The sequence below is a fragment of the Lactuca serriola genome, chromosome 2 (assembly GCF_051521515.1).
Source record: "Lactuca serriola cultivar US96UC23 chromosome 2, Lser_US96UC23_V15, whole genome shotgun sequence".
Taxonomy (NCBI): domain Eukaryota; kingdom Viridiplantae; phylum Streptophyta; class Magnoliopsida; order Asterales; family Asteraceae; genus Lactuca; species Lactuca serriola.
In genome coordinates this window covers 183,716,883-183,788,971 of record NC_136409.1, presented here as the reverse complement: position 1 = coordinate 183,788,971, position 72,089 = coordinate 183,716,883, and the positions used below count along the sequence as shown (strand labels likewise).

The 72,089-nt window shown below is 34.6% G+C and overlaps 2 protein-coding genes, 1 long non-coding RNA gene and 1 other non-coding gene across 4 annotated transcripts; all 4 read left to right on the top strand.

Annotated features, from left to right (window-relative positions):
- The first annotated feature begins 42,608 nt into the window (after positions 1 to 42,608).
- LOC145087678 (2-dehydro-3-deoxyphosphooctonate aldolase 1) lies at positions 42,609 to 45,370 on the top strand. The gene is made up of 13 exons (XM_079025703.1): positions 42,609 to 42,747; positions 42,869 to 42,927; positions 43,422 to 43,519; positions 43,613 to 43,709; positions 43,824 to 43,889; positions 43,994 to 44,053; positions 44,135 to 44,209; positions 44,286 to 44,370; positions 44,452 to 44,510; positions 44,600 to 44,743; positions 44,825 to 44,872; positions 44,947 to 44,994; positions 45,072 to 45,370. The coding sequence occupies exons 2-13, from the start codon at positions 42,892 to 42,894 to the stop codon at positions 45,126 to 45,128; spliced, it is 873 nt and encodes a 290-aa protein (XP_078881829.1). The 5' UTR covers positions 42,609 to 42,747; positions 42,869 to 42,891; the 3' UTR covers positions 45,129 to 45,370.
- A 969-nt stretch (positions 45,371 to 46,339) lies between these two features.
- SS2 (starch synthase 2) lies at positions 46,340 to 49,756 on the top strand. Its single transcript, XM_079025702.1, has 8 exons — positions 46,340 to 47,050; positions 47,197 to 47,665; positions 47,744 to 47,808; positions 47,888 to 47,965; positions 48,046 to 48,156; positions 48,240 to 48,284; positions 48,349 to 48,522; positions 48,671 to 49,756. The coding sequence occupies exons 1-8, from the start codon at positions 46,742 to 46,744 to the stop codon at positions 49,625 to 49,627; spliced, it is 2,208 nt and encodes a 735-aa protein (XP_078881828.1). The 5' UTR covers positions 46,340 to 46,741; the 3' UTR covers positions 49,628 to 49,756.
- A 620-nt stretch (positions 49,757 to 50,376) lies between these two features.
- TRNAN-GUU (transfer RNA asparagine (anticodon GUU)) lies at positions 50,377 to 50,450 on the top strand. The gene has a single exon. It is a non-coding gene; the product is annotated as a tRNA-Asn (tRNA).
- Positions 50,451 to 51,178: 728 nt separating this feature from the next.
- On the top strand, positions 51,179 to 52,749 carry LOC145090637 (uncharacterized). Its single transcript, XR_013701686.1, has 2 exons — positions 51,179 to 51,776; positions 52,411 to 52,749. It is a non-coding gene; the product is annotated as an uncharacterized LOC145090637 (long non-coding RNA).
- Positions 52,750 to 72,089: the final 19,340 nt, after the last annotated feature.

The window sequence follows — 72,089 nt, the reverse complement described above, 5'->3', positions numbered from 1 at the left end:
ATAAATTTCAGTTCCACTAAAAAACCCAAATAATATTTTGTAAATAGTTAAAAGTGATAAATGCAAAAACTAAATTGTAAAATTAGTTTAACTAAAATATTTCTTAAATATAATTATATAATTATTAAAAAATTTCAAATAAGTAGCTTAAAATAACTTATAATAACAATAGTTAAAATAACTCTAAATAAATGATTATATTGTTACCTTTAAAATCAAAAAATAATGTTTGATGTTTTAAATAATTATAATAATAGAAATTAAAACATTAAACAAATAAATTTTAAAAAATTAGTTAAAAATAACAACTATAAATAATATTAAACCATATATAATATTTAATTTTATTGATGTGTAACTCGAGAGTAGAAGTCATTCAAACGATTTAGATTATGACGTTATAATAGATTTATATATTATCATATAATTCAAAATAATTAATATATTATATCAAATTAATATACGAATTATTATATCAAATTTAACAACAACGTTAGTGTTATATTTTAAAAAATATATATTTATAAAGACTTCAACTATATAGGTGTTTCTGTGCATTAAAATGTCAACTCAAATAATAAATTTCAGTTCCATTTAAAAAAACTAAAGAATATTTTATAAATAGTTAAATGTGATAAATTGTAGTGATAAAAGCAAAAACTAAATTGTAATTTCAATTTAACTAAAATATTTCTTAAATATATTTTTATAACCGTTAAAAGTTTTCAAATAAGTAGCTTAAAACAACTTACAATAACAATAGTTAAAAACAACTCTATATAAATGATTATATTGTTAGCTTTAAAATAAAAAAAAAATAATGTTTGATGTTTTAAATAATTATAATGATTGAAATTAGAACATTAAGCAAATAAGTTTTAAAAAATTAATTAACAATAAAAACAACTATAAATAACATAAAATCATATATATTATATTTAATTTTATTCATGTGTAACTCGCGGATAGAATTCATTCAAACGATTGAGATTATGAAGTTATAATAAATGTATATATTATCATATAATTCAAAATAATCAATATATTATATCAATTTAGTATATACAAATTATTATATCAAATTTAACAACGTTATTGTTATATTTAAAAAATCATATATTTGTAAAGACTTCAACTATATAGGTGTTTCTGCGCAACGCGCGGACATTCGCCTAGTATATATATAGGGTTAGGTTATTTTGTTTTCACTATCTATTGTGTGCATGTATGACTGATTCTCGACCAATCATTTTAGTTATTTTAAGAAAGTAATTAATGCATATTACATGTTGAAGACATAATAGGTATTAATTACATCTTCAGCATTTAATAGGCATTAATTACTTTCTTAAAATAACTAGAATGATTGGTCCAGAATCAATCATACAGCCACACAATAGATAATGAAAACATTTGAACCTAACTCTCTCTCTCTCTCTCTCTCTCTCTCTATATATATATATATATATATATATATATATATATATATATATATATATATATATATATATATATATATATATATATATATATATATATATATATGTTAAGGTTCATTTGAGACCATTCTAATTTTGTGAGACCGTGAGACCAAATCTAAAAATAATTTTAAAATGCAAAATAAATGGAAAAATCCAAAAATTCTTTTTTTAAATATTCTAATAGAATATTATACTGACATATTCTAAAAAATAATTTTAAAATGCAGAATAAATGGAAAAATCTAAAAATTCTTTTTTTAAATATTATTTTCGGAACTTGAATTAACTAAAAAAAATAAAAATAAATACAAAAAAAATTCCATTTTTTTTGAAAAATACGTGAAATATTCTAATAGAATATTACACTGTACATATTCTAAAAATAATTTTAAAATGCAAAATAAATGGAGAAAACCAAAAATTCTTTTTTTAAATATTATTTTTGGATCTTGAATTAACTAAAAAAAATAAAAAAATGCGTCTCACGGTCTCACAAAATTAGGTCGTCTCACATGAACCTAACCCTATATATATATATATATATATATATATATATATATATATATATATATATATATATATATATATATATGGTTGGGTTCATTTGAGACCATCTATATTTTGTGAGACATGAGGACCAAATCTTAGCGGTGGCAGTTTGTGTAAATAACACAAACTTTGTAATTAACTAGAAAACACGGAGGGGTAGAAATGTAACCTGGCACATTCACAAACGCATTCATATGGTTTTCATTTCCCAAAACCCTTTCATCAATCGCAAACCCTTCCATCACAAATTTGTTTTAGATTAACCCTAAATCGATTGCAAAGTCGAGCTCTTTATTCTGATTCTAGCTCAAATTTATCCTCTGATTCATACTCGAAACAAATCCTAACTGATTCACGTAGCCAAAAACGATCAAAAAACCCTCGGTCAATCTCGATTATCAACAAATTCTTATTACTTCAAATTCATAACTTCAGCCTTCTTATTCAATCTCGATTATCAACCATTCCTTCACAAAATATGTATTACTTTAAGTTATTCAAATTTCGGATTGTGTAATTGAACCGATGAATAATTTGGGTTGTACAGATTCTAAGTCGAATAACCCTAGTATATCAAATCAAAACATAGATCATATCCTCGCTGTTAACCATTCTCCCAATTGAAGCAAAGTGAATCAAAGAGAGTTAATTTCGGTTTCTTGTTTACAAAAACTGAAGATCAAACCTAGAAGATCGCTTACGAATCAAAATCATATATACATGTTCTTTCTTTCCTTAATCTATCATCCTTTAAATTCACATAAACCCTATCCTTCTAAATAGAAGGAATCGACGACCATTCAAAATCATAAACCTTAATTATGTTATTTAGATTGTTTCATTCTAGTTTTAAGAATCGACTTTAGAACTCATACCCATCAAAGGCTTTGATTTCACCTTTCAACAATGTCTTGTTCGAGAGAATCAGATTCCAATTCCCCTTCTCAGTATAAAAGATGAATCACCAATGTCATTATATGAAGTAGATAGAGTGATTAAAATAACATGTACTGAAGTCTAGTCTAAAGAACCAAAGAAAAGTAGTTAATTCAAAAATAAAGGACATAAAGCTATTTTCCAACAAAAACTCAATCTTTAGCTTTCAAAACAATATTCTACTAGTTCTGATTTTGTATAGTACAATATCTAATCATTCTGTTTTGTTTTGTATATGAGCTTCTAGTATACTTTTATAGTAATTCTGAGTTTTGTATGCTAGAGTTAGCATTCTATCCATTCTAATTTTAATGACGTATTGCTAAATATCGAAATTGTTGATGAGTTTTTCATTGATTCTTGTTGATATTTATTTTATAATAGAAAAATTGATGAATAATTGTTGAATATCGATCATGTACGATAATCTTTTGATAATATAGAATTGATGATGAATTGTTGAAAATAAATGTTGAAATCTAGAAATTCCTTATCAGTGTATGTAAGAGAGAAAATGATCATGAATTGTTAAACATTTATGTTTAGTATAATATTCTAGTCATTTTGATTTTGTATAACATATTATTCTAATCATTTTGATTTGTGTAGTAAAAATTTCTAGTTTTTTGGTTTTGTGTATTAGCTTTTAGTATAATATTCTAGTCCTTCTGGTTTTGTATATTAGAGTTAGTATGGTAGTCATTCTCATTTTTATGTTGAATTAATGAAATCGATTGATTATGAGTTGTTGATAATCCTTATGTAATAGCAAAATTTATGATAAATAGCTGAAAATCGATAATTGTTTTTAATCCTTTAGTAATAACAAAATTTTTTGATGATGAATTACTGAAAATCGATGTTCTGATATGAGATTACAAAAAATCGATGTCTAAAATCAATTATTTATGATAATCCTTCAGTAATAGAGAAATTGATGATGAATTGTTGAAAACCGATGTAATCTCGAAATTACTTATAGATGTCTATAATAGAGAAAGTGGAGATGAATTGTTAAATATTGATGTTTAGTACAATATTCTAGTCATTCTGATTTTGTATAGTATATTATTCTTTTAATTTTGATTTGTGTAGTAAAATATGTAATTTTATTTTGTATATTAACTTCTAGTATAATATTCTAGCCATTCTATTTTGTATATTAACTTCTAGTATAATATTTTAGCCATTCTGTTTAGTATCATGTTCATTCCCATTTTTATCATAAATTGTTGTAAATCGATTGCCGATGAGTTGATAATCTTATGTAATAGCAAAGTTTATGATAGATTAGTAAATTGTTGAAAATCGAAACTTGCTTATAATCCTTCAGTAATAGCAAAATTCTTTGATGATGAATTGCTAAAAATCGATTTTCTGATATGAAATTATATAAAATCGATAAGTAATCAATCCTTTATGATAATCCTTCGGTAGTAGATAAATTGAAGATGAATTGCTGAAAATTAATGTTGAAATATCGAAATTCCTTATCGATGTCTATAATAGAGAAACTGATGATGAATTTTAAAACATTGATGTTTAGTACAATATTCTAGTCATTCTGATTTTATATATCATATTATTCAAGTCATTTTGATTTGTGTAGTAAAATATTCTAGGAATTACGTTTTATATATTAGCTTCTAGTATAATATTCTAGCCTTTCTGAAACTATGTTGCTATAATGAGTAAGAAGTAAAGTATATTGTTTATAGTAGTAGAAAGATTAAAGTATGTTGCTATTTTTCGTAATTCTAGATATTCTGGTATGGCATGCTTTTGGTTCATAATTGATATTCTACCATTCTGATATGAAAGATCGTATGGTACTTCATAACTTATTATTCAACTGAATATTATGATTTCATTTAATAAGTTATACTTATAATTTTAGTGTCTTATTGTTTTTCAGGAACATGAAGAAATGTTTGAAAAGGCCTACTAGAAAGTTTTTGTAGAAAAAGAGAATATGGAAGAAATTGTTTTTAATTGTATATCGATGTTTCCAAATGAAACTAGAACATGGAATTGGCAAAACAGTTCAATGAATTATTTTCGAGTACAATTTTTTGAAGTACCAATAAGCCAGAAAGTGGATAAGTGCATGTTGGAATGGTAGAAACCCAAAATCAAAGGACAGAGGAAAGGATTGAAACCGAAGATAGTGAAATGGAGGATAATGATCAAAATGCTTAAAATCAACATATATGGATACATTTGTGAAATTAAATAGGAAACTCACTTTGGAGTATATTTTTTTGTCAAATTCTAATTTAGATGTCGAAAGGATAAATACATCATGTAATTAGATGTACACAACATTGTTCAATTTATTCTAGTATGAAAAGATGATAATATATATATATATATATATATATATATATATATATATATATATATATATATATATATATATATAGAGAGAGAGAGAGAGAGAGAGAGAGAACATTGTGCAAACTATTCCTTGAAAATATTGTTCATTGTTAAAGATTTTCTTGTGCAGACTATTCTAATTAAATAATGTTTATGTTTTTAATAGAATAATTTGATTAATTACTTGAAAATAATGTGTATATTCTACTAGAATAATATTATATGTTATCTATTTTCAAAAGTTATATGCATAATCTTCTAATATAATTATGGTGTAGGATATTCTAACTTATATGTTGAATATTCTAATAAAATAATGCTTAATTAAATCTAGGCTTGTTTAAAACTCTTTGATATGTTATTATTCTAGTTATTCTAAATATTCAATATTTAATATTATGTTGTTAAGATGTAATATTCTGACATTGTGTGCAATATTCTGAAGTAATGTGAAATATTCTGAAATTAGGTGTCATGTTATAATTTTAGACATTATGATTTTGTCGGAAACAACTTGCTTCAAACTTTTTGTTAAATAATATGTAATATATGATTTTATACATTTTGCTTTTCGTTAGAAACAATTTGTTTTGAACCTCTTTGTAAAGTATTGTGATAGCACTTGATTAATAATGACGTAATGTAAAATATTCTAAAATTATGTGTCATATTTTAAAATTGTGTGTCATATTCTGATTTTAGAATATGTAATATGATAGAATTAAGAGTTAATGTTACAAGAATGGTGTTAGTTTAATTATTAATGTGTTGTTTATAAAGGCATATTTTTCATAATATTTTTGAATCTTGAGTATTTATATTAATTTTGTTTATGTTGAATTGATTAAATGGAAAAATCAAAAGCAAAAGTTGATGAAACTAAAACAAAGAATCTCAATAATTTGAAAACCATTCATATTTTGAAAACAAAATTTCAACATAGTATCATAAATCTTCATCATATGGTTACCTTGTTAGACAAAGGGATGAATATGAATCTCAAAAACTCTTATCAAGTTATAGTTAAATAACAATGCACTAACAACCATAAAAAGTCTATTACATGTTTGTGACATATAAAATCTATTACATATCCATGAATCTCGATACTTATAGTTGAAAAAGTCTAGATTCAAATATTCAAGTTCCTTTCACCCTCTAGAATCCAAAAGAAATAACCATCAGGTCAAATGAATTGTTTGCAAGAGCCATATTGTGCTGCAACATTGTCACTTAGAACTACAAAAAATAATATACCACCACATTAACATTAATAAAAATAATGTGCATTCATATGAATTTAATCATAAATGTATGCTCAATATTCAATAAGAATAATATGCGGTAACTTGAACTAATCAGCAACATGATGTTAATAATTGGAATTAATAAATCTATGATCAATATTCTATAAGAATAACTGATATTGGTAAAAAATCTACCTGGGTTTCCGATTGATTTTCCTCATTATGGAGAATATTTGAATCACCAATACTTAACATAAAACACTAAACATAGTATTGTTCTAATTATGAAAATATGTAGTGCTATATATATATATATATATATATATATATATATATATATATATATATATATATATATATATATATATAACAAATTTATGCTAAAAAACCATCTCTAATCTTTTGTGTTTGAAATAAAATATTAAAAAAAATAATCATGTCATTGTATTAAAGAGTTGGTTTCAGTAGAAAACCAGATAAAAGACAAACGTATAACATTAAACATAGTAACGATGTCAATTATTATTGAAACAAAGTCATAAATTCTACTTTGTGGTGTAATGTTCTAGTTTGTAGCATAATATTCTAGTTATGGTTAGTATTGTAAGATATATTTAACATATGATATCATGTCAACATTATAGGTTCAATCAAGTTTTAATGAATAGAGTAAAAAATTACATGACAATGAGGACTATGACTAACCTGAACCTTTTCTACTTCATACAAAACTAGTCAATGCATCTTTTACTTAACATGCAACTGACAAGGAGGGCTATGACTAACCTGGACCTTTCACTAAGATATTACATGTTCTTTAATCTCAACATATGTCATAAGAACTTCTAATTTGAAACATTCAAGTTCCTTTCGAGTTGGCCTTCATTAACTAAATTTCTCTGCAACAAAAATGAATGAATTTTTAGAATCGATATGGATTAAAATAAATACTATGTTTTAACAAGTGATTCAAACTTCACATGGATGAAGATTTACAAAAATATATTCATAACATTTCAATGTTAGAATTAAGCTAGTTTAATCAGAATAATATACACTATTAGAGAATCACATCATGTAATAACATATCACTGATGGTATGTATCCAATAGATATAATCACAACAATATACATTCTTATGAAATTAGCCATAAAATAACCCATTGTTCACATATAGTCCCTTTATAAGAACCATAATTTATTTAATAGCATCTAATATTTTTGTAGTACAACCTGTTTGTTTCTTACAGGTTAACAAGAGCATATTTAAACAAAAGTGTGGTAAAATGCATCTCTAACAATTTGTGTTTAAAGAAAATTACATATTTTAACAAAACTAAGGTAAATTTAATAAGATTAGTCAATATTGAATTATTTTACTCCAATTCTAACTCATATTTTGGAAGTATACTCATTCTTAAATAGGAGTTTATTTATGGGAAAGAAGGGGTGATACATCAGAATCTTTATTCATTCAGGACTTTCATCAAACAGGTAGAATGCATGTATAGTTTAAGAGATTTTTCTCAAAAACAATAATTGATTCCAGTCAATCAGTATGATGTTTGATTGTTGAAATCACAGATCATACATATATGAATTGGAGAAATCACTAGTAGCTTGATGATTCAATCAGTTCATGTTACAAGGTTAACAATTGAACATGTTACATGCAAGTAATAATGAAAGCAATGAAAATACAAGGAAGAAAACTCAAACCTTGATCAATTGATGAAATCGTGATGTAGAATACAAATCACAGTTTGAAAGATCGTTTGCAATTGTTGAAGATGAAGATAAGCATAAATCAAGTGAACACTTGAACCTCTACCTTGGATAAAATCGGTCATCACAGAGCTAAAATCATTAACAATCTTGTAATTAATTGTTGGTGTCGATAGATGAACATAAACCTCAATCACTCAGATTATCAATTGCAGATGCAGAAGAATGAAGAACATGAACTCGTGAAACACAAAAATCGCGACTTTAAAAGCTATTATTTAGCATTGTTCGATCAATGTCCAACACAAACTAATTATCGGTTGAAAGAATAGAAGATTTAAGGAGATAGAAGATCGATCAGATTGACTTGAAGAACAAGGAATGTTGATCCATCGAATATCTTGGTAGAAGAATCAAAACAGATGATTTCTTGATGACGTGAAGATAACACTAACATTATATCAGATCTGATCATATTAAATTTTACATAGGGACTAATTTATCCTTCATTAACTAATCAATTAGATTAATTAGGGTTAATCACGTTTTTTATTAGTCACAAGATCAGTTTTGATCAAAGGCCAAAATTTGGTCCCCATGTCTCACAAAATATAGGTAGTCTCAAATGAACCTCTGGTTCAGGTTCATTTGAGACCATTCTAATTTTGTGAGACCGTGAGACCAAATCTAAAAATAATTTTAAAATGCAAAATAAATGGAAAAATCCAAAAATTCTTTTTTTAAATATTATTTTCGGAACTTGAATTAACTAAAAATAATAATAATAATAATAATAATAATAATAATAATAATAATAATTAAAAAAATCTCTTTTTTTTTGAAATACGTGAAATATTCTAATAGAATATTACACTGTACATATTCTAAAAAATAATTTTAAAATGCAAAATAAATGGAAAAATCTAAAAATTCTTTTTTAAATGTTATTTCCAGAACTTGAGTTAACTAAAAAAAATATAAAAAAATAAAAAAAAAAAATCTTGTTTTTTTTGAAAAATACGTGAAATATTCTAATAGAATATTACACTGTACATATTCTAAAAAATAATTTTAAAATGCAAAATAAATGGAAAAATCCAAAAAAAAAAATTAAATATCATTTTCGGAACTTGAATTAACTAAAAAAAATTTTAAAAAGTAAAAATAAAAAAAAATGTGTCTCACGGTCTTACAAAATTAGACCATCTTACATGAACCTAACCCTATATATATATATATATATATATATATATATATATATATATGTGTGTGTGTGTGTGTGTGTGTGTGTGTGTGTATAGGGAAAAGGGAATATACATTACAACCTCACCTAAGCTTAGGTACTAAACCTCTTGAAAATACATTGTTTTACTATATAAAGATTATAGTTAATGGATTCACGATTAATACTTCAAGATTTAAATTCAAGATCGACACAATAGGGTTTAGGGTTTAGGGTTTATATTTAGGGTTTAGGTTTAGGTTTAGGGTTTAGGGTTTAGGGTTTAGGGTTTCGGGTTTAGATTTAGGGTTTAGTGTTTAGGTTTAGGGTTTAGGGTTTAGGGTTTAGGTTTAGGGTTTAGGTTTAGGGTTTAGGGTTTAAATTTAGGGTTTAGGGTTTAGTAATGTTCACTTGGGTGAAGTAATAAACGATAATTGAGGAAAGAAAACAGGGATGGTAAAACGATAATGAAAGAAAGAAATCTTGTGGAGGATGATATATTTACCAAGTGAAACCAAACCGGGTATATCTAGCATGTTAAAACGACATATTTTAGAAGGTTAGTACCTAAGCTTAGGTGGGACTGTAATATATATATATATATATATATATATATATATATATATATATATATATATATATAGTAAAAGATCAAAAGAGAACCTTTAAAGGTTAAGAACCATGTAAGAACCAATTTATTATAGCGTATTTTTGTTATTTAACGGTAACACTAAAAAAACACACATACAAACATTTATTTTATAAAATCAGATCTATCTTTTAAATTTGCTGATATTCTCATACTTTCTCACCATCTTTGAAGAACACATAGTCCTTATAACCATCAACACCTACCGCCGCCCGCATCAACTTCGTCGGCACCACCGCCACCGGCAACAGCATCGCTTCCGAAAGAACACCTTCACCTATTTCCACCGTTGTTCTACCACAACCTCCGCTATTCTTGACGTCTAGATCTGTGATTTCCGACAGCCTCCAAATCTTTGATTTCTCGGTAGCCTTCAAATCTGCAAATTTTCTACCATTGTTGCAGTAGATCTTCCAGATCTGTGATTTTCCGACCATCACGACCTCCTCCGGCACCTTTCGCTTCTTCTTTACGATGACTACGACCACCAGCAGCTCCCCATACCAGATATTGTCACCGCCGTCATCGTTGGTCCACCACGGTTTCGATCTGATCTCTTCCTCTTCCTATCTTCTTCTGACGAGATTTGCTACCATCGTCTTGTTTGTTAGCTATTATAGATTATTCCATCACCATTTCCATTAAATATCTTCCCCTTTTTTTCCTATGGTGAGTTCTTATGTCGTCGTCTCCTTCGTCAGCAGTAACAGATCGAGATTTCTAAACGTAATCTGATAATGTTCCCGTTTTAACTATCAGCAATCACAACGGAGTACAAATCATAACGGATTATGCGATGCTTTTCCGTTAACGTCTTCCGACAAGGTGTTCCGGAGACGGTTTAGGCTTCCCTGCGACTTCAACACGACTAGGTGTACTGTTTGGTCATGAGTTCCAACATATCTATTCTGACGAGTATTTTATGTGATTTTCAAGGATTACAAATGAAAATATAATTTTAGATTTGCAAGAAATGAGAGGCCGAAGTCATTGTTCTCCGGCGATGTTATGGAGACTCAAACAGTTTAAGGTACAATCTAACTCTATTTGTATGTGTAAAGTTATATTTTTTTATCATGTGCTCGGATTAAGAGTACTATTATTGGTTGACAATGGAGCTCTGCAATCTAAGCAAATGGTAGTCTTTTTCCATATTTTCATTATTAATATGACATGTTTCATATCTAGTAGCAACTATGAATAGTTATTACTATAATTAATATACATTTTCCTCTATTTACTTTACTTTAACGAGCCATGTAGTGGTTATTAATTTATTTATACAAAATTTAATTTAACATTTAAATTAACGATGAGTGTAATAAATATATTGTAAGTGAAGTTTAATGTGGGTCTAATTATATGGAAGTCAAAGATGAAAAATTATTAAGTCCTAAAATTTGGCACATAGTGTTTGATTAGATATCTCAACAAAATTTATAAGTTCTTAAGTCGTATTAAACTATGAATTGTGAATTTTGTTAACGATATTTTTGGAATATAAGTTTTACATTGAGGATATGACTGTGAATATATAATTTTTTTATATTAAACTGTAAGTTTATTGTATTAAACTGTGAATTTTTTTTATTAAACTGTGAATTAACTGTATTAAGTTGCGAATTGATTGCATTAAGCTGTGATTTTTTTTTTTTTGAATTTTTTGTTTCCTTTTGAAATATAAGATGAAAAAACACTATACAAAAATATGTTTTTCTATAATTTTTAATAAAATATGTAAAATTTAAACAAGTATAATTTTTGTATATTAAATAGTTAATTTGTAACATTAAATTGTGAATTTTGTATGTTAAACCGTGAATTAACTGTATTAAGTTGTAAATCAAATGCATTAAGTTGTGAATTAGTGTCTGAAGTGTGTATTATACTACGAATTTTGATTTTTTGAGGCATTAAGTTGTGAATTTTAGTGTTTGAAATATTGGATTAAGCTTTGAATTAGTATCGAAATGTTTTATTAAACAATGAATTCTAAGTTTTTTTATCCATATATGAAATGTTTTACACATACATAAATTTATAATAGAATAATGAACATTCTAATGAGTATATAAATAATCAAATGTTAATATTTATATAATAATTACTTCAAAAATACGTATATACAACATTCATTATAGAATAATAACATAAACATAGTATTTTTACAATCTTACAGTATTTATTGTTTTTATTTGAACTTACTTCACTATATATATACTAGGTGAATACCGCGTGTTGCGCGAGATAGAAAAAAATAGTTTATATTAAAAATAACTAAATCATTGTTAGTAACAATTAAATAATAGTTTTATAACAAATTCATAAATGATTTTTAATATTATCATTATGTTCAAATATATCATAAGAGATAAGTTTGGAACTTGAATTGTGCATTTACAAAGTTATAAGGTTAAAATAAAAAAAAAATTATAATTTTTTTAAAATAAATAAATCATTATTGTTATCTACTAAATAATAATTTCATATTAAATTAAAAAGTTTACATTAAATTTTATCGTTAGGTAGAACATATGATAATAGAGACATCTTTTTATCTATCTTAAATATTATCATTATGTATAACATATGATAACAGATACATCTTTTATCTTAAATAGTAAATTAATTTTTTTGTATCATAAATATTACTATAATTATGTAGAACATATGATAATAGTGACGTCTTTTATAAGGTTGGAACTTAAAATTGTATTACATACATGGTTGTAAAAATTGGCTAACACAACCAAATGATCGACATGTTACTTAAACTTGGTCTCTAATGGAAGCGAGTTTGCCTAACTCAGCCTAAAGACACTCAGAAATTAATCAAACTCGATCCAATTCTAAAAAATCTTGTCCAAAATCATTTTCGAAATTTTGAAACTTAATTGATCACTTGTTAACAAAGACAGTCTCACCAAAGAATACCCTCAACATCCTACAAAGGTAGACGCAATGAAGATCTCATGGCTTTGTCCCTTTGAAATATTTCACAACATTTCATATTTAAAGAGGTGGAGACATTCTCTTGTTTACTCTCAACATCGATGTGAGATAAAGACTTTTTAATTAAAGTCTTTTCTTTATTTGCCAATAAATAAAACATTAAATAATAAAAATAAAACGTTATCCACAAAATTTATTGTTCAAGAATTCCATTTTCAGTAATCTCGTAAGTTGCTATCCAAAAAAGTAAGTTTTTATTGAATAACTTTTTGTTAAATCCTAAAATCATAAATTCAGTTAGGTACTTAATATAGAAAAAAAAATTATACGTATTTTCATGATTCAAAAGGTCATTATAAAATGACTTCATTTATAAAATAATAATGAGAGTTTCAAATGTATGTGGTGAAAGAAAAATGATTCATTTATCGGTCCAAATTGATCAAACTCAGACCGATTCAACTCAATATAGGAAATTACATAACGTTTTTTCTACTGAAACCCAGTTTGTATATATATTTCGTGTTTTTGAATCAATTTTATTTTTCTAACAATTATAATTTTATGTTTAGGTAACTTATTTATAATATTATTAGAAACAATTTGAAAAATCATGAGTTTCAAATGTATGTGTTGAAAGGAAAATGCTTCCTTTATCGGTTCAAATTGATCAATCTCAGACCGATTGAACTCAATATACCAAACTACATAACAGTTTTTCAACAGAAACTCGATTTAAACCTGAAAGAATCTGGTTTAAAACCATTTCCGATTTCTGAAACTTAACCAGACAGTTGCCAATAAAGACAATCTCACCAAAGAATACTCTCAACATCTTAAAAATGTAGGCATGGGGAAGTTCTCACGGTTTGGTCTCTTGAAACATTTCACAACTTTTCCTGTTTATAAAAGAGGAAATGTTCTCTTGTTTACTCCCACCATCGACGTGGGACGAAATCATTGTAATAAAACCCACTTTCATGTTTATAAAATATTATTTAACTTATTTAATAAAACACCATTTCTCTTGTTTACTCTTTCTTGATTGTTCAATAGTTCCATTTTTCTATAATCTCGTAAGTTGCTATCCAAAAAAGTAAGTATTTATTGAAAAACTTTTTGTTAAATTCTAAAATCATAAATTCAGTTAGGTACTTAATATTGAAAGTTTGTTTATATGTATTTTCATGATTCAAAAGTTCATTATAAAATGAATTTATTTATAAAATATAATCGAGTATATATTTTGTGGTTTTGAATCAAAACGGTTTTTCAAACAATTATAATTTTATGTTTAGGTAGATGTTTTTTATATTTATATAACATTATCTAACTTATCTATAATATCATTGGAAACAATTTGAAAAATCATGGGAGTATCAAATGTATATGGTCAAAGGAAAATGCTTCATTTATCGGTCCAAATTGATCAAACTCGGACCGATTCAACTCAATATACAAAACTACATAGCATTTTTTCTAATGAAACCCGGTTTGTATATATTTCTTGCTTTTGAATCAAAGTGTTTTTTCGAACATTTATAATTTTAGGTTTAGGTAGATTTTTTTTATATTTATATAACATTATGTAAATTATTTATAATATTATTAGAAATAATTTGAAAAATCATGGGAGTTTCAAATGTATGTGGTGAAAGGAAAATGATTCCTTTATCGGTCCAAATTGATCCAACTTCGATTCAACTCAATATACCCAACTACATAACTTTTCTTTCTACTTAAACACAGTTTGAACCTTAAAAATCCTATTCAAAACTATTTTTGGATTTCTAAAACTTATCTGGACACTTGCCAATATAGACAATCTTATCAAATAATATCCTCAAAATACTACAAAGGTAGGCATAAAGAAGTTCTCATGATTTGGTCCCTTTGAAACATTTCACAACATATCATATTTATAGAAAAGGAAAAGTTCTCTTGTTTACACTCACCATCGATGTTGAATGAAGACATTGTAATAAATAACATTATTTAACTTATTTATAATATTATTGTAAACAAATTGAAAAGTCATGGGAGTTTCAAATGAATGAGGTGAAAGAAAAAATGTTCCTTTTATAAGTATACTAGGCGAATGTCCGCGCGTTGCGCAGAAACACCTATATAATTGAAATCTGTACAAATATATGTTTTTTTAAATATAGCAATAAAGGTGTTGTTAAATTTGATATAATAATTCATATACTAAATTTATATAATATATCGCTTATTTTGAACTATATGATAATATATACATCTATTATAACCGCATAATCTCAATCGTTTGAATGACTTGTATCCGCGAGTTACACATGAATAAAATTAAATATAATATATGGTTTAATGTTATTTATAGTTGTTGTTATTGTTAATTAATTTTTAAAAATTTATTTGCTTAATGTTTTAATTTCTATCATTATAATTATTTAAAACATCAAACATTGTTTTTTGATTTTAAAGGTAACAATATAATCATTTATATAAAATTATTTTTAACTATTGTTATTTTAAGCTACTTATTTGAAAACTTTTAATGATTATAAAAATATATTTAGGAAATATTTTAGTTAAATTGAGATTGCAATTTAGTTTTTGCATTTATCACTACAATTTATCACTTCTAACTATTTACAAAATATTCTTTGGTTTTTAAGTGGAACTGAAATTTATACTTAAGTTGACATTGTAATGTATATTTAAATTAACAATTTAAGTATTTTGTCCAAAAAACTGTTCAAAAGATGTAGCTTTAAACTAATAATGGTTTACATACAGCAACATATTAAATCTAAAAAATTAAGTATAATATGTTAAAAGTTAAAGACATAACTTTATAAGTAGAAATAAAGATATTATTTTAAAATCAAAATGTAGATATTTATGATTACACTTTAGGTTTGATATTTATTTTACCTTATTAACCAATTTATAATCATTATTAGAAAGACACTACAATTAATCACTTTTAACTATTTACAAAATTTTCTTTGAGTTGTTTAAGTTAAACTAACATTTATATTTAAGTTGATCATGTAATGTTATATTCAAATTAATAATTTAAATATTTTATACAAATTGTTTTAAAATTGTATCTTTAAAATGTTAATGGTTTACATCCAATAATATATTAAAACTAATAAATTAAGTATAATATGTTAAAAGTTAAAAAAACATAACTTTATAAGTAGAAGTAAAGATATTATTCTAATAATGAAATCATACATACTTATAAAGCTAGCATTTTTTCTTGAATCTCATGCATTTGAAACCCCCATTTTTTAACTTCCTCAAACCACATTCATTTGAAACCTCATTTTTTAACTAATGCAACTCAAAAGTTTTTTTAATTATGATTTAACACTCAAAAGTTTTATAACTTATATTATGTTTAATTAGCATTTAGTGAAAAGTTTACTATAAAAATGTCAATCTTTTGTGTCTTTTGTGTTATATAAAATCTTACATGTAAGAAAGATGTCATAACATCAATGTTTTGCTTGGAATATCTTTCAACCGAAACAAATGAAACTTTTCTATTCTTTCTTTATATTCAGTTTCCCATTTAATCGTTATATGTGATTTGTATGTATTAATCCATCGTGAATGTGACTCTCCAAACATCAATGTTTTGCTTGGAATATCTTTCTGATTCTTCTTTTTCAAGAAAAATATTTTGATTGCAGGTTTGTGAAGAATTGTCATCAAGTTTCTATGGTTGAATGGTGTTAAATGAAGAAAGAAGATTCAAAAAACGGATATAGTTTTTTTTTTGTTTGAGCAAAGTTGATGAATATTAGTTTTTTCTTTTGATTTAAATGTATGTTTATGTAACATTTTTATTTATATATTCAACCACCCAATGCTCTTATTTATTTGATTGTAGTTTTTCTATTCTGATTATGTTTATTTTCTATTATTTTTTTGTTGGGTTATCCTACACAATACATTTAAAAGACAATATTTATAAGATAACATAATTTTTAACATTTGATATGTAATTATGATAAAGTTATCATGATATGTTCTTCATATGAACGTAATTTATCCATATTACTATGACAAGAATTACATATGACATTTACGAAAATATATATATTATATGTGATTTATTTAACATGTATATGCACCTATGTATGTTATAAATTTATAATTAAATATCTTTGTGTTTAATAATTGAAGGGATTAAAATGATGCATCAAAACCAATTATTTATAATAATAATAATAATAATAATAATAATAATAATAATAATAAATACACATTTCCAAGTACCACATTCATTTGAAACTCACACTACAACTCAAGAGTTTTCTAATATATGTATACTTATTAGTTACAACTCAAGATTTTAACTTATGATTATTAATTAGTAATCGCTAGTAACTTTTTATTTTCCTTTTTTTATAAGGTTGTAAAGTTTTGTTCATTAAAAACATTAATGTATTTGAAGAGATTTGTAGTTTAAATATGAAGAGTTAATATAAATGTTATCATAGATGTTTTAGTGTTTTTATGTTATTAAAAGTTATAATGTTTATTTTTCATATTTTTTATTATTCGTTGTATATATATCTTTTTAAATACAAATGTTATAATAGATGTTTTTCTATTTTTATGTTTTTAAAAGTTTCAGCTCATATTTTTGTTCATACGTTTTGTTACCCATTATATTATCATTTATTTGATATATAATTTACATAATTTTAAACGGTTTATAAAATTATCAAATAGTTGTATATATCATAATGACTTAAAAATTAAACTATAATGTTTAATAAAACTATTATGGTAACTATATGTTTGCTTTACTACTAACATTTTATTTCAAAGTAGAAATATTTAAATAATAATTTAGTAAAAATTATTATTTTGACTATATAATTATATTAGAAAGAAACTGAAAAGTCATGGGAGTTTCAAATGAATGTGGTGAAAGGAAAAATACATAAGAGTTTGAAATGAATGTGGTGAAAGGAAAAATGTTTCCTTTATAATATAGTATGATATGATGATATGATATGATATAGATATAGATATAGATATAGATATAGATATAGATATAAGGCATAGGTGATTGCTCCTTTTAGATTTTTTTGGTAGAAAACATGATCATTTTAATCATCAACAAGTCACTAGACATATGAGTGGTTGTGTGAACTCGTTTTCCGTAATTAATATTTTGACCATGTATGACTGTGTTACATGAAATCTAATAATGATATAATCTACTAAATACACTTTTAATCCAGACATAAAAAACAACATTACTAGATAGAATTAGACATGACAAAACCTAACATTACTAGATAAAATTAGATACGAAAATGTGGTGTGACGTGTCAGGTTCGTTTTGATTCGAAATATTAAACGGATTGAGAGAGCTTGAAACTAACACGACTCATTTAATTAACGGTTTGTGTCGTGTCAACCAATTTATTTTCGTGTCGAGTTTGTGTCAGGTTAGCATGTCAGAGTTTAGACCTTGTAATTGTTTTGTGTCTCTAACATCCCAAAAATTCAACAAATTTAAAACTTTTCAAAACAACCCTTTTACTACTAGAAGTGTTCCAAAACCGTTGTTCTATAAACATTAATTAAAATCATAGTCTCCCAAGATCAAATCAGTTGAAAACCAATGATGTGTACGGTCACACATTCGTCTTGCCACGATCCACTGAAGTACCTGAAACCATAAACCAAAACTGTAAGCATGAAACTTAGTGAGTTCCCCCTAAATACCACCGCACAAACATATAACATATACACTAGCATGCTCAAATACTCATGCCTGGCCCAAATAGCCTCGGGCTGGAATACCAGGCATGTCTACGATGGGAAGTAGAGATACGGGATCATGTAGAGGGGGGGAGTAGTCGAGTGGGACTGTGAAGTATTAGAGGGAAAGGAAAACTGAAAATGAAGTCTTGATCTAAGTGTCTAAGTTTTTACCATGTTACATAGCAATGCAATCAAAGATTGGGATTCGATACATGATTGTTTTCCGTTTTGCAAAATCATTATCTTAAATATACGATAAAATGAAGAATAGTTCCCTTAATGATTGAAGAACCAATTCACATTACTTACAAATAAGAAACCTCATTCTAAAGCTATACATAAAATGACTAACCTAACTCTCAATATGTCACACCCCAAAACCGAGAACGGCGGAAACGTTCTGGGGCGGAGGACGTCATGTATTGTATCACAACAATGCAAAGTAGTAAACAAGCAACAACATCATACATTGCATTAATAGTATAATTTTAATTACATTTGAGTTCTTTCATAGTATAATTCTACAAAATGAATATTCAAGAATAAAAGACGAGTCTTGATCGCTCCGTCTTCACAGAACCTGGTAGTCGTACCTGTCTATCCGTATCCTGGGAATACAAGTTATTTTGAAAGCGAGTATCAGAAGTAATGCTGGTGAATTCATAAGTATTTATGTGACTTTGATTTTGTAAAGTTGTAAAGAAAGACCTGTAAATGTTTTTGAAGGAAAGTTTGTATCAACGAACATGTTTGTAAGTAATTGTAAACGTTTGAAAACCCTAGAAAATCCCATATTTTCTACTAGTATAAATTGTAGCCTTCTACCAAGACTCGACTGTTTTGAATGTTTGCTTCAGAAATCCAATATTTGTTTATAAGTGGGTGGTAGTTTAAAAGTCCCAAAAATGTACTACCATGATGTTTTTCATGTCTAAAACAATAGATTTGTGTACAGTTATAATTGCTAAGGTATATGATAACTCCGTAAATCAACGTGTTTTTAATACTCCATGTGAGTTTTATAACTATGCTATTGACACTGACGGCCTGTAACAACGTTCTTCAGGCGTTGGAATGTTATGACATTTGTCACCCCAGACCTACCGGTCTAACTGTAGCTAACAGTTTAGGTGCGAGATTGTCAATCCCGTATAGATCTATACACAAGTATCACGCTCCCCCTACAAGGGATTATGGTATATAATACAGGACTTAATAATGCATACTCGAAAGTACGTGAAGCGTCTCACAACCTAGTATAAAACAGATTTACGTATGAAAATGTCCATTTGTTTTTATATGAAAATACCTTCTTGATATGGTACTTGTAGTATATAAAATTTTATGAATATCTAGTATACTATCTCATGTAATTGTATTCCTTGAAATGGTATGTCTTGAAGTTGTATGCTTTTGTAATTGTATGTCTTAAGGTTGTATGCCTTTGAATTGTATATAATTGTATCTCTTCGCATAGTATGTAATGTATTTGTATAGACTCATGAATAGACTGAATCTTGTATGATTCCTGGTACTTGGAATGGTAAATAGTATATCTTAACTATACCCATTATAGTTACTAGTAATGTGTGTGTAAAATCGAAATACGCCTTTGCTACCCAAAGGTACTGAACCAACTGAATAGAAAACTTTTATGTCTATATCTGTATACATGATATATATATATATATATATATATATATATATATATATATATATATATATATATATATAACCATACGTGTTTAGGCGTGCATTTGACAAATAAAATATAAAAGAAGTTTTGTATAACCTTTGAGAAGTTTAATAAATAATAAGAAGTGATGACTTGATGTCAGTTTATAAAACGGTTTGAAAGTAGTTTGATTGATAAGAACAATTTTAAGTATAAGAAGACCTTTGTTTGAAAAACGATTCTAACGGTGTTTGAAAGGAAACATAAAGTATGTAAGACAGTTTGATAAAGAGTTTTTAACATGTAAAAATGTTTGTCGTAAACTATTATAGTTTTTTCAAAAGTTCGTTTCGTTTGTATAGTAAATCCTAGTGTGATGCTCACTTGTTATGTAATGTGTAACTTTTTGTGGTGACATAAATGAACACATGTATTCAAGGTATAAATAAAATGTTTGATTCGTATACGTATAACAACAAATTTAATTTCAACAGATAAGATGATATCGTGTTATGTTTTCCGTACGAAGGATTCCATATAATGGATATGAATCACATATGATTTACTTGATAAAAATGAGTATTTAGTGAAACTTTGAGTTACACACGATAATAATCGTGTGTTTACTTGTATTCCCCCCCTTAAAAGTGTATATAAAAAGTATTGATAACACATTTAAAAATGTAGATTATAGGGGTATGAACTCACCGAAGAAAGTGCGTGATTTGAAGAAAACGAGATTTTCCCGTGCGGTCCCTCGACCGGAAAGTGACGAGATTCTCGGGAATCTCGGGGCTTTCTGGCTTTCGTCGGGGCTTGAATATGAAACCGGGAAGTCGGGATGTTGTCGGCACGAAAAACGAGGCGAAAATGTGAGAGAAATGAGGGATTTTAGTATCAACAGCCGGCACCCTCGCAATCTATTTATAGGGGCTGGAGGTCCTCGGTATGCAGGGCGTACTTCGGACTTACGCGGGGCGTTCCTCGTACGCGAGGCGTACTCCGAAGGTACGCGGGGCGTTCGCTTGCATCACTGCTTACCGCATCCTCGGGCGAAGTGTCTCGTCGACGTGGACGATCCGGAGCCTAGTATCCGAGTACGCTGGGCGTACGAGGGTACGCAGGGCGTACTCCTTCGGATAAGACTTTGAAGTGCGTGCCAAGAACTTCTAAAATGCTTAACTTTCGCATACGAGCTCCATTTTTGACGTTCTTTATATCCACGCGAAGGTGAGAAAATACTCTACAACTTTCATTTAGACTCCGTCGGCAAATTTTGACTTTATTTTTAATTATATTTTAATTAATAGGTCGGGACACGATATTCTCGTTTAAAAATCCATAATTTCTTCATCCGACGTCCGTTTTCGTCAGACTTTTTATTGTTATACTCCTATTGTCGGGCTCTCCAACTTTTGTTTAGGTTGTGTCGGCTAAAGATCGCTCGATCTCTATTTCGAGTTTTTTTAGCTGTCTACTGCTAGGTTAGAAACTTCGAAAAATCATAACTTCCTCATACGAAGTCAGATTTGGACGTTCTTTTTATGCATGATCACGGTTTAACGTAATCTACGACTTTTGTTTAGATACCTAAGGCTAAAAATTATTGTATTGAAACTTTGCGTTTTTCGCTAAATCGGTGTTGCCGGGTTTCGTCGCGAATCTTAGATTGGTCATAACTGCTTCGTTATAACCTGGATTTTTGTGTTCTTTATATGTACGAAAAGCTTGATACAATTCCTACCACTTTATCTAGCCCAAATAATATTTTAGGAAAGTTATATTTTGGCCTAAATTTGACTGGTGTTACATTATATTGTCTCAAAATGTCGGGTTGTCACACAATATCTCACAAATGAAGAATGATTTTTGTACTACTTGACACATACAAGAAATCAGAACAAAAGTATGTAAGATAACATATTACGACTACAAACAAGATGTAAAAAAAATATAAAGAACTAGGGTTTTTGTCGAAGAGAAGACAAAGTTTCCCCTACAATCGCTACCTACCACTAAGTATATATAGTTGGATATATTACACAATTAGTCCTTGACATATGAATAGTTAGTCTTGTAGTCTTCAGCTTTCACATATGGCACCAACACTCTCTAGGTTTGTTGACTATGTCATAACCAGCTACAAGCTTCTTCAGAACATAACTTCTTTTAAGTATCTCCACTTTAGTCCTTATAAAATCTAACATGACTCTTTAGCCCTTCAACAACATTTAACTAAACAGCAACCCTTCAATAGCTTTCATCTGCATTGTTTTAATTTGTCTTTACGCCTGCACCAAATATACTAAAATAGAAAATCAAATTTATTTGTTCCAAATTTATGATTGAAGAATGTGAAGAAATAATCATATTTCCCAACACATTATGGTAAAATTGATTCAGGATCATAAGATCCTACCAAAAGTAGTTTATTACATATATATATATATATATATATATATATATATATATATATATCAATCAGTTAAATATTCAGTTTATTTATTTATTTATTTATTTTGAACGACAGAAATTTATTAAAAGGGAAAAACACCCTCTAGCAAGAAGCTAGACTAACCAAGGTACACAAAAAGACATTACACGAATGAAAAAAATGGGATTGTTGAACCACAAAACCCAATCAAACAACCCCTTAGACCTATTAGAACACAAAAATAAAATACAAGACAATATTGTAAAAAAGAAACGACTTTTTAGGTTGTTATTTCCCAAACAAGGTCTTATTCCTAAAAATCCATAGAATCCACCACATGACAAAGAAAACTTCTTTCATAATATCCTTGTACGATTTTCTTAAGCGTAACCCATCAAACCATTGGCTCCAGTTTAAACAAAAAACACCCTAACAAGGGCATATCAATCTCTTACCATCTAGGCACCCAAGCCAATAACTCCATGACAATTGAACAAGAAAAAAAGATATGATTCACAGACTTTACCCCTCCATTGCACAGTTAACTATTCGGTTAATAAATCAAAAAAATTAAAACATGAGGAATAAATTGATGGGTTTTGGTCATAAGACATCCTATGTGCTCATACAAACCCTAATGCTTGGATCTAGGTTTCTCTATTGTACATACTTTGAATCCAAGACTTGAACCCTAATTCTAGCATATGGAAATCAGAATTCACATGTAAATAGGTTTAAGAACATACCTTGATTGTTATATAGCAATAACAATCCAATTCCTCCTTGAATTGACCTTGGAAAGCAAAGAGTCACAAGTGTCACTCCTCTAATGGCTTACAAACACCATAAGCAAGTGGAGAAGGTATATAGAGAGAGGAGGAAGGTTAGAATTCGTATTTGGGACCTCTTGGGAAGGGATACCCGAATTCATAACCCTAGGGGTGTTTATATAGGTGTAGAGATAGGGTTTCAGTCATTATCCTTATCTAGTTGATTATCCATTAAGCAACCAATAAGATAATCCTTGAATCCTTATCATACTCGAATTCTAAGGCTTTCCAACCTTAAATTCGTTCACCATACTTATAAGATAATTCTTACCTTATTTTGTAACTATCACATAATTACAATTCAGCCCCTCAAGTTTAATTAATTACACTTGATCACAAAACTAATTCTTAATTAATTATCGACCAATATTAATTAAACAAATGTGATTTCTCCTTTAATATATTATCCTTATAACATATTAATAAATCATATTATCCTCTCTTTCTATTTATTTCTCCAATCAAGTTGCTTTGGTGAAGGCAACCCAAAAGGACCATGCACCATCGGGTCAAGTACATACCAAAACAGTTATGGACTTAGACACTAATCCAACATAAATATCAAATAATTATTTGAACAATAAATAATTCAAAGGGATCCCTTAGAGATTTAGTAAGCATATTTGGCAGAGAAGCATTGAACATTCCTAATATTGACATGGCCAGTGTCGTATACTCTTCCAAGATGGGCCTAAGGACATATTTTCCTTTATATGAAGATCTTTGTGATGACCCCATGTAGAAGAATAGATGAATTCAGAAATAGGGCATTAAGATTCATCATACTGGAAGAAGACAAGGAAATTCAAAAGATGACCAACACTCCAAATTCATACGACAATCCTAATAGGAAGTTCGATTCCTCGACCCACATACCCTGTAGGCCAAAACCATACTCCAAACCTGATCATCATCGGGGTCCATGCCCTTGATAACGAAGGGAAGGAAGATGAATTACCCAAGATCATTGATTATTGTTTCTCTGTGGATGTTTTAGATCTAATATTTGTTATGCAAGATATTGGTGAGAAAGAAAATTGGCCAAGGAAAGGGGAAAAATCAAGAGTCTAGAAAGACAAATCTAAGTGGTTTGCATACCTTGAATATTTTGGCCACATCACTAAGGACTGTATAACCCTCGGGAAGGAAATTAGCTATCTCCTTAGAAAAGGATATCTCAAATAAATCCTAGGGATAAGGAAAGAGAGATCCAAAGAAAAGGAGCAAGATCCTAAGAGGATCCTTGAAAAACCAGGATCCCCTCCTTTAGACGCCAAGGTAATTAACGTTATTTCTGGGGGTTCTGATATGTGGAACTTCTTACTCTGTAGCGAAAAGACACGTTAAGGTATCCAAGGCGGAGAAAGAGGAAAGACCCCATAAAAACACATTAATAACAGGCTAGAAAGAAGCCACCTTTGAAGAACAAGATAGTGAGAACATCCAAGATCCCCACCATGACGGATTAGTGATAACTCTCTACATCATCAATCACTTTATTAGAAGGATCCTGCTAGATGGATGATCCCCAGTAAACGTCATACTCTTCGACACTTTAACCATGATGAATATCCTAGAATATGAGATAATAAAAAAATCCTTAGTATTGAAAGGATTTAACGGTGAAATGAAGTATATAGTTGGAGAGATCAAACTACCTATCTACATTAAAGGGATAAACTCTATGCAACGCTTTTGTGTTATTGATGTTTTGTCTTACTACAATGTTATATTAGGTAGGCCTTGGATCTATGACATGAAAGTAGTACCATCGACATACCACTAATGCGTCAAGATGCCTACCCCTTGGGGACAGTGAAGATCATCGGTGATCAACAAGACTCCAAAGAATGCTATAAAACCTCAATGAAGCCTTCCATAATACCAAGAAAATGATAGCAATTAAAGTAAAGGGCACAAGACATATTAGAAGAAGAAGAACAAGATACAAAAGAAGTTCCCTTAAATCTTGAGGATCCTGATGCTAAAGTACTTATAGGATCATTAATACCAAAAGAAATTAAGTAAGACCTAGTGAAGTTCCTAAAGGACATAAAAAAAGGCCTTCGTATGGAAAGACGAAGATATGACAAGTATAAACAAAGCAATTATAACTCACAAGCTAATATAGTGTCACACTGTAGCACCCGGTTCCTGGTACGTAAATGTTATTTGAGTATTTCCTTCCTTTTAGCCTTGGACTCGGCGAGTCATAGGTCCGACTTGCCGAGTGGATGCGGGACCCGGGACATGTTTAAGTTGGCGACTCGGCGAGTCCATATCCGGGACTCGGCGAGTCACAGTTGTTGGATGAAACCCTAAGTCTTAGGGGTTTGCACCCTATTTAAAGGACTTATCCGCCCCAGGCCAGCCCCCATTCTCTCCCCAGAGCTCCCCAACCCTAGTTTATGCTTGTTCTTTGAGAGTTTGAGGCTATTGTGTGTGTTCTTGAAGGTTTTGAGGAAGGAGGGGAAGTAGATCAAGAGGAAGGAAAGGAATCCGGGCATCTTTGCACTCTTTCAGCAGTTCCTTTGAGGTATAATCCGTTTTTCCCCTGTTTCTATGCTTATTACTTCATGTAAGTCATTCTTGAGCCAAACCCCAAGTTTGTATGTGCAAATTACTTCGTAATAGGCTGATTGGCCCTTAGATCTAGGCAAGATTGAGCTCCAGGAGCTCAGATCTGTTAGTTTTATGGCCCCATGTTGCTTGTTCACCTTAGATCTACCCTTTTGAGGCATTTTGAGCCCTAAAACCCATATTGGTGAATATCCACACGTAAAGTTGGAAACTTTACGTGTAATTCGTGTCCTAGAAGTCCAAATATGTGAATGACATGGACTGGAATCGAGCAAATCTGTGTATTTAGTGGATGCATGGCAACGACTCGGCGAGTCGTTCATATGACTCGACGAGTCTGTTCGCGAGTCTCCGAGTTTGTCCCCTTTTCGTAGTGTCGAGTGAGCACTGAGTCACGGGGTGTGACTCAGTGAGTCGGAAGCTTAACTCATCTATGGAGGTACTCGGGAAGTCAATGCCCTGACTCGGCGAGTTCAAGGCAATCTCCTTAGATCAAGAACAGACTCGGCGAGTTGTTCATACAACTCGGCGAGTCGCAGCATAAGTGTTCTTCGGATGAAGATGAACTCGACGAGTTGTTCATACAACTCGGCGAGTAGGATGAAGGACTTGGATATTGGTTAAGAAGGCGAACCCGTCGAGTCGTCGCCTAACTCGACGGGTAGGATCGGGATTCAGGGCAGTCGTTTGGGTAGGGACTCGGCGAGTTGGAAAGCCAACTCGGCGAGTCGGGTCAACTGAAAGTTGACTCTGACTTTGACTTAGGGCAAGGTCAGGGGTAAAATGGTCATTTTACCCAAAGGTCAGTGAGCATTGTTTGATTGAGTATATTGTGGGAATTGCAGCCGGAGGGTTTCCGGAGCAGCAGCAACAGTAGTAGGTGATCAATTCCCACATAGACCAGCAGCTATTTTGAGGTGAGTTTCCTTTCCAGTAGGAACGGGTCTAAGGCACCAAGGCCGACCCGTGTAGATGAGATGCTAGTACTAGAGTGTGGGCCGAGCCCGTATCTCTGGGTTTAGTCAAGTATGATATATGTGTTAATATGATAGAGTTGATTATACTTGTTGTCTGCGTGATACTTGTATGTTATGGATTAGCGGTTGAGTGTGGGCAGGGCCCGTATCTCTCCGAGGTTGGAGTGTGGGCTAGGCCCGTATCTCCCAGATAGCGAAGTGTGGGTGAGGCCCGTATCTCCCGGCTAGCGAAGTGTGGGCAGGGCCCGTATCTTCCCGAGTGTGGGCAAGGCCCGTAACTCCTAGTTGAACATTGGTTGTTATATGTTTGTATGGTATGGGGTATTATGGGGGAACTCACTAAGCTTCGTGCTTACAGTTTTCAGTTTTGGTTTCAGGTACCTCCTCAGCTAGGGGAAAGGAGTCGGCGCGGTAGCAGCATGTCACACACACACTCTCTGGTTTCCGCATTTACGAGATTCTCTGGGATTGATACTCTGATATTTTGATTAGTTGTATGTTTTGGTTTTCAGACATGATTCACTTTATGTTATGGTTGATCAAACAATGTTTTTAGTTATTAATATTTTCTAAAGTAATGTTTTTAAAACAAAAATTTTTGGTCGTGAAAATTGGGTCGTTACACACACCCCCAAACCAAGGATAACGGAAACGTCCGGGGTGGAGGACTTCATGTATAGTATCACAACAATGAGTATAATAGTGCTCAAAGTAAATACAACCATCATAAATATAATTGAAAAAGTTACATTATAGTAAGTTTACATGTTTCAAAATCAATTACATTATGATGAGAAAATGAACTGTTTGACGATTTAACATCCCATCCTCAAAATGTTGTTGTTTTCCTGTTTCACTGATTTCCTGAGAATACAAGTAGTTTTGAAAAGTGTCAACAATTAATTTGGTGAGTTCATAAGAGTTTTGATTGAGGAAGAAACCGTTTTCCTTATAAAACTGTTTTCTTTATTAAGTGTAAAATGAATGCTCCTATGTTATGCGATAATGTACCCTAGAAAGACTCGTAGATTCCTTTTATAATTACCCAGTGTATATAAGTTATATAAAATTTAAATTAAATAAACCGTCGACTATAATAGGTCTGCCCTAGGTCCACAACCAAACAAGGAACAGGAAGTAAGGCGGGCCCACCAATTCTAAGTCGATTATGACTACATTCTTATATAACTCTAGCATATACACTTAGCAATTATAGTTGAAGCCTAACAATTCTAGATGAAGGTAGTTTTAATAGAAATATGTTTCCAAAGAAAATCTAATATTTTCCTTATAAAAGTCATGTAGTCTTAAGTATCAAGACCGAAATGTACAAGTATTTTTCCATACATAAAGTAATTTATGCAAGTTTAAATCGACATAAACTCGTTTAATTTAAAAGTAAAAACCCGTAAATCTCATGTTTTGTTAATACCACATGTGAGTTATTATAACCATACTATGACTCATACGGCCTCGTAATACGACGTTCTTCAGGCGTCGCAAGTTAAATGACACTTGTCACCTCAGACCTGCCGGTCTAGCTGTTGCATGCAGCTCAGGTTTGGGTTTGTCAGACCTAATATAGATCTAAACACAACTATCACGTTCTCCCTACAAGAGACTCTAGTTACAATTTACAAGACTTTTGATTTCATTACTTGGATGTAACGCGAAGCGAATGTCTCACACATTTATTCATTAACAGATTTACGTGAACTGAGCTGAAAACCTTTGGTAAATGAGTTTGAAATGTAAATGATACATAAACTATACCTATTATAGTTTATCCAAAACGTTTGTAATGTAAAAGAACCCCTTTTATGAAAATACATTAGTGCTATGAGTCCATAAACTATTACTATTATTTAGTATATGAAAAACCCATTTGCTTTGAGAGTAAAACCTCTCTCATGTAGTAAAAATCCATAATTGTGCCTATTATAGTTTATCCAAAACGTTTGTAATGTAAAAGAACCCCTTTTATGAAAATACATTAGTGCTATGAGTCCATAAACTATTACTATTATTTAGTATATGAAAAACCCATTTGTTTTCAGAGTAAAACCTCTCTAATGTAGTAAAAATCCATAAATTATGCTTATTATAGTTTATTACATGTGTTCGTAATGAAGGAAGAATCCTTATCATAAATGACTAAATTTCAGTTTATGACGATAAAATAACAACAAAATACATTCAATATTTAGAATTTATTGTTATACACTTTGCTCAACATACTACAAAGTGTTATCAAAGTTATAAGCTGTTAACGAGTTTTTAACCGTTCTGCACTGTTTTAGATAAATCATACAAAAATCATACGAAGTGGAAAACTAAATTTGTAAATTCTGAGAGTTCATAAAATGTGTCTAGTTTATTCATAATTTTTATTATGATTTTTGGAAGTCTTTAACTTGTGTTAAAATATTAATATTCACAGACTGGTCTGAAATTGTTTCCGAAATGATAGGCAGTTTTGTAAAAATCACCATAAATTGTAGAAAAATCGTATGGAGAGGTTCAAGTAGTCATTTTAAAGGTATGGACCTGAACTATTTTCACCTAATACAGTTTTGAAAACTAAAATGTTTAAGTTGACCAAAACAGTCCGTGAATGGAGTTAAACTTTTCTCATGAAAGTTGTTGGGTGAGTTTAGTTGTGTTCTTGGTGTTTTAACTTGTATTCCCCCCTTAAAACTTAAGAAAAACAAGAAAAGATAGGGTTATGAACTCACCTTATGTGTTCTTAGTGGATGGATGTTGAAGAAGAGAAGTGTTCTACTCAAGAACACTAAGAAGATGCCTTGAAGATTTGAAGATCTAACATGAATGTGATGATGTTTGTGTAAGATATCCATGATTTGAGTAGAAAGAAGTGGAATAATCATGTAGAGGGTGATAGTACTTACCAAAACTAGAAGAAAAGCTTGGAAGAAGGCCCTTGAATCTCAAATTTTAGTGAGAGAATTGAGAGAGAAAATGTGTTTGATCTTTGGTGGAAGAATGAGAAAATGAGAGAGTGTTAGGAGAGAGGATAGATTTCAGCCTTAGACAAAGAACGGGGTTGGGAAATGATGGGAAAAGGACGATCAATGACCAGGTATGGTGGGGTGTGTGTGTGGGTGGTTGCTTATGTCATAAACTAAAGTGAAGTCAACACTCCACCTCAAGTACTTCACCCACTCTTCTTGGATAAGATTTACACCAAAAAACGGGGGAAATAATGAAATACGAGGCTTTAAATGTTAAAATATAATTTTGGGTGAAAATCCCGTGTTAAAATAATTAAGAACGAACTTAAAATGCAAAACTAGTCGAAAACCGGGTAAATTTGGCCTACCTGTGAGACCTCTCGGTTCTGAGTCGAGGTTCGGTCCCTAATGCTGCTGGGCCCAAAGGCAAAATGGAGCGAAGGTGGAAGGAGCGAAGGCGAAGGGTTCGGTCTGAAGGGGAGGGTTCGGGTTCGGCTCGCAGACAGCTTCGGGTTCGGCTCTTAGTACTTCGGTTCTTAGCAGGTTCGGTCCCTATAGGGGACCTTCGGCTCTAAGAGGGTTCGCCCCTTAAAGAGGGATTTCAGGTCCTTAAGGCTATTTTATCCGTTTTTACCCCGTTTCAAGCGGTTTTTGACCCGGTTAAGGTTCGGGATGACCCAAAAGACTATAAAAAGTTAAAGAAACTTTTGAGAGAGATTTGGAAGAGATTTGGGAGAGATTTCACATACTTGGAGAGATTTCACATACTTGGAGAGATTTCTCATACTTAGAGAGATTTAGGAGAGATTTCACATACTTGGAGAGATTTCTCATACTTATAGAGATTTGGGAGAGATTTCACATACTTGGAGAGATTTCTCATACTTAGAGAGATTTGGGAGAGATTTCACATACTTGGAGAGATTTGTGTAAAACCCCGTTTATTTATTAAATAAATAAATTAATTAATGAATTATTAGTAGTCCTCAAATCCATAATTTTAGTGGAGACTTGGTTTTTGGAGACCAAATGATACAATTTTATTAGTCACGGGTTAAAAGTGTAAGTTACAGATTAGTTTTGTAAGTAATATTGAAGACATGGGCTGCATGGTAACAATTAGGACTCAATATGGAATGAATTATGGAAGCAAGGGGAAAAATGTAAATTCTGGATTTATAATGTAAAGATTTGTGGAATCAGGGGTTAAAAAGGTAAATTTTGTATTAATTTTGAAAGAAAAAAGAGAAAGGAGGGACCAAAGATGTTATTATGGAGAAAAGTTTATGGGACGGGGGTATATAGACATCAACACCCGTCTAACCCTAAACCTAACCCATAGTTACAGCCGCCATCGTCGGAAGCTCTCCAGCCGCCACCCTTCTTCGTCGTTCCGATCAACGAGTCCGGCGAGCAGGTTGTTTCCTAATCGACGCTATCAACCCGTCTGCGTTGTTGGGCCTGAAAGCTACCGCCTCCGTCGCTGTACCGCCCTGTGAAGAAGACGAAGACGTCGCCGTCCGCTTAAACCCCCCCCCCCCCCACTGTTACATTGCTATTGCTGCCGTCGGAGGGCTCGTTTCTTCTACTCCGGACATCGGTTGCCATTCCAAAGGGCTACCGTGTTGTGTGTCGCTGTTTCAGTTGCTATAAGCCATTGTAGCGTTGTTGTTCCGCCTCCTTCAATTCGCTGCTGCCGCCGTCGACACGGACTGGGAGTGCAGCTATTGCCGCCGTTCATAACCGTCGTCCACCGCATCTTGTCCGCATTTGTGCTATCATGTGTTGGGCTGATGATCGAAAGAAACCGCCGCCACCACCGTGAGGTGGTGGCTGTCATCGCAAAGCACCGCCTGCCGGTATCCAACCTCCATCTGCCGCCACCGGCCACCACAAGGTGGCTGTGTGTGTGTGTGTTTAATTGTTTAGTGTGTGTTTATTTTGATATTTAGCATTGTAAATGTAAATCACAGCTTGGAATAATAAAAGAACTTGAAAACCACCACCTTAGGGTGGTGGCTGCCGCCACCGGCCGCCGTGTCAGGTGGCGGTGTGCCTTGTCTCGATTGTGTTGATTCGTTTGGAGGGTTTGAAACCCTAATGGGCCCAAGGAAGCCCTAATGGGCCTAATAAGACTTAATGGGCTTAATAAACCTTAATGGACCCTAATAAAACCCTAAGGGGCTTAATGACATTCTAGTGGGCCTAGTAGGCCCAATAAAGCCCTAATTGATCTAGAAGCCCAACAAGTTAATAAATGGGTTAGTCTTTGGGTTAGAAAACACTAATGGCAATTAAACTCTAATTTTTGAGAATTAATCGGGAAGCACACGAGAAATATTTAATAACTTGAGATATTAAATAATAAACTTTGGCAAAGATTAATCTAAGTTAGAATGGACTTAATGGATTAAGTCCTTAATGGGTTAAGTATGAAACTTAACCCTAATCATCATTTTATGGGAAACCCTAATTTCACTTGGGTTTATTGTTGGGCCTTCCTTTGGGCCTTGATGATCGGGTTATTAATGGGCCATCCAAAGTCAAGCAATTAGACTAGAATAATTTAATGGGCCTAGGGTAAGGCCCATGTAAGGGGCTTGGGCCCAATTTGGAAAATTGGGCCATAGATGGGCCATAGTTTGGGCCTTAATGATTATATGATATTGGGCCTCAGAATGAGACCATGTATAGGCCTAGGCCCAATTTGGAAAATTGGGCCATGTGTTGGGCTTTGATTTCCTAGTTGACTTTGGGCCTACGGGTTGGGCCTTGGGCTTGAATAAGCCAAGCTTGGGGTAATGTAATTATCCAAAGTAAGTGTTTATGGTTATGTAGTGGGACCCAATTATTAATTGGGTGATGTTTTGATATTGACAGATCGGGAATCTGTCATCCAGCAGCTGGGGTTGAGTCTGCGGGACTTCAGCAGTGTGGGATTGTGTCTACGGGACTTCAGCAGTGTGAGGTGAGTTACCTTCCAGTAGCGGTGGGTCTACGGCCACAATGCCGGCCCACCAGCAAGAGTTGTATGTTAGATGATTGTCTTTGTGATATCATCTAGGTTTGCTACTACCTGATATGTTATATGCTGGCATGATATGTTATATGTGATAGTAGTAGAGTTCTGTTGTTAGGACCGAAGGGTAGGTCAGACACCCCAGATATGTCTGACAGCATGTGATGATATGTTTATATGTTGGCATGATATGTTATATGTGATAGTGGTAGTAGGAGGGGAATAGTCCCCAAGTTCGGTTGTTAGGACCGAAGGGTAGTTCAGACACCCCATGTATGTCTGATAGTATGTTTGTGTTATGATATTTGTGATAGTAGCTGAGTGTGGGCAAGGCCCGTATCTCAGAGATAGTGGAGTGTAGGCGAGGCCCATATCCCCCAGGTAGCGGAGTGTGGGCGCGGCCCGTACCTCCATGAGTGTGGGCGAGACCCGTATCTCCTAGCTGTTCATTATATGATTGTATGGTATGTGGTATGATGGGGGAACTCACTAAGCTTCGTGCTTACGGTTTTCAGTTTTGGTTTCAGGTACTTCGTGTTTAAAGGAACGGAGCCGGCTTGATCGCAGCGCATCACACTATGTTTTCCGCTCATGAGATCTTTGGGATTACACTCTGATATGGTTTTATGATAATATGTTTTGAATATTAACACTTTAGTTTGACACAAGATACTATTATGAATGTTTTTATACTGATGGTTTTATGTAACAACTTAATTAAAACGAAATTTTTGGCCTTGAATTTTGGGATGTTACAAGTTGGTATCAGAGCCTTGGTTTGAGGGATTCAGACATATTCTCGGGTGTGTCTGAACTCAAACTAAGGGCTTGGTATGAAAGTTTTCAAAAGTAAAACCATTTTATAAAAGGAGTTTGAAAAAAATCTGAAAAGAGAAAAGAACTTTGAGAAGAACAAAGTGTGTGATGCGTGCAATCAGCCGAGCTCAAGTAAGTTTTCCCCGAGATACCCATACATGTTATGATATGATTATGAGAACTGCATGATAGATCAGGGCTAAGGATCTAAGAGGATGCCTTATATGCCTATTGTATGTGCTTGTAGACTTGCATGCTAGTACAGATCAGTCAGTGATTGGATAGCATGTTCAGGTTATGCCTGATTGTATGAGCCTTTGAATTGCATGTGCAGATTCCTGATTAGAGGATAGAATGATTTGATTGGAATATGATGGTTAAAGTTTCCACTGTCTGAATGCTGCTTGCTTTGTGCTTTGTGGGACTTTTAGTAATGTGAGCTAACTATTAAGTGAATATGTTAAGTCACATGTGGCACAAGCTGGATAATTTAAGAGGATAGATTTGACCCTATTGCACAACTCTTGTCTGAGTCCAACCGTTATAGGGATGAGTCTGTTACTTGAAGGATTATCTGATCTTTGTTGCATGTGGCTATATTCATGAGGTAGCTAGTTGACATTACTGGGAATCTTTCGGCAGCTGAGGACTGGGTGAGTTCGGGAACCTAGGAAGCCTAGGATATATTTCAGTGAGTTAGTAGTGAGGCTCAGTTAGACTTGGGTGTACTAGTTGAGGAAGTGACTTGGAGGATCCGGGAGGATTGCTGAGGAAAGTATGGATAGGTGTGGAAGGTAGTATTGGGCCCGTACTACTGAAAGCACAGGATCCATACTCGAATCAGTGAGAGTCTTGGAGAATCTAAGAAGCTTCAGGGAATAGTTTGTGACCCAGTTTGGGGACAGAGGATGTTCCAGTTGTTGCAGCTTAGCCGTTGGCAAAGCGAGCCAGTGAGCGTGACAGGGTGTCAGACCCTGAATGATATGATTTCCAAGAATTGCAGATGCGGGATCGATTTGGAGCACTTTGGGAAGAGAGGTTCGTACCAGGTGCGCATAGTAGAGGGTCCCGAGAAGAGACCTATGACTTCTGATCATCGGGTGAAAGGCCAGGAGGGCCTGAGTCAGTGCAGCGCATACGAGAAAGTACATGAGGGAGTTTGTCACTCCAAGGGTTCAGGCTGCTACAGGGTAGCAGGATTGGTCATGTTAGTAGAAGGGGATCAGTATTCCTCCAGATGTTGCGGGTATGTCATCTTATTAGATGGATATTGGGAATACGTATCGCTTTGGGATTGCAAGTGAGTTTGGATAAGTCGGATCTCGAGTCAGTTTTCTGCTAGTGTTCGGTTATCAAGGACCGTATATGCCATCTTGCATGCCGGAAGGTCCTTGATGAACCTACAGAGGGACGTATCTTGCGGAGTGGGTTCACGCGCACCGTTATCATTTCGGATCTTTGTCAGGATCTATGCGGGAGTATTACTTTAAGGATACTCGATCGGGGTTGGAGTGATTGTTCTCCAATGAAGTCAGTGTTCAGAGGTTCTATCCATGTTCAGGTATGGTCGACAATTGTCTATGGATGAACTTTGGAGTTCAAGGCACTACCGTTGCTAGGACAGAGCTGGTGACATGAAAAGGATAATGTTAGTTGCAGGTGTTAGATGCAAAAGAGGTTGGTCATAGCATGTTCAAGAGAATTGTATTTTCGCATGGGCTGTGTTCGGTTAGAGTTTAGTCGTACTGCAAGATTGGGAGTGGGATTGAGGATTCGTCAGCTAGAGTGAAGATTAAGGTCTTCAACGGACAGCACGTTAGAGGGATTGAGGTGTCAGACTAGATCAGATTTCAAGAGTACTCATCGAGATTTCCAAGGATGGGCGATCTTAAGGATTAACCGGTGATTAATCGCTAGTATTGGTAAGCACATGTTGTCATCAGTAGGATACTAGAAGGCGAGAAGGATTGGGAATCCTTCAATTCTCGCGTACAGTGAAGACTTAGTCGAATCTAAGTGGGGGAGAGACTTCTTATAAAGTTCTCCAATTGTGAGTTCTGGTTGCGCAAGGTGCAATCTCTTGGCCACCTTGTCAACCAGAAGGGTGTTCTAGTTGTTTCGGCCAAGATAGAGGTCGTGATGCGGTGGGAGATTTCGAGGTCTCCATCTGAGATTCGGAATTCCCTGGGTCTAGCAGGTTACTACCGGAAATTTACAAGGGACTTCTCCGAGATTGTGGTTCCTTTGACCCGAATGACCAAGAAGTCGATGGCCTTTCGTTGGGGGGCCTGAGCAGCAGGCAGCCTTCGAGACTCTCAGACATCGGTGGTGCGAGGCACTGATTCTCACCTTGCCAGAGGGTGTAGATGATTTCATGGTTTGCCATGAAGCTTTGATCACGGGCATGGGTACGGTACTGATATAATGGGGTCATGTGATAACAGGTTCGGGAACTAGATTTGAGTTCCGGTTAGGACTCAAGTTTAGTTGTGTGTTAGATCGAGTGCGTGTTCGACCCAGTATGGAAGGTGTTGTAAGAATACGGGGGTAGCCGTATCATTCACTAGCAGTAAGATAGTTTGAAAAGTGTTGTAAGACTACGGGGGTAGCCGTAGCATTCACTAGTGGTCAGTTAGTATGGAAAGTGTTGTAAGACTACGGGGGTAGCCGTAGCATTCACTAGCAGTCGGTTATCATGGGAAGTGTTGTAAGACTATAGGGGTAGCCGTAGCATTCACTAGCGATCAGATAGTGTTAAAGTGTTGTAAGTCTGCGGGTGTAGCCGTAGCATTCACTAGGGTGGTAGATGGCATGAGCGTGTTGTTAGAACGCGAAAGGAACAATAGCACCCACCAGTTCAAGTGCGACAGTGAGGATATGGAAATCCACGAATTGGATTTCGGACTTACCCAAATGGATTAGATATGGTTAATCCAGTAATGAGATGGTAGGGACGTCACTACAGATATGAGATCAGGGAAGCAATGGACTGCTTAAGGTCGTTTGTGATGAAAGACTACCATTGGTTAGGTAGCAATCACTTTTAGTTTTGGATTGGGTGACGTCAGGATTCGACGCATGGACCCGATCGGTTGGATCAGGAGGCTGTTAGAGCCACAGTGGCATGATAACTAGTGACAACTAGTTCCAGAGAAGGATTTCGTTCTGAAATCGACTAAGTAAGGAGTCCTTTAGCTCCACAGCTGGGCCGGAACCCAATATTTCAGATGATTGGCGAGCGAATTGATACCCAGGAGGTCTCGGTAGCTTGTGGGAAGCAGCCATATGGCAGCATACTGCTTTAGACGGTTCAGTGTTCGGGTAGTTTCAGCGTCTGGGCAGTGTTAGTATTGGTGTTTGGGGTTGCAAGTACTCACGAAATAGCTGGTTTATTGGGGAGTGACAAGTCACTCACAACAGGAGTATCTGGGCCTTGGCCAGGTACAAGTGATATGCTGAGATAATTAGGTCTATGATCCTGTTTTATAATGGGAACCTCGAGTTACCGGAAATTGAGTAGCCGGTTGAGAGATAAAGTGGACCGGGTCCAACGATATTGATTCAGTATGAGTGGTCTGCCAGGGATTCAGAGCATCTCGAGACAGCAGATTCAGATCGAGTAAATGTTACCTTGTTGCGAGAAATTCGTTCATCTACGGATTGTAGGGCTTTACAAGGATTGGTCATGGCTACCCTGGGAAGGCTAGGGTGTACCCAGGATGGTGACCATGTTACTAGAGTGGCTTGGTATGTAAGGATTGGTAAGGAATGATTTCGAGGACGAAATCTAATTTAAGTGGGGGAGAGTTGTAAATCCCCGTTTATTTATTAAATAAATAAATAAATAAATAAATGATTAGTAGCCCTCAAATCCATAATTTTAGTGGAGAGTTGGTTTTTGGAGACGAAATGATACAATTTTATTAGTCACGAGTTAAAAGTGTAAGTTACAGATTAGTTTTGTAAGTAATATTGAAGACATGGGCTGCATGGTAATAATTAGGACTCAATATGGAATGAATTATGGAAGCAAGGGGGAAAATGTAAATTCTGGATTTATAATGTAAAGATTTGTGGAATCAGGGGTTAAATTAATTTTGAAAGAAAAAGAGAAAGGACGGACCAAAGATGTTATTATGGAGAAAAGTTTATGGGACGGGGGTATATAGACATCAACACCCGTCTAACCCTAAACCTAACCCATAGTTACAGCCGCCATCGTCGGAAGCTCTCCAGCCGCCACCCTTCTTCGTCGTTCCGATCAACGAGTCCGGCAAGCAGGTTGTTTCCTAATCGACGCTATCAACCCGTCTGCGTTGTTGGGCCTGAAAGCTACCGCCTCCGTCGTTGTACCGCCCTGTGAAGAAGACGAAGACGTCGCCGTCCGCTTAAACCCCCCCCCCCCACTGTTACATTGCTATTGCTGCCGTCGGAGGGCTCGTTTCTTCTACTCCGGACATCTGTTGCCATTCCAAAGGGCTACCGTGTTGTGTGTCGCTGTTTCAGTTGCTATAAGCCATTGTAGCGTTGTTGTTCCGCCTCCTTCAATTCGCTGCTGCCGCCGTCGACACGGACTGGAAGTGCAGCTATTGCCGCCGTTCATAACCGTCGTCCACCGCATCTTGTCCGCATTTGTGCTATCATGTGTTGGGCTGATGATCGAAAGAAACCGCCGCCACCACCGTGAGGTGGTGGCTGTCATCGCAAAGCACCGCCTGCCGGTATCCAACCTCCATCTGCCGCCACCGGCCACCACAAGGTGGCTGTGTGTGTGTGTGTTTAATTGTTTAGTGTGTGTTTATTTTGATATTTAGCATTGTAAATGTAAATCACAGCTTGGAATAATAAAAGAACTTGAAAACCACCACCGGCCGCCGTGTCAGGTGGCGGTGTGCCTTGTCTCGATTGTGTTGATTCGTTTGGAGGGTTTGAAACCCTAATGGGCCCAAGGAAGCCCTAATGGGCCTAATAAGACTTAATGGGCTTAATAAACCTTAATGGACCCTAATAAAACCCTAAGGGGCTTAATGACATTCTAGTGGCCTAGTAGGCCCAATAAAGCCCTAATTGATCTAGAAGCCCAACAAGTTAATAAATGGGTTAGTCTTTGGGTTAGAAAACACTAATGGCAATTAAACTCTAATTTTTGAGAATTAATCGGGAAGCACACGAGAAATATTTAATAACTTGAGATATTAAATAATAAACTTTGGCAAAGATTAATCTAAGCTAGAATGGACTTAATGGATTAAGTCCTTAATGGGTTAAGTATGAAACTTAACCCTAATCATCATTTTATGGGAAACCCTAATTTCACTTGGGTTTATTGTTGGGCCTTCCTTTGGGCCTTGATGATCGGGTTATTAATGGGCCATCCAAAGTCAAGCAATTAGACTAGAATAATTTAATGGGCCTAGGGTAAGGCCCATGTAAGGGGCTTGGGCCCAATTTGGAAAATTGGGCCATAGATGGGCCATAGTTTGGGCCTTAATGATTATATGATGTTGGGCCTCAGAATGAGACCATGTATAGGCCTAGGCCCAATTTGGAAAATTGGGCCATGTGTTGGGCTTTGATTTCCTAGTTGACTTTGGGCCTACGGGTTGGGCCTTGGGCTTGAATAAGTCAAGCTTGGGGTAATGTAATTATCCAAAGTAAGTGTTTATGGTTATGTAGTGGGACCCAATTATTAATTGGGTGATGTTTTGATATTGACATATCGGGAATCTGTCATCCAGCAGCTGGGGTTGAGTCTGCGGGACTTCAGCAGTGTGGGATTGTGTCTACGGGACTTCAGCAGTGTGAGGTGAGTTACCTTCCAGTAGTGGTGAGTCTATGGCCACAATGCTGGCCCACCAGCAGGAGTTGTATGTTAGATGATTGTCTTTGTGATATCATCTAGGTTTGCTACTACCTGATATGTTATATGCTGGCATGATATGTTATATGTGATAGTAGTAGAGTTCGGTTGTTAGGACTGAAGGGTAGGTCAGACACCCCAGATATGTCTGACAGCATGTGATGATATGTTTATATGTTGGCATGATATGTTATATGTGATAGTGGTAGTAGGAGGGGAATAGTCCCCAAGTTCGGTTGTTAGGACCGAAGGGTAGTTCGGACACCCCAGGTATGTCTGATAGTATGTTTGTGTTATGATATTTGTGATAGTAGCTGAGTGTGGGCAAGGCCCGTATCTCAGAGATAGTGGAGTGTGGGCGAGGCCCGTATCTCCCGGCTAGCGGAGTGTGGGCGCGGCCCGTACCTCCATGAGTGTGGGCGAGACCCGTATCTCCTAGCTGTTCATTATATGATTGTATGGTATGTGGTATGATGGGGGAACTCACTAAGCTTCGTGCTTACGGTTTTCAGTTTTGGTTTCAGGTACTTCGTGTTTAAAGGAAGGGAGCCGGCTTGATCGCAGCGCATAACACTATGTTTTCCGCACATGAGATCTTTGGGATTACACTTTGATATGGTTTTATGATAATATGTTTTGAATATTGACACTTTAGTTTGACATGAGATACTATTATGAATGTTTTTATACTGATGGTTTTATGTAATAACTTAATTAAAACAAAATTTTTGGCCTTGAATTTTGGGATGTTACAATTTGGGAGAGATTTTAAATAGAGAGATAGAGTGAAAGAGATTGGGAGAGGCTTCTTTTGTGACCTTTTTGAGTCCGTGGCTTCGCAACGCAAGGTTTGTAAGCCCCGTTAAGCCATGTTTAAGGACCTTACACACTCCCGATGAGTATGCAACATTGTTTTATCGGTTTGGTTTATTACTTACCATAATTTTAGGTTAAGGAAATCTAGATATATGAACTTTTCAATTGATGATTTCTCATTAGAATAACGAGTCGTATAGTAATTACCTAATATAAGCCCTAGTACACAAGGGTTAATTGAGTCAACCGGTTTGACTTGTTGACTTTAGTTGACTTTGACTTGACCGGAAATTGACAGTTGTCACATATAGATTCTTCTTTCAGACCTATACATTAAAAGAGAAGGAAGTTCATACCTTAAATGAATCAAATCATACAAGAGGAAGTTGAAAAAAATCTTAAGACATGAATGATTAAAGAAGTCAAATTCCCAAGGTGGTTAGCCAACGTGGTGGTAGTACGAAAGAAGAATGGCAAATGGAGGGTGTGTGTGGACTATACAGATCTTAATAAGGCTTACCCTAAGGATCATTTCCCTTTGCCACACATCAACTCTATGGTAGATGCCACAATAGGCCATGAATTAATGAAATTCATGGACGCCTCAACCAAGTTACGCCAAATACAAATGGAACCATCTGATCAAGAAGATATTGCTTTCATAACCCCTACATGTATATATTGTTATATCGATATGCCCTTTGGTTTAAAAAATACAGGTGCAACATATCAAAGATTAGTAAATCGTATGTTCAAAGATAAAATGGGGGACACCATGAAAGTATACATTGATGATATGGTGGTCAAATCCAAAAAAATGAAGATCACCTTAGGGATCTTGAAGAAGCTTTCAACATATTGGATGAATACAACATGAAGCTAAACCCATCCAAGTGCCACTTTGGAATGAAGGCATGCAAGTTCCTAGGTTACATGGTCACTAAGAGATGAATATCAGCAAGTCTGGAGCAGATCAAAGCCATAGTCAATCTAAAATATCCAACTTCAATTAAGGATATCCAAAGATTGACATGAAGAGTAGCAATTTGAATAGATTCATCTCAAGATCTTCAGAGAGGTGCAACCCTTTTCTATAATATCTTGAAGAAAAAAAGTTTGAATGGACCGAAGGACATGAAGACGCCTTCCAATAACTCAAAAAATATTTAAGTTCAACACCCCTGTTGGTGAAACCACTAGATGGGGAACCACTCCTCCTATATCTTTCAGTTTCATCCAATGTCGCTAGTGCAATCCCAACCAAGGATCTTGATAAAGATCAACATCCTATTTATTATTTAATTAAAAATCTTTTGAATCCCGAAACTAGGTACTCTCACCTTAAAAAAAAAATATTGGCACTTGTTACAACTTCTACCAAACTAAGACATTGTTTTGAAACTCATACTATACACATCAGAACTAACTATCCTATTAAAAATGTCATGAGAAAACCAAAAATGACAAGTAGAATGACTAAGTGGTCAGCGAAGCTCAACACATATGACATTAGATACGAACCAACACATATCATTTTGCGCCGCTAGCCCTTTCTGGATGACAAATCTATTTTTTTTTTTAAAACAACATCTATAAATCTAAGAGATATAACATTAAAATGCATAACCCATTACGAGCTCGTGTTCCAAAGTACTTTAGTAATGGGAAGGAAAGTATAATCATTTTTAAAACATTTCTTTTTATCTTAATGGATCCGCGGACACACATCAGATCCAACTCGACCCGAATCGGCCGACAGTAAGTAGTACTCAGTATTCCGTAGTTTCACCAGTGACCAGTCAGAGATCATCGGAGCAATCTCTGTTCTTCCAATCCAGAAAGGTGTAAAGGTAATATCTATGATCTAACTGCATTGCCGTCGGGTCTTGTTCATATCTCCAGATTTAACTTCATTATTCCTTTCAATTTTCTATTCGAGAGAATTTAGGATGTCTCCTTTTTAATCTACAGATTTAGTTGTTCACAAGTAAGATATGGATTCATCAACTGCGTTATACAATCAGCTTAAGGTATGCATTCGCCTCTTCTTTTCCACGAATATAATACACTTGGTGTGTTGCAATATGCAAAATTATGCAATATCCTCCGTTTTCTCACTCACAATTACTAGGTATCATGTAGAAGTTTTTTGTGCGAGCACGAGTCACCCGTCACTTATGATAAATTGATTCCTTTTGTTGCACAATTCGAGATGACAATTTGAATTGACTGTATTCAGCGTTTACCCCTAATTATTGAGAGTGGTATTTAACTATTTATTGTACATTGTTCTTCAATCTGGTCTGCAACATAGACGAGATCTAACTGGGAAGCCTCGATACCCAAATCAGTAAATGCAAATCACTTTAGTAGTGGGAAGGAAAGAACAATCATTTGGACTAATAGTAAATGTCTTTTATAATGGCCTTTAATGGATTTATCTCACCTTGTTCATTGCTCTGTGTTTGACGTAAGTTTCTTAGCAAGCATTAGGCTTAATGACTCGTTGCTATAACCATTACAGGGAGCACAACCATTCTTTGTGTTAGCTGGTCCCAATGTGATTGAATCTGAAGAACATATTTTACATATGGCCAAACAAATCAAGGCTATCACTTCAAAGTATGTTCTTTAATCTTTTATCTGTAATCTGTATATAAGCATTTACGTTTGAGTTTGACAGATATAATACAGATCATGTTTTCTTTTTTCCAGACTTGGATTGCCATTAGTTTTTAAGTCAAGCTTTGACAAAGCTAACAGAACCTCATCAAAATCTTTTCGTGGGCCTGGATTAGCTGAGGGATTAAAGGTAATGTACTCCATTCCACTAATTTCACAACTTAAAAACCGTATTATTATATTAATATGATAAGGTCAAAATCTTGTTAAACTGTGTTCATTTGTGTTGCTCCTCAAATTACAGATCCTTGAAAAGGTCAAAGTCACATATGACTTGCCCATAGTGACTGATGTACATGAATCTAGCCAGGTAATCACATGTAATCAACCAATCAGAATTCAGAACATACTTTAAGAATGTAAAAAGAAGATACATAACTTTATATAGCTATATTGATTATTGAATTTTATCAGTGTGAAGCCGTTGCCAGGGTTGCAGATATAATTCAAATTCCAGCATTTTTATGTCGACAGGTATTATTAATTATTAAATATTAATCCATCTCAATTGTTTCAATCATTTCTATAAACTAATACATTTTATCTTTTTTTTAGACTGATCTCCTAGTTGCAGCTGCCAAGACCGGCAAAATTGTAAATATAAAGAAAGGCCAGTTTTGTGCTTCCTCTGTAAGTTTGTGTCATGCTTAGTCAACTTCATTGACCATTTGGTCAATGATAAGTTTCTGATGAGTTGACTTTTCAGGTGATGACCAACTCAGCAGAAAAAGTCAGATTGGCTGGAAATCAAAACGTTATGGTTTGTGAGAGAGGAACCATGTTTGGTTACAGTAAGTCTCAATCTTATTATTTTTTTTTTTTTGTTTTGGTTTTAAATTTTTTTTGACTTCACAATTAACAATCTTTTGTAGATGATTTAATCGTTGATCCACGCAACTTTGAATGGCTGCGAGAAGCTAATTGTCCTGTGGTAAGTACATAACAATAACATTGATACAACATAAATTTGATGTTATAATATTTGTACTGAAGTAAAATGTTATTTTTATATACTTTCAGGTAGCGGATGTGACACATGCGTTGCAACAACCTGCTGGGAAAAAGCTGGAAGGTGGTGGTGTTGCTAGTGGAGGTCTCCGGGAACTAATACCTTGTGTTGCAAGGACAGCTGTTGCTGTGGGAGTGGATGGGCTTTTTATGGAGGTATGAAATAAGAATACGGTTTTTAAATAGCATTTGAGGTCTGTAGTTTACGGGTTTCTAAGGGCATATTTGTAAAATCAGGTGCATGATGACCCACTTAATGCTCCGGTTGATGGTCCAACACAATGGGTAAATTTTGTGACATTAAAAAATAGTTTTGTTTTATTGATTTAATAATGTTTCTTGATTTGGTTCGTGAATAGCCTCTGCGACATTTAGAGGAGCTTCTAGAAGAGCTTGTTGCAATTGCTGTAAGTTTTAACCGCATTTGGAATTGTTTTAGATTTCGTTTTTATTTTGACTTTTTATTTTGTTTGTTTGATAAAAGAGGGTTACCAAAGGGAAGCACAAGTACGATATTGACCTTACTCCATATCGTGAGTAAGAAGTTGTGGAGGCTGTGTAATTGATAATAAACACACTCATGCTCGAAGATTTATGATTTATGATAATGCTGTTATTTATTTCTGCTGTATTTGTGCGTGTGCCAAGGGTTGTGTAAAATTTGAGCCTCTGTATTGTAAACATGATCTTTCCTTACATTATTTTAGTTACAAAAGTGAAAGCAACGCACAAAAATGAAAGTACTCATTTGCTTAACACAAATGAGTATTCTCCACCGCATAACTTGTATTAGATCACACTTTTGAGTGTATTGACACCCGCATACATTCCAGTTACACAAAAAGTATTAACATGTATTTATGTGATTTGAGTATTATTATTGATTAAGTTTGGTTATAATCTAATGAGATATAACACGTGATAATGGATGAAATAAGTGCAATATCAGATAAGGTGGAAATAACAGAGACCTGTAATGAGCAACAGCTTGGCGACTTTGGTAACAACGAAATCAATGAGTGTCTTCGGTCTTTCTGATTTAAAGGTTTATACCAACACCCTTCGCATTTACTGCCCATCGTGTGGAGTGGCTGAATTATGTCTCAACTCACGTGGCCTCCAGTGGATGTTTTGAATGTAATTGGGTGTTGATGATAAAACAATAGTTTATTATCCTGTCACGTAAGTTTCGGCCGGGTGATAAATTTTATAAAAGGATAAAAAAGGATCTATTAGTCGTATTTAAAATGCAAGGATTTTTATTTTTACTAAAAGCATCTTCAATGTTAAACCTTGTTACTACAGACTTATTTTTATTTAGCATCGGACTACAAAACTTTTTTTAATGGTTAATATACTTTCATATTCTGTAGATCTAACCCTTCTATTTTAATCATATTTTATTTTATCCTTTTGTTATAATTTAATAATATTTAATTTTTACTAATTAATTGTTTCTATTTAATATTCAATGAATTTTACTTATAAAATACAAATTTAATCACAACTATATACTAATATTTTGAATATTTTCATTTTATTTTTTAACTATATTTATTTTTCTATTTTAGGTATATAAATAAGGTTCTATATAATTATATTTATTTATACCTTTTTTATTAAAATATGATTTTTGTTTTAAATAAATGAAAACGAATTAATTAACAACAATTTTAATAATCCTTTGCGCATTCATTTGACAAACAAACTAGGATAGAGACCTTTTAGAGGGGTATGATTAACACATAAAGTCATAAAGCCATTGGAAAGGGAGCCAAGCGAACCCCTGGCCAGTGACCCCTTTTCTTCTTCAATCTTCCCAAATCCCAGCCCAACGGAAAGCTCGCCACCACACATTTAATCAGATCAAGAAGCACTGGTTTTCGATTTCAGTTCCATATTCTTACACCTAACCTCAACCTCACAAACACTCTTAACTCATAACTTCGTTCTTTGATTTTCGAATTGCCATTTAGCGGGATCACTTGACTCGTTTGAATGGGAGACGGTCTGCCCCTTTCTTCTTCCTCGTGGAATTCAAGTAATCAATTTGGTTTAACTGCTTCTTCAACTTTCCGTCATCCCTGAAGTTTTGTTTGTGTTCTTCATCTTCTACTTTAGAAAAGTCTTTGACGCATTTCCTCGAACATCTTGATGACAACTATGAGTTCTTTGGCATTTGTGACCGATCACACGGCGATTGATAGCGCTGGTCTTTTAGATTATCATCGTCGACCGAAGATCCCTTTGTTCTCATATTATCGACCAAGAAAACCACTTCTTGATACGGCATTTCTATGTAATAATACTAAAATTGTCGGTGGTCGAAGAATATGGAGGGTCAAAGCAACCGGAGAAAATGGTCCCGGTGGAGATGCAACCGGTGATACGGACGAGGCGCTTCAAGTTGTAATTGAGAAATCGAAAAAGCTTTTGGCCAAGCAGAGAGACCTTCTTCAACAGGTATATCCTTTTGATACAAATTTGATAATTGTTTTTGTGTTCTTACTAGTGTAGTAGTAATCATTCACAACCAAATTGGAAACTGCTGCTAATCTCTTATCCATTGAAAACTCTTATTTTTTTTATTTTTTTTTTTGTAAATGCAGATAGCTGAAAGAAGGGAAATAATTGCATCAATAAGTAATACTACCAAAATAAAATCTGAGAAAGAAGAAATTTCATCTGAAGACGAAGAGGAAAAATCCTTTCTGGAACTGGATTCTAATCTTCCTGATGACATCTACACACTTCAAAATCCATCTACAATCAAAAGTTATGAAATAGATACATCAAAATCCCAAATTAAATCCTTTCTAGATGAAGATTTCAATAACAAGCTTCAAAACACAAATTCAGAGAACGCTACAACAAATACAAAAGAGTTGCCACCCTTTGTTTCTGATATCTCACCCACATTCAAAAAATTCGAAAATACCAAAGAATCAACATCACACCATGTAAAAGATATGCCAGATGCTCCCATGGGTGACAATTCAAAATCCCCTCCTTTAGCAGGTCCAAATGTAATGAATATCATATTAGTCGCTGCAGAATGTGCTCCTTGGTCTAAAACAGGTAATATACCAAATCAAGATTCAAGAATGTCCTTTTTTCTTAATCTCATAAACAATTTTTTAAAACTGTTCTTCATAGGTGGTCTTGGAGACGTTGCTGGAGCTTTACCAAAGGCTCTGGCTTATCGTGGGCATAGAGTAATGGTAAGTTCTCTTTCTTCTTTAATCAATAATAAGATTCACCATTTATGTTCATCTGTTCACTTTTTTCATGAACATTTAGGTAGTAGCACCTCGCTATGGAAATTATGCTGATCTTCAAGATACAGGAATCAGGAAGAGGTATTCAGTGAATGGACAGGTAAGGTAAACATTTATTTCAGTATTTCACTCCATACGTTTGCGGCAAATTGGTAATAATGATAATATGTATATTTTCAGGATATGGAGGTGCATTACTTTCAAACGTACATAGATGGTGTGGATTTTGTTTTCATTGAAAATCACATGTTCAGGAACTTGGGGAGTAATATATATAGTGGAAATCGTTCTGTAAGTGTTATACAAGATAATTTTACAGATTTCTCTCAAATGTGACACTCAATTACGTGTTCCAATTCTCATTTTTGTTGCAGGATATTCTTAGACGCATGGTTTTATTCTGCAAAGCAGCTATCGAGGTATGAATATGCATAATATATACTCATTAAATTCATGTAATATTGACAATCATGTCACTTACAGGTTCCCTGGCATGTTCCATGTGGTGGGCTCTGCTACGGCGATGGAAATTTGGTATTCATTGCTAACGATTGGCATACTGCATTGTTACCGGTTTACCTCAAAGCATATTATCATGAACATGGATTAATGCAATACGCAAGATCCGTTCTTGTCATTCATAACATCGCTCATCAGGTAAGTAATTAGTTTCATTTCACCTGATTCCCAATTCAGATTCAAATGCTACTCATTCAACAATGAATATTCTCTTTCTTTCTGAATGCCTTGAAGGTGTTCGATAAAATGTCTAAGAGAAACAAAACACGTTTCTTATCAATTTCAGGGACGTGGGCCTGTAGATGATTTCTCCTACACCGATCTACCACCGAATTACTTAAATCTTTTCAAAATGTATGATCCAATCGGTGGTGAACACTTCAACATCTTTGCAGCAGGTTTAAAAACCGCATACCAAATCATCACAGTAAGTCACGGATACACATGGGAGCTAAAAACCACCGAAGGAGGTCGCGGTCTCCACAATATAATCAACGAAAACGACTGGAAACTAACCGGAATCGTCAACGGAATCGACAAACAGGAATGGAATCCCGAATCCGACATCCATCTAACATCCGATAACTACACCAACTACTCCTTAACAACACTCCACACCCACAAGCCACAATGCAAAACCGCACTCCAATCCGAACTCGGGCTGCCCGTTCGGGCAGACATCCCGGTCATCGCATTCATCGGTAGACTAGACAACCAAAAGGGCGTTGACTTGATAGTAGACGCGATCCCATGGATGGTTGACCAAGATGTACAAGTGGTGATGTTGGGTACGGGTCGACCCGAGCTTGAAAACATGCTTAGGGAAATGGAGGCCCGGTATCGTGACCGGGTCAGGGGTTGGGTCGGGTTTTCGGTTAAGATGGCTCATAGGATAACTGCGGGTGCGGATGTTTTATTAATGCCATCGCGGTTCGAGCCGTGTGGGTTGAATCAGTTGTACGCGATGAGTTATGGGACGGTGCCCGTGGTGCATGGTGTGGGTGGGTTGAAGGACACGGTGCAACCGTTTGATCCGTATAGGGAGACCGGGTTAGGGTGGGTGTTTGACCGGGCGGAGACTGGGTTGTTGATTGAGGCGATTTGGAATTGTTTGTTGACTTATAGGGAGTATAAGGAGAGTTGGAATGGGATTCAGAGGAGAGGGATGATGCAGGATTTGAGTTGGGGAAATGCTGCTTGTCGATATGAAGAGGTTCTTGTTAAGGCCAAGTATCAATGGTGAAAAAGGGTTAGAGTTTGAGTTTAGTTGTTGTACATTTGCTAGTAAGGTCTTGTTTATACAGTATATGTTTTAACTTGATGTTGATTAAGACATCGATGATGGAATAAATTTTAACTTTTTAGACTGTAATTGTAATATTTATAGATGTAAACCACAGCAATTAGCAAGAGTACAACTTAAGAAGAAAAGGAAACAATTTCTTATGACCATGTGCACTTAAAGGTAGATGGTCACAAAGTGATTAACTCGATTATCATGATGTTCTGACTAATTTGAGATTAATGGATGAACTTGTGATTACAATACTTGATTTCAAGTTTAATGAAGGAAGTTTTGAAGCTTAATTTCGAGTTGAATGTATGAGAATTTGTTTAGCAAAAATGAAATTTTCCTAGGTTTAGAAGACTAAAAGTGTAATTATAGAATAAAGATCAAAAAAGTGATATCAATGAACACAAAAATTTACCATACTAGTTGAGATTATTTTAATCCTAGTACAAAATTTGCTTTAGAATAATTGTTTTTTCTCTTTTAAGATCTTAACATCTAAACAATGGTAATATCTTAAAATCAAGATTTTGACTTTAAAGGGTATATGGGTTGGATAACTCCTGTCTGTCTGGACATAGATGGTGTTAGGAGCAGTATAGAGTAGATTAAATTTTTTGCTCTAAAAAAATTATAATAATTACTTATTTATTTATATAATTTACTATTTTTAGATATGTAAAGAAGAATAGAAACAAGCAGCTGGAATAGCTCAGTTGGTTAGAGCGTGTGGCTGTTAACCACAAGGTCGGAGGTTCGACCCCTCCTTCTAGCGTTTTTTTCATTTATTTTTGTTACTTTGTCTGTTTTGAGTATTGCTTTCTATATCGTACTTATTATACATTCTTTCTAATATATTATAGTTTTTGTTTTTTTGTTTTACTTTATCTGTTTTTTTGTTTTGCTTTCAATATATGGTACTTAATATATATTCTTTCTAATATATTATAGTTTTTGTACTCTTTTGGCTAAATTTGTAAATCACCAATCAAATATTTTTTATTAAACAAAATTTAAAACATGAATGCATTACCTTAAAACAAAGGAGTATATTAAATAGATGAGATAAAAACAATATATATATATATATATATATATATATATATATATATATATATATATTAGTCATTAAAGTTTTTTTTTATGTAATAAATCATTAAAGTTGAATTTAATCGTTAAATACGGGTTCAACCTAAACAATTATTGATTTCTAAGAGCACCCACATCGGTGCAATGTGAGGAGCTTGCAACACATGCCACATAAGAATAATTAAATAAATAAGCAATTAACAATTTATAAATGTGGGCCACTTTTTTTTTTTTTTTTTTTTTTTTTTGCAAGGCTTTCAATAAGTGTATGGACGTGGCATATTAATATTATACAAGTGGCATTGTTTGAAAGATGGCGCTGGGATGGTCTAAGTTTTCTAGATTATTCCTGCTTATGTGGCATATATGAGGCGGACACGTAATATCCACGTATATGAAGATGATGATGTTGTAACTCTGTGTTCTAACTGATATCAATCGATTACAAATCAGTTTTACAACTTGTAATCGATCTTGAAGAGCCACCGAACCAATTCTTGTTTACACGCCAATCGTGAATTTCTTGTTTATATCTTACCGATCATGAAGTTATTGAAGCTAATCAACATGAGTTCTTCATTTTCTTCAAGAAATGGGGATGATTTTGGTTTCGCGTTGGTGGTGGATTCCTACCGGTCATCAAGATCTCAACGTCCAATTTTGATTTCAGTTTCATGATAGTAGATTCCTTCTCATCATCAAGATCTCTGGGTCCAAATTCGATTTCAGCTTCGTTGTGGTGGTTTTTTTTTTTTTTTTTTTTTTTTTTTTTTTTTTTTGTGTGTCTGTATGGATAAAAGAAACGAAGGCAAACAACTATCGTGGTGGTGGTTTTTTGTTTCAAAGAAGGCGGACAATAATCATCGGTGAGATTTCAAATCCCATATATTTTCCTCGATTGTTACCTTTTTTTGGGGTTTTTTAAAGACGAAATATGGGGCTGTAGACCATTGTAGAGAATGCTTCGAGCTGCCTTGACTTTAACATCAAAGGAACCCTTCTTTGAAACCAGGTTTTTTTGTCCACCTTCTTTGAAATATCACACGCTTCCGTTCCGGCTTTAAAGATAATATATTGTTCTCTGGTTTTAATATTTTTGGTTGTTCTATGGAGTTTGGTCTCTTAATTACTATTGGTGGAGAAATGAGAACATAATTTTTAATCAATAAACAAATGTTGATTACACTTGTAATTAAAATAAGAAGATGAATATTGGTTAAGGAAGATGAATTTTGGTGGCGGTTATTGCATAAGATGTTTTTGGAAAAATGACTTTAATCAGATAACATGTGACATGCCACGAAATCATTGTAATCAAATGACTCATTTATAACTATCAAGGGGATGTAAATGACAGCAGGCACGGCTCAATAAGTTTGAGGGCTCTAAGTAAACCAAAAATTTAGGGCGCTTTGAACAATTCACAATTCACAAAGTAATAAAATATAACTAAAATTATAAAATACCATTGAAGTATAACAGTGAACTTTAGTTTGAGAAAGATCATAAATTTTTGAAAAATGGACTGATGGATTTACCTTCAATGATAGATAATCAGATGAGTAGATGATTGATAATCGATCTTTGAATCTTTCATTTAGAGTTCAGATGATCAGATTGTGATTGTTTTGATTTTTGAACAATAGAGTTTACCTACAAAAGTACAAATCGCGAGGAGTTATCAGAATATCAATTATGTTGTTATGGAGAAGCCGACTAGCCAAGAATGGAGAAGGAGCCTAGAATCATAATTGCTAATAAGAGATTCAGAGTCCGATAATGGAGAAGAAGAAGAACCGTCGCTTGTAGAAGAAAATAAACGGAATTTTTGAGGCGTGCGTGAAGGCTAGCGATCCAGATTCATTGATTTAATATGTACATAGAGGTAATAGGTATTGGGTATTTGATTAAGTGGGGCCCCATAAAAGTGGGTGCCCTAAGCCCTATCTTTGTTAAGATACAAATAAAGTCGATCTTGATTAACAGTTTGACACGGACTAGTAAATATTAATGATAAAAATCTCGACTTTAGAACAAAACTATTTTCTTTCTTCCATGCTGTCGTTGAAGGCCCGACTTAAGACATTGACTTGGATCTTGCAGCTGCCAACCTTCAAAGTAGGAGTTTAGGATTTTGTCACGAGCATACTACAGAGAAGGCTTTTTCCATTATTTATCTATCCGTGACTGAGCGAGGATGATATATACAAAAAAAACATGGATATTTTTTTTTCTACACACCATCTTAATCTTACTGCACACACCAATCTAGTTTTAGACATAGAGTTTTTTAAAATCTAAAATTTTGACTAAATTTGATTGGGAGCCCTTATGACTCTCCGCTTTTTTATCTCACACCAATCTAGTTTTAGACATAGAGTTTTTTAAAATCTAAAATTTTGACTAAATTTGATTGGGAGCCCTTATGACTCTCCGCTTTTTTATCTCAGCTTTTTTCTTCTTTTTTTTGTTGATTATATACCCACTTTTTTAATAGCATAATTCTCCAATTATTTTTTTCTTGTATTGCCGATACATACATAACTTAGTGGACCGACATTGGTGCCTTCGACTCACGAGCATCGGGCGAAGACTCACCTCATACTGCTGAAACTAGGGATGAAAGTGGGTCCAAACCCGGACCGGATGGACCCGGACCCGGAAAACCCAGAACCGGTTAACGGGATTTTATAGAACCGGAAACCGGACCGGTATATAGGAACCGGTTCCGGTTCTGTTCCAGGTATGGTTCCGGGTAAAGTGGGTCTAGAACCGGAAAACCCGGAAACATCAAAGTGGGTAGGTTGGAACCGGATAAAGTGGGTTTAGAACCGGAAAACCTGAAAAAACCGGAATTTTTTGGTAATTACTTACAACTTAGTGGGTTGAACTTTGAAAAATTTCATATTGATATCCCGACTTTGGGAGACTGTAACTCATTGAATACGAAACCAAAATTAACAAAATTATAGTCTAAAATCATTTACAAACTCTAAATTACACTCTAAAAAAACCCACATATCAATTCGACTTTAAACGAATGAGATATGCTTGTGTTAATATTTTCACGTAATACAAAGTACAAAAACAAATAGCTAAAAAGTTGAAAATTTTCAGTTTTGATATCCCGACTTCGGAGGACTGTAAATCATTGAATGTTAAACCAAAAATGACAAAATTATAGTCTAAACTAATGTACAAACTGTAAACAAAAAGTTGGAAAAAACAACATGTCAATCCGACTTCAAACGAATTAGATATGCATGTTTTGAAACTTTCATCGAATACAAAAAACTAAAAAACTAAAAACTTCCAGCTTTGATATCTTGACTTTGGAGGACTGTAAGTCAATGAATATAAAACTAAAACTGACAAATTTATAGTCTAAAATCATGTACAAACTCTAAACTACATGTTGGAAAAACTCGTATGTCAATTGGAGTTGAAACGAATAAGATATGCATCTTTTAAACGTTTCACAAAAACCGGTTCCGGCCCTAAAAGTGGTTCCGGTTCCAAAAACCGGTTCCGGTTTTTAGACCCGGTACTCGGACCCGATGGACCCAAACCCGGATTACCCGGAACCCGGATAAAACCAATTTTTAAACCCGAAACCGGACCCGGATCTACATATTCCGGTTCTAACGGTTCTGGTTCCGGTTTGATTCCGGTTCCGGTCCGGTTTTCCGGTTCTAAATCTCACCCCTAGCTGAAACATCTAGATAAATGCTCAAACTGCTGATCCGGGAAACCTCCGCACTAAATATCATCATGTAATATCCTTATTAATAATCAGGTAGGGATGAGCATCAGAATCGGCCCGATCGGAACTGGCCCGGAAACTTGTCACACCCCAAAACCGGAACGACGGAAACGTTCTGGGGTGGATGACGTCATGTTAAGTATCACAACATGTGCAGTATAGTAATCAAAGTACAACAACCATTGCATTAATAGTAATATTTTTACATAAGTTACATTTTATAGAGACATCAAAGTAATACAGAAACTAGTATAGATGCAGCTCGGTTTTAGGCTGGCTTCACAAAAGCTCCCGGTGTACCTGTCTATTGCTGACCTGAGAATACAAGTTATTTTGAAAGCGAGTATCAACATTTTTATAAATGCTGATGAATTCATAAATATTTAGTGTCATTTGTGTAAGTAAGCATTTTATTCAAAATAACTTTATAAAAAGTAGTATTTTAGAATCTACGGTGTATTAGCGTCCTTTCCAGAAAATCCTATATTTTCTAATTAAAAGCAGTCTTCTACCAAGACTCGAAAATGTTATGTTTTAAAGAGAAATTTTCCCTGAAATACTATCATTACCAAAATACGGTATTTGACTTTAAAGAAAGTAGGAGAATATCACTAGTAAAAATACTAGGGGAAAATAACATATGCCTCAGCAGAAATATTGTTGACTAAGGCAAAAGAAATCATAGACTCCAGGAGAGTATCAAATGAATGATACGCCTGGCTCAGTCTAACAAAAGGAAACACAGACCCCAGATGGTATCAAATGATCGATACGGCTACCAAGGTCTAAAACAAAGAAACACAGACCCCAGACATTATCAAATGAACGATACAACTAGTAAGGTCTAAAACAAAGAAACACAGACCCCATACAGTATCATATGAACGATACAACTAGCAAGGTCTAAAACAAAGGGAAATCCTAAGTGGGTTGTTTCAAGAGTATAGTGTTAAATTCTCGTTACCTTAAGGCCATGAATTATAAGGTAAACATGGAGATACTCGTAACCATACTGATTGACACTAGAGTACTTGACGCCCTGCAAGCGTCGGAATAAATGTGACATTTGTCACCCCTTGGCTTGGTAGGCTGTGTACTATAGCTAGCAGTCAGGGTGCGGGAGTTTCAGTCCCGTATAGATCTATACACACAATGCCCGCTCTCCCTCCAGGAGACTCTGGTTACCAACTTGACAACGGGGAAATCCGTGTCCTGAAGATGCATCTCGTATTCTGAATTCTATTAGAGGCGCTGGAGAAATGATATAGACTCGCGAATGAATTGACTCCTTTGGAATTCTCGTACTAGAAAGAGTAAATATAAGACAAAACTGTAAAATTGGTCCTTATGGTATTCAAAAATCTTTGGATAGGGTCCAAAAAGTTTTTAACTTGCATGGATGGTCCAAAATCAAGAATTTCCTGTAATTTTAGTCCAAAAAATGTTGAAAAGACTATTTTGCCCTTCTCATTTCTTTTTTTTATTTTATATTTGTTTTAATACCTTATTAATTAAAAAATAAATAAAAGAAAAATAAAAAATATATTTTGGGTCCACCCCACCAGCAGGTTCTCTCTCTCTCTCCATTGTCTTCTTCTTCTCATCCTTTCTTCTTTCACTCATAAGCAAATACCGATCCACCATCGTCGGCCACCACTCTTCGCCACCACCACCACCATTTATTCTATCTTTACCTCTCTCTTATCTCTCATACATACACACAAAGAAAACAAAAATACAAAAAACACTTTTAAATCCAGAAATCAACATCAACCCACATTCAGTAGTAAAACTTTGGATCTGAAGGTGTGATATGTCACCGATGGTGCTCGACGATTCTCAGGAGGTTGGAGATACATCGACCATCCATCTTCCCTCTTTGTTGCCTCCGTCATCGCTTGAAACCCTAAACGGAAACGGATCTGAAACCCTCATTTGCGAATGATTGCTTGAAACCTTAAATGTCGCCGCCATCAGTGAGCTGGAACATCTCCGGAGAAGGAGAAAGACGGGCGGATCAACCATCATCTTCGTCGAGTTGTAGATCGGAGAGACAGTTGTTTTGGAAACGGCCAACGAGTGGGTTTCTTCTCGGCGGCTCATGGGTCTTCTGAGGCGTTGAGGTGGTGGTTGTATGTTCTTGAGTGAGTGATGTAGTGATGTTTGACATATTTGGGGTTGATTTACTCTGGTGAAGAGAGGGAGATGATGAGGATGTTTCTGTTAAGGGTTGTGGTGGATGACGGTGACTGGCAGTGGAGTTTATCGGTAACCGGTGTTGTTGGGTGGAGTATTCAATTACACACTTGCAAATCGATTATGGAGAGTGTGTTCATCATTGATTGTGTTCGTATATGGAGTGTGTGTGTGTGTGGGTTCTTTCTGGAGAGAGAGAGAGAGAGAGAGAGAGAGAGTAGGGGTGGGAGTGGGCCCAGTTCTTTCATTTTTAATTTTTAATAAATAAATTATTAAAGAAAATTTAAAAAATACAAAAAAAGAAATAAAAAGGGCAAAACAGTCTTTTCAAGTCCTCCATGGACCAAAACCAAAGGAAATTCTTGATTTTGGATCTTCCATGCAAGTTGAAAACTTTTTGGACCCTATCCAAAGTTTTTTGAATACCACAGGGACCAATTTTATAGTTTTGTCTAAATATAACCTCCTAACTATTCCTATAATAGTTACTAGTGTCTCAGATCTATGAATGATGAATGGAAGGATGCCCTTGCTACCCAAGGGAAATGAACTGGTCGATGTAAACCTTTATGTCTATACGTGTATACATGATATATAACTAATTTTTAAAAGACTTAGGAAGGCTAGTTCGCCCTATTTCCTTTTCCTCGTTGGGATGTGGTATGGTGGGTATCAGATATCCGTCCAAGAAACTCCTCCTTCTTCACTAGTCTTCCTCTTCAGCAAAAGTCCACTAAAATCATCACCAAGCTTCCATATCTTCACTCACAAAGGATACACTCGATATTAGGGTTTGGAAGGTGTGGAGGATGATTAGGGGAGGCACAAGGGTGAGTTAATGCCTTTAAGTAGGGGTGATACCCTAAAAATTAGGGTTTGTCATCAGCCTTCGTACGCCCAACGTATTAGGTTCAACTCTGTGATCATCCATCGCCTAGTATGCCCAGTGTACTAGGCTCAACCTAAAAACCCTCCAACTTCGAATGGCCATCTTCGTTCTAAATCCGATTTCGAGGATCTTTATATCCGGAAAGATATTGAAAAGCCCCACAATATATCTAGATATCTTGGACTGAGAAATCCTCGAACAAAAATCCATTTCTCATACAAGAAACCGACCTACGATTTTTCCTACGCTACCCATCGGCCCAAAGCACAATCCAGAGGATTTAGGTCTCATAACCTTCAATGCCTTCTTCCAAAAGATCTAAGGATCTCCTCCTTAAGGCCTCAAAGCTTTTATGGAATCGATTTCCAACCTACGACCCTAAATCACATAATGACCCAGAATATGGTATTACATCATGGGTTGACACACAAGAACATGAGGACCTTTTTCATCAATATTTCTCATCTCATAGACAATGGTTTCAAGAACAACCATTGCCTTCATCTTCCACATAGCGAAATTGTGTTCATCAAAGGGAGGAATTTTGTTGAGACGAAAGGATTTGGGATTCGACATGATTACTTGAGTGTATCACAAACCTGCTCTGATACAAATTGAAGGTTTATATTGACCGGATACACTTCAAGTATTAAGAACAAATGTAAACTAATCTAAGAAAAATAAAGAACAAAAAGTAAATAACACAGGGAGTTCTCCAAATTATTCTTTCACCAAGAAATGGTTTTGTCTTCACCAAGTAGACGGGTTGTCACAAAGACGGTTATGACACCAAGCCATTCTCACAACATTAGGGTTTACCCTAATGTTGTATATATACTAATCTATACAAGTATATCCCTTAATTGAAGGGATTACGTCTAATCTATACTAAGAACTGATCTTATCACAAAGATACCTGATCTGTGATCTATTCTATACTTATCTATATCATTACCTAATATACAAAAGATACATAGAATAACTATACTACATGTCGACGCTGATATGCTTGATACGTTGGCGATGTCGATGTTGTAGAGTACACGCTGATGCTGACGGTTGTGTAGAGTGTTTGACTCATCAGATCATAAGGCGTGACCTTACAATAAGTTGTAGTCTAAAATCAAAGATTCATCATTAACTCATAATGGTACCATGTCATACCTCGGACAAGGAGGTCAGGGACATGAATAACCACTTGTCATTAAAGGACCAGACAAGTAACTCTTACACTGATGACTGTGTAATCAGTGTAAGTCATTGGGTTATGCCCAATGTTCCAGCAGAACATAAGACTTGATGCATACGACAAGCATGCTTCCAAGGACAGGGTCAGGTAAGATAGTTTAACTAAGAATAAACACCCAATCCTTTTATCGATTTTTTTATTTGGACTAGGAAATCTCACATAGAAAGTTTAGACAATGCTAAAACCTCAGCATGAGGGGGTGAATCAATGTTCTCAGCAGATGGTCTCGCTGATGAGAAACTTAGAGAGATTTAGTAACTTATAGCAACATGTTTCTAGGGACGATGATGTGTCAAAAGTTGCATACCATGCTTAGAAAAGCCTCCACCAGATTCCCTTAAAAATAATATACAAATACAAACAAAAGAGTTAGTCAAACAAGAAAGTATTATAAACAGCGAAATATGTGCAGCTTTTTCAGAAAGGTGATAAAGACTCATTCCATCAAATCTTTAGAATTGAATGGTCATAAATGCACTTCCATTTTCCAAGATATATATCACTTGAATTTTGGCTATAAAATCGAACAAACAAGATCAACCATATCACACAGAAACACAATTCACAGTAAACAAATAGAGAGAATGCCTTAAATCATTGAGATTCTATAGATTGATTCCAAGATTCATTGTAACAACGTAAATTTCATACCAAAATTTTTCATTTTCAAACCCAAATAAACACACGTCATATTTCTCAAAAATCTCAAATATCAAACATCAACACACTTTTTCAAAAATTGTTTATCATAGATCCAGAACCCTCCACAAACATATCTCCAATGCGAGTGTGTGTACAAACAAGTCGGGCCTTCTCGCAATCCTGGGAAGTACCTGAAACACATAACACATAACGGTAAGCACGAAACTTAGCGAGTTCCCCAAAATACCACACAAAGCTCAATAACCACTCTAGGCTATAACTCGATAAGACCCTCCAGTCAATGTGTCTCAGTGGGACCCTCCGGCCCCAACTTAATAAGCTCATAATAATAATACTCATCATAAATAAAAAAGACATAATGTAGAATATTAAGATACATAGGTAAGCACAATAAACATCTCAGTCACACAAAGATACCACTCATGGTAAGTATAGTGAGAAGACTCACCTCGTAAGCTAGCAAGTAAAAGTCTCGTACTTGGAAATCTCGAACTCACCTCGTAAGCTAGCAAGTAAAAGTCTCCTTCATCTCCGTCGGTGCTAATCGATAAGGTGCTTTTGCTATTGGCGTGGTTCCTGGTAACAAGTCTATTCTGAACTCCACTTGTCTATCAGGTGGTAATCCAGAAAGATCCTCGGGGAACACTTCCGGAAAATCACACACCACTGGAATGCTCTGCATCACCTTCTTTTCCTTCTTAGCATCAATCACAAATGCTAAATATGATGTACATCTCTTGGTCAAACACTTTCTGGCTTTCATTAGAGAAATGATCCCAGAATTCACTCGCCGTTTGTCCCCATACACCATAAAAGAATCTTTTCCAGGCGGGTTTACTTTAACTATCTTTTTCTTGCATAAAATTTCGGCATCATTGGCGCTAAGCCAATCCATTCCCAAGACGATGTCGAAACCATTAAGTTCGATAGGCAATAACGCCTCGTGAAACTTATTCCCATTAAGGTCGATCAAGACGTTTTTCATACGATGGCTAACAGGTACAAACTTGCCACTAGCTACTTCGACTAATAAAGCATTATCTAGTCTATCAATAGGCAAAGCTAGCTTTCTACCAAACTCATGCGAAATAAAGGAGTAGTTGGCTCCAGAATCAAACAATATATGAGCATGTAATTCGTTTACGAGGAAGGTACCTGAAGCGACATCAGCTTCATCCTTCGCAGCCTCAAGTGTCATCTAGAAGGCTCTCGCCTTCGGCTTTGGTGGAATGTTGGGCCTAGCTGCCTCCTTCTTCTTCGGACAGTCTTTCAAAATATGCCCCTCTTCATTACAACCAAAACACATCCTTTTGTTGTTCGGACATTCATTGGCAAAATGTCCAACCTTCCCACACTTGTAGCAGGTCACATCCTCGCTACATTTCCCAAAGTGCTTTTTCTTACACTTATCACACCACTTCGCTTCGCCTCCTTTTCCTCCAAACTTTTTCGAATCAGATTTCGAAAATTTGCCCTTCTTACTGGAACCAGATGTTCCCTCAAACTTCCTTTTCTCACCAACCTCAACCTTGACGGTGGTTCTCCCCTTGATCATGTTCTCCACAGACTTGGCAGCCCATATAGCTGCCTCTAGAGTAAGTGCCTGACGTACTGGCACCTCGTACTCCCATGGAAGTCCCTTCGCATACCGATCCACCTTTGTCAACTCGTCTGGGACGATACGCAAGGCAAACTCCATCTTATCGGTGAAGTTATTGGTGTATTCATCAACTGACATGCTACCTTTTGTCAATGTCAAAAACTTATTCTCCAACTCCAACAGATTTTGAGCCGAGCAGAACTTGCGCTTGAACTGCACCAAGAACTCTGCCCATGACAATTGCAATGGCTCATTAGGGCTTAAAGTCTTCCCTAGAGTGTTCCACCAACGAACGGCTCCACCTCGGAATTGACGCACGGCATAGATAGTCTGCAATTTACCTCTGCAGCCACAAGTCATGAAGGCTAGCTCCATTTCGGAGATCCAATCCATAACCCCAATCGGATCCTCCTTTCCATTGAAGGTCGACGGTTTGCAAGTCAAAAAGTCCTTGTACTTGCATCCCATTCCATCATTCCTTCCATCATGGTTATCTTGCCTAACTATCGGTGGGTTGGCTTGACTAATAGACCCACTGAAGTTTCCACCTTCCGAGTGCCCTTCATTTAATTCAGGCTCTTCCACACGAATCGACAGTTCTTCACGATTTTGCTGAAGCAACCGTCTAGTTTCATCCATCTGACGATCCAACATCGTCTGAATCATCAATTGCACACCAGCCATGGTTATTGGCTCAGGTGCTGCTGCTACGACAGGTATTGGCTCAATCATTGGTGGTTGATTCCTGTTTTCGTCAGCATTTCCAACTCCACTTCTTGTTCTCACCATTTTGATCTACACACCGAATAAGGTGAAATTAGATCCTCAATCATGATAGATATTCAAATCATCCTTATCACTCCGAAACGTTTACATGCTAGTTCTAATATCGTAGACGTACGCTTAGAATCCTACACACATAAGGTTTCTAGATCCGGTCGGCAACAGACCATAGATCCGAACAAATAATATCATATATGGCAACATATAACATTTAGCACATAAAGCATTTTAGGCAACTTTCCTAAAATAAACTAGTGCTCGTGTCTAAATCACATCAGACACACATCTCAAAACTTCACTTAGCATTCTAAGTTTAAGTCTAGAAATCCTACAAATTCCTAGTTCGCTTAAACTAATGCTCTGATACCAACTGTGACATCCCCAAAATCTCGGCCAGAAAAGACCGATTTTCATTTATGCTTTTAAATATTTTCAGAGTAAATCCTTTTGATTTGAAAGAGTTGCGGAATATGTTCCCAAAAACAAAACATGATAAAACATTGTTTACCGAAGCATTTCATAAAAGAAATGTATTTTCATTATAATCAAAACTCGGGGCCTCATGTTCCGATACAGACCAATAAGCATAAACGAATACATTACAAGTCATATAACAAATATAACATATGCAGACTTGTAAACAAAACAACTTGATGGTTCATCCATCTCATGCCCTTCCGACACTACCTGTAATATAATTTAAAACTGAGTGGGTCAGGCTTGGGAGCCTGGTGAGCATATAGGGTTTTCAACCCACAATAAATATCATATTTAATTTTCACCAACCAACAATAACCCAATTACCCATTCCCGTTATTCTCACTTTAATGTCCCTAAAACAACTAACATAAGGGACCTAGTCTAAGAATATTTCATCGGGGCGACAACACATGCTTCGGGGGTACCTCAGCAATATAAGTCAAATAAGGCAACCATGAGGGGGATGGAGTACAACGAATGAACACCCAAGTTCATTAACACCTACAGGTGGCGAACCTGCTAATGTTTCCACAAGACTGTCTAGAATAGCCAGTGGTCGTCATCTAAACTCCGCTAGATGACTCAATCAAACAACAACGAGGCCTCTCATCTGTTTATTACACACCAACTGTCTACCCATGTTCTACCCAACATATTAGTAGATAAAAATATACATTTGTATACATAGTTTAAAAACCTGTATAGCATGCTTTAATCAACACATATATCACATAACAGATGAGGCACACACACACATAACACATATCTCATAGAGAAATGATCAGATCTATAAGATAGAAGAGAATGAATACACATTCACACATAACACAACCAAATATATACACATAGCACGTATTGTATTTAAAATACTTCATATTATTGTATTTGGAAGAAAATAACTACACACTCACTTGATCAGAAGATGATCGGACAGCACTACGGCTTATAAAAGTAGTATTCCTCAGCAGATCTGGAAGATCTCCTCGAAAATCGAACTTCTCGCGGGCAGAGCTTCGACTCGGGAACCACACTTCTCGGGATCTTCGGGATCTCGGGACTTGCCTCGGGGCAAGAGTATGATACCGGGGCTTCGGGGTAGCTTCGGGGGTAAAAATGCAGAGCTTCGACACGAAAATGAGAGGGAATTGGCAAAAATACCCGGAACCCTCGCATCCTATTTATAGGAGGCTGGAGCCTCGGAGTACGCGGGGCGTACTGCGTTACGCGGGGCGTACTGCCCAAAACATCATTGCTTACGTATCCGAAGTGCTCGAGTGCGAGTGTCGACATCCCTCGGAGTACGCGGGGCGTACCTCGGATCAGATCGGTGACTCCTTCGGATAATGCTTCCGAATTTTGATTTAAATTTAAATACAAAATGATTAATAAACTTCGGAAATTCATAACTTCTTCATACGAACTCCGTTTTCGATGTTCTTTATATCCACGCGAAGGTGAGACTACGCTCTACAACTTTCGTTTAGACTCCGTCGGCTAATTTTGAATTTATTTTTATTATTTATTTTCAATAGGCCGCGACAGAAAAACTTCGTTATAAATTCATAACTTCTTCATTTGACGTCTGTTCTCGCCTAACTTTTTATCGCTTTGATACCAACAACGAGACCTTCGATCCTCGTTTAGATTGCTTCGGCTAAAAACCGCTCGATCTCAAATCGAGTATTTCGGGCTGCACACCGCTAAGCCGGAACTTCGATAAATCATAACTTCCTCATACGAAGTCAGATTTGGGCGTTCTATATATATTCGGAAACCTCGTTTCAACTACTACAACATAGATCAAAGATATTAAGTTTATTTTACACTTAAATTTTGACGCTTATTTTTATTTTTAATTAATCAAACCACATAATTAAGCAATTAAGCACAAAACACATAATACTCAAATAATACAATCTTTATTATTTCAAAACGGGTTACAGAGGTTAACTTAGACTATTATATTGCTACAAATGGCAAGCCCGGAAACACAGACGTTACACACTAGTAGAGTTTTCATATAACAATAGTTATCATGATAGTGTCTATCGACCCCTGTTTGAGATGTTGTATGGTCAGAGGTGTAGGACCCTAGTTTGTTGGGGTGAAGGGTAGGCACTGAGTCATAGGAAGAACCGAGGTGGTGCTTAAGACTACTGAGTTGATCCAGCGAGTGCGCGACAGGCTGCGGGTCTCGCAGAGCCGTCAGAAGAGCTATGCTAATTGGCGTCGTTTAGATCTTGAGTTCCTGGTGGGAGACTTTGTCTTACTGAAAGTGTCACCATAGAAGGGTGTCATTAGGTTTCATAAGAGGGGCAAGTTAGGTGCCTGATATATTGGACCGTTCAGGATTTCCGACCGGGTGGGCAAGGTGGCTTACCGTTTGGATCTGCCGAACGAGTTGAGCCAGATTCACAACACCTTCCATGTGTCTCAGCTCCGAAAGTGTGTCACTGATGAGACTGTGGTTATTTCCTTGGACGACATTCAGGTGGATGAGAGGCTGAACTACATTGAGAGGCCAGTTGCAGTTTTGGATAGGAAAACTAAGGTTCTTCGTAACAAAGAGATGAAGCTATTGAAGGTGCAATGGAAGCACGGGAAAGGCTTAGAATGGACATGGGAGCCGGAGGATGAGATGCGGAAGCATTACCCAGATTTTTCGCGACCACAGACTTCAAGGACGAAGTTTAGTTCAAGTGGGAGAGATTTGTAATGCTTGTTTCATGTATCATTTATTTCTCAAAATTTTAAGGTTTTAGACTTGAACTCGACGAGTTGGGGAGCTCTAACTCGTCGTGTAAGGATCATATTGGACGCGGGATTAAGGGTCTACTTGACAAGTTGGAAGGCCCCAACTCAACGAGTAGACGCTGGAAAGAAAAACCCTAATTTTCAGTGCTTGTACCCTATTTAAAGACCTTAAGCCTCATTAGTAGCCTCCCTTATCGCCCCCATCGTCCAGAGAAACCCTAGTTCACCCATTTCCTCTTTTTGTGTGTTCGTATGAGCTTGGAGAGTAACTTTTGGTGCTCTTTTGAAAGGAAATAAAAGCTTGAAGAGGTTAGATTGAGTAGAAGGCAGTAGATCCGGGATTTCCTCTAGTGTTGCAGCTACATTGAGGTATAAAGTCAAAAAATTGGCCTTTTATTTCTTAGATCTTCTTCTATGAAAGTTTATGGCCATTATTAGCCTAGTTTGGGACTATTCTTGGATTTGAGCATGATATGAAGATTTGGCTTCAGATCTGGATATCTCAGGGCCTTTATGGACTTAAAGTTGACAACTTTATCAAGTCTTGGCCATCCTTCATGCTCTAAGACCCTTGATAAGTTTGTATAAGTGCTTTTGGCCCTTTGATTCCTTACATGGATGTAAAGTTAACAACTTTACGTGGTATCTCAACCCTAGGGGAAAAGGTGTTAAGACTAGGAAAACTCGACGAGTTGGATCAGGTTTTTCCACATTCTGGATACTGAGTGAATTCGACGAGTTGATGAGACAACTTGGCGAGTTGGCTAGGATTTTTCTCGATTTTATGAACACTGAAGGAACTTGACGAGTTGCTAGATGCACTTGACAAGTTGGGGTTAACGTGGACTGTTGACCTTAACCTTGACCATGGTTGACCAAGTTTGACTTTAAGGGTATTTTGGTATTTCAGGATTTTGACAAGTAAGTCACATTGCGGTTGTAGGTTGTTGAGTTGGAGCTGTGGATTGGGATTGATCTTATCGGTTTAGAATTTGTTAAGAAGGTGAGTCTCCTCACCATACCAATGGATCTAAGGCACCAAGGTCGATCCATTATATGATATGTGGTTTGTTTTGTTGATTATGTGTTATGTTGATATGACAATTGCATGGAAGACCCCGGGAGGTTCCCGTGACAGTAGATTGAGACCATGTGGGGGTTCCCATGGTATTTGGTATAAGATAGGGTTTCCATGGCATCCTAGTATGTTATCATGATTAGCTTGTATGATATTACTTGGTTAGCTAAGACCATGTGGGGGTTCCCATGGCAGTTAGTGAAGACCATGTGGGGGTTCCCATGGAAGGTAACTAAGACCATGTGGGGGTTCCCATGGCAGGTAGTTGAGACCATGTGGGTGTTCCTATGGCAGTGGGCTAAGACCACGTGGGGGTTCCAGTAGCACTCGGTATAAGATCTTGGAAGGTTTCCATGACATCCTATATGTTTGTATACATGGCTTATGTGGTTTATGTAACTTATATAGCTAATATGGATTATGTGATTATGTGGATTGTGTGGGGTATGCTCTGGGAACTCACTAAGCGTTAGCTTACAGTTTGTTGGTTGTTTTAGGTACTTTAGAGCCTTAGGGCAAGGGCATGGCTTGATGGAGCGGCATGCACTCTCCAGTGTTTTATTTGGGGACACTCTGATATTATAAATAAAATGTTTGATGTTATGGATGTTGAAAACAATTGTGATCGGTAATTCATGTTCATTGGAAATGATTTTGTTATGTAAAAATGAAATTTTTTATTGGAAAATTAGGTCGTCACAAGTCTTCAACCTTCCTTTACCACTTCAAGATGCATAAAACACATCAAAGTTCTTTACAAGAGCTTAAAAGCACCACACAAAGGCTAAGGGACGAAATTAGGATTTTGAGGACATGAAAGATAGTCTAAAATGGTCAGGGGATGAGTTTAAGATGCTTAACTAGGGCACAAACCCTAAAAATTAGGGGTTTGTCCCAAGTCAACGTGCGCCCTGCGTTGTACGCCCAGCGTACGTGGTCGATGCCCACGATCAAGATCTAGCTAGTATGCTAAGCGTACTCATAGAGTACGCCCCTCGTACTAGCCAGAGAACCAAAATGCAAGAATTTTTGTTTAGCAAGGGTTAAAGGGAAAACTTACAAGGTCCGAATGTTACATCGATCTTCATAACAAAGATATTGGATCTGCTATCTATTATATACTTATCTATATCATTACCTAATATACAAAAGATTACATAGAATAACCATACTACTCGCTGACGCAGATAAACTTGATATGTTGACGTTGTCGGTATGTCGGTATAGTAGATGTTGACGCTGACAGATAGCTTGTACGAGTGTTTGACTCATCAGATCATAAGGTGTAACCTTATAATTCACCAAACATATAATACATAGTACAAACGATAAACCCATTAGCTCACATGTCAATTCTAATTACACAAAATGTTAGATGACACTAAAATCACCAATAATTTTTCCATACTGTCTTGGTGAGTGTTATTTATTCCTAATAAGCCGAAGTTTGTTAGGCTTTCTTATGGACATTATATGATTTTTTGACAAGGCTACTAGGGTACTGCTCATGATGGGAAAATGACACACTATCGTTTAGGGTATGTTTTTTACTAAATTGCACATGACCACGAAAATATCACGGTTACCCATGTCCCATGAGCTCACATATTAGGCTAAGGGGAGTGGTAACATCTTAACACCTTGTCAAGTCATATTTTTGAATGCCACCTCATTTTTACAATTTATCACTTAATTTTAACATTTGGTAGGGAGTGGTAACACTCATAGCATTCTATTTTTTTTCTTTTGATTTTCTTTTTCTAATTTTATTAAATTATTTTATTTTAATATACAAACATTTTTTGTACACAAATATTAAACATATTTTATTCTTTTAACCAAAAACAATCAATATAAATATAAATTATATTTTTAAAAACAAAAAAAACATGTTAATACTAGACAAACACTTAATATAAATAAATGAAAAAGTTAAATTAGGGTAAAAATCAGATTTATTTATAAAAAGGGAATGGTAAAAAATTGAATTTTTAATTAAAGCAAGGTAAAAATCGGATTTAATAGGGATTCTAAATACACCATTGTTTGAACGTTAATTTCAGGGGGATTGAATTTTGTTTGAACGAAAATAAACCATTGTAAAGTTCAAAACCCACTTTGACTTTAATTAACCCAATTTGATGGGATTTTAAATGATGATTATCTATTAAATCGGGTATAGTAAAGTAACGTCTCTAAAAAAATTATTCGTATTGTTATACCAATTTATTAAAATTTCATTTATAACCCTCTAACATATATTAAATATATAGACTTTTTACCTTCAAGTATTAAATATTTTATAATAAGAATTAACATAATATTTCAATATTTCAATTTTATTTTGTATAATATCTCAATTTTATTATAGGGATTTTCACACACACACATACACACACACACACATATATATATATATATATATATATATATATATATATATATATATATATATATATATATATATATATAAGTTTTAATATTAACGATATCAGTCGGACTGTGAGACGAACCTAACAAACGTGAATATGGATTTGTTCATATTTGTTCATTTAACCTTTAACGATAAATAACGATCACAAACAATTAAACGAACAATAAAAAAACATAATATGATATTTTTTCACAACTATAATAAATAAAATTTTAATTTTCATTTACCACCGTTTTGTCAAGCACTGACATATTTTAATTTTATTAATTATCAGGGGATGTCAACTACATAAATATTAAATGACTAAAATCGTCCCTATGTTTTGGTCAAAATTACACGTTTGGTCCCTAACTTTTTTTTTGCATTCGGATTGTCCCTGTGGTTTGATTTTGTTGCTAGGGGTGGTGTACATTTGGGCTTAGCGAGTTTAACGAAGGCTCTTAACACTTCCACTCCTCTTACCCTTAGTTTCGGTTACACAAAATTTCTGGTGACATTAAATTTACCAATAATTTTGAATGATGTAAAGTTGACATGACATGACATATGATGCGGTAAAATAAAATGTGCGAAGGATGTAACCCTTACCTACCGGTCATATTGTCACAATCGGACGTACATATACCCAACAACAACAAAAGGATGGCTGACTTGGCTTCGGGAAAGATGCGACTGCAACACACCGTTTTGCACCGTCCTGAAAAAGCAAGTGTTTGGCGGTGAAACAATATACAAAGATGATTCTCTTTATCTATCTAAAATTAGTGATTATATTTTTTTTTGAAATGTTTGAAAGGTGGGTATTTCATTGGAAAAATGTTTGTTGTAAACAGTTAGGTGCAGTTTGTTTTTTCGAAGCGAAAATTCATGAAGTCTGCGGACCACCTCTGCAATCCTTTGTAGCAGAAGAGGTGGAACAAACGGCTGCAGCCTATAATAAGAAGCATGTTTGTTTTTTAACATCTGTAGACTGCTGCAGTAAACTGAAATTTAAATAAACTAATTTTATAAACTGAAAATAGTTCTCAACACCGAAATTTAATAATTCTAGTTTTAAAACATTGAAGTAATAATAAAAAGAACATGTAAAAAAACAAAATATAAAACTTTTTTTTAAAAAAAAAACTTAAAAGAATGTAAAAGAAGCTAATAGTTTTATTCTAGAAAAAAAAAACTAATTTTAAAAAATATTAAAAAAGAAAATAATAAAAAACTTAAGAAAATATTGCAAACATTGTCTACAAAGTTCGTAAAAAATTACACACGTTAAAAAAGATGCAACTGAAATTGAAAATATTATTTATAAAAGGGTAAAAATAATTAAAAAAAATCATGTTTAAAAAAATCGTGGAAATTATAAAAACAAACTGCTGCGAGAGGGAAAATGCTGCGCGTGTGCTGCGCCGCGCAGCAATAAGTGGTTTGAAGAGGTTTTTATAGAAAAACAAACAGCACCTTAACGCGAACGAAGAGAATAACGAGGTGCTGCTTATAAACTTTTTACGAAATTTACCGCATTAATAAATCGTGTGGGGGCCTGGAATCTATTAAAAGGGTAGTTTAAGGGCAAACAAAAAAGGCAATGGTGGGTCGGGATAGTGCGTGGCAACCTGCTACATGAATTATAGATTTGGAATCCGCATAAAGATCCACTGCCCTTAGTTTTGCTTTACATAACTCCTCCAAAAAAAAATTTCTTCTTCCAAATATGCCCCCATTCCATCCTTCTAAAAGTCCCTACTTTAATCCATATTCCTAGTTTGAACCCACCCATAAAGTCTATCGACATGATATAATTATAGACTTATTCCTCATATCTCATTCTAATAAAAAACTTTCTTGTAAAAATAGTCAAATCTTGAAGAAAAACTAAGTTCATGTGAATAAAATCTAAGGATATGATTCTGTTATAAAACATTTTTTTAAAACGGTTAACTCATACCTTATTTAATCATACTTTTGAATCTACATTTTTTGTCTACTAAGTGATTTAAACGCTCGACTATTTGGAGAGGGACATATTCCAAATACATCTATTAAAATACAATTAAAAAAGAGTACCTTTTGAATAAAATTTGCTATAGTCACATACCTGATAATGATATATTTAAAAAAAAAACAAAAACAAAGTGTTGTAAAAACAATCAGTTTGCTACACATTTTACGATATTAACCATAAATTGATTTACGATATTAACCATAAAAATCAACTTGAGATATGTTTCTGTTAGGAAGCACTGTCATTCGATTTATAGTTAGTCATCTCCTAATTTTTATTTATTATTTTTATATATTATAGCATAATAATGCATAAGAAAATAATGATATTGATTTGATCTAAAGTATGATATATAATTTTATAAGAGGAGTAAATTTTTTTGATAAACTATATTATCAAAATCAAGACCCAAATAAAAGATCAATTGAAAATATTAATATTAAAGATACTTTAATTTAAAGATGACAAGGTTTGAAAAATAAAACTATTGTGTGAAATCCCATTTCATAGCTCTAACGCTTAGCATAATGGTCTAGATGAAGCTCGACAATTGCTGATGTGGACTCGGTGAACATCGGACCATCAACTAGGCACATCGGGTTCGATGACCAAACTTGGTAAATGCTAGCTGGTGAGAGAGAGAAAGAGACGTAATTTCAATTTTCAAAAATATATCCGTTTTTACACATTTTGTTACCATTTTTTTTTCAAAATAATAAAAAATTTTAACCCAATTTTCAACCTATATAAATACCACTCACTACCGTATTTTCTACCACACTACTATCTTTCATTTTTCATCAAAAACTTCTTTATATTTATGAAAAAATAGCTTCCCCTTCCAACCCAAAAACTCAAAAAACTAGGAAATAAAAAAATAACTCAAAACAGAAACCTGTTCTCACCTTCATCACCTACCTTAATCCTAAGCCAAAGTGATCAGCCAATTTATTCACCTCCTAATTACCACTATCCCAATGCATCTAAACCTAACCACAATTTCAATCTCAACAACAATTCCAAACTCAATCTCAACCCCAAATTTCATTCCAATCTCAATCGGAAAATGAGTTCAACCCATTTGGCCATCTTCCTGACTCACCATTCCAATTCCAATCCCAAACTCAAACTCAAGCACAATACGAAACTCACTTACAACCCGAAGTGGTACCTGAAACGGATTCCGAGTTAGAAGAGATTTGTTGTCGACCAAAATGCAAGAGAAAAGCGAAGGCACCTTCCAAGCAATGAACACCAGAGGAAGAAACGGTGTTGGGTCGTTCGTGGATTGATGTTTTCAGAAGATCCAATAATCAGGAAAAACCAAGATGAGCCAATTTTTTTTTCCGGAAAGTTACTAGGTGTTTTCTCGCGGAAATAAAGCTTGGAGACTACCAAAAGAAAAATCAAATTTACTCGAAAGTGGTGGAATGTCAA

Excerpts from the sequence above, each read along its gene's own strand:
- SS2 (XM_079025702.1), top strand. The coding sequence starts at position 46,742 with ATGACAACTATGAGTTCTTTGGCATTTGTGACCGATCACACGGCGATT. Across the intron at positions 47,051-47,196 it reads AGAGAGACCTTCTTCAACAG|ATAGCTGAAAGAAGGGAAAT; the intron begins GTATATCCTTTT and ends TTGTAAATGCAG. Across the intron at positions 47,666-47,743 it reads TGCTCCTTGGTCTAAAACAG|GTGGTCTTGGAGACGTTGCT; the intron begins GTAATATACCAA and ends TGTTCTTCATAG.
- LOC145087678 (XM_079025703.1), top strand. The coding sequence starts at position 42,892 with ATGGATTCATCAACTGCGTTATACAATCAGCTTAAG. Across the intron at positions 44,371-44,451 it reads AGGAACCATGTTTGGTTACA|ATGATTTAATCGTTGATCCA; the intron begins GTAAGTCTCAAT and ends AATCTTTTGTAG. Across the intron at positions 44,744-44,824 it reads TGGATGGGCTTTTTATGGAG|GTGCATGATGACCCACTTAA; the intron begins GTATGAAATAAG and ends TTGTAAAATCAG.